At 37.7% G+C, this 71334-nt stretch overlaps 5 protein-coding genes, 1 long non-coding RNA gene and 1 other non-coding gene across 10 annotated transcripts; 5 read left to right on the top strand and 2 right to left on the bottom strand.

Annotated features, from left to right (window-relative positions):
* Positions 1 to 11913: 11913 nt before the first annotated feature.
* LOC111898960 (uncharacterized) lies at positions 11914 to 16591 on the top strand. The gene is made up of 6 exons (XM_023894841.3): positions 11914 to 12039; positions 12160 to 12269; positions 12524 to 13378; positions 13617 to 13817; positions 15953 to 16148; positions 16240 to 16591. Exons 1-6 carry the CDS (start codon positions 12036 to 12038, stop codon positions 16422 to 16424), a joined length of 1551 nt encoding a protein of 516 aa, XP_023750609.1. The 5' UTR covers positions 11914 to 12035; the 3' UTR covers positions 16425 to 16591.
* A 2040-nt stretch (positions 16592 to 18631) lies between these two features.
* Positions 18632 to 21166, bottom strand: LOC111898961 (BES1/BZR1 homolog protein 4). Its single transcript, XM_023894843.3, has 3 exons — positions 20620 to 21166; positions 19155 to 19801; positions 18632 to 18922 (listed from the first exon to the last, which is right to left on the bottom strand). Exons 1-3 carry the CDS (start codon positions 20830 to 20832, stop codon positions 18919 to 18921), a joined length of 864 nt encoding a protein of 287 aa, XP_023750611.1. The 5' UTR covers positions 20833 to 21166; the 3' UTR covers positions 18632 to 18918.
* A 12853-nt stretch (positions 21167 to 34019) lies between these two features.
* Positions 34020 to 34107, top strand: TRNAY-GUA (transfer RNA tyrosine (anticodon GUA)). Its single transcript is given in 2 exon segments — positions 34020 to 34056; positions 34072 to 34107. It is a non-coding gene; the product is annotated as a tRNA-Tyr (tRNA).
* Positions 34108 to 40678: 6571 nt separating this feature from the next.
* LOC111898962 (uncharacterized) lies at positions 40679 to 42885 on the bottom strand. Its single transcript, XM_023894844.3, has 3 exons — positions 41800 to 42885; positions 41542 to 41659; positions 40679 to 41074 (listed from the first exon to the last, which is right to left on the bottom strand). Exons 1-3 carry the CDS (start codon positions 42528 to 42530, stop codon positions 40856 to 40858), a joined length of 1068 nt encoding a protein of 355 aa, XP_023750612.1. The 5' UTR covers positions 42531 to 42885; the 3' UTR covers positions 40679 to 40855.
* An 8320-nt stretch (positions 42886 to 51205) lies between these two features.
* Positions 51206 to 53916, top strand: LOC128128455 (uncharacterized). The gene is made up of 4 exons (XR_008226390.1): positions 51206 to 51382; positions 51772 to 51840; positions 52463 to 52528; positions 53244 to 53916. It is a non-coding gene; the product is annotated as an uncharacterized LOC128128455 (long non-coding RNA).
* A 1110-nt stretch (positions 53917 to 55026) lies between these two features.
* On the top strand, positions 55027 to 58847 carry LOC111898963 (gamma-glutamyl hydrolase 2). Of its 4 annotated transcripts, none has more exons than XR_006186842.2 (10): positions 55027 to 55597; positions 55798 to 55884; positions 55995 to 56111; positions 56300 to 56388; positions 56502 to 56562; positions 56677 to 56766; positions 56855 to 56917; positions 58090 to 58305; positions 58383 to 58475; positions 58596 to 58618. XR_006186842.2 is itself a non-coding variant. In XM_023894846.3 (10 exons), exons 1-10 carry the CDS (start codon positions 55061 to 55063, stop codon positions 58645 to 58647), a joined length of 1278 nt encoding a protein of 425 aa, XP_023750614.1. In that variant the 5' UTR covers positions 55031 to 55060; the 3' UTR covers positions 58648 to 58847. The 4 variants fall into 4 exon arrangements, 2 of the variants coding, with proteins under 2 accessions (XP_023750614.1, XP_023750615.1); XM_023894846.3 differs by having other exon boundaries at positions 55031 to 55597; positions 58090 to 58178; positions 58596 to 58847; XM_023894847.3 differs by having other exon boundaries at positions 55032 to 55597; positions 55995 to 56084; positions 58090 to 58178; positions 58596 to 58760.
* Positions 58848 to 69414: 10567 nt separating this feature from the next.
* On the top strand, positions 69415 to 70560 carry LOC111898970 (putative germin-like protein 2-3). The gene is made up of 3 exons (XM_023894855.2): positions 69415 to 69437; positions 69529 to 69575; positions 70003 to 70560. Exons 1-3 carry the CDS (start codon positions 69415 to 69417, stop codon positions 70443 to 70445), a joined length of 513 nt encoding a protein of 170 aa, XP_023750623.1. The 3' UTR covers positions 70446 to 70560.
* The last annotated feature ends 774 nt before the right edge of the window (positions 70561 to 71334 follow it).

Below are 71334 nucleotides of genomic sequence, written 5' to 3'. Positions count from 1 at the left end.
ACGATTAATAGTTAAAATGACAAAGTTTAGGGGATGGGAATGGTAATAAGGTGGATGAGGCTATTATTCACGTAGGTAGCATCAGATTTATGGTTTAAACTCGTTCAATGTTCTGATAACCTTTATATAAAAAACTTCGTTTTCGGTAACATAAGATGTCTCATGACGAGATAATTCTAAATCCACTAGAAATTTTGATAAGGATAACATGGTTTGTTTGTTTTTTTCAATTAAAAGTCTATGTTTAAAATAAGGGTAAATGTCATATTAGCCCATCGAATTTATCGTGTTTGTTTAAAAAGGTCATCCAACTTTTTTTTTGTACATTAAGGGAATGAACTCTTGTTTAACCTGTTAAAAAAGTCACTTAACCCACTATAACAGGTTTTAATCTAGGAAAAGGGCAAGGGCTAGGGCTACGACTTGGGCTTATGTGGAAATTGCTGTTGAACATTGGCCGTCTTCTCGGTAACCCTAAACCCCAAAAACTAACACTTGACACCTCTATTCACCCACCAAATTGAATCGAGATCCATTACAATTAATGGAGGGAAAAACGAAGACAAGGAAAATGAATTCACCCTAGAAGAATATCAATTAAGTATGTATTACTGTACCAATGCTCCATGTGACATTGAAAATGGAGGATCAGCCAAGAGAGTTCTGATACCAAGACCACGTTCAAGATCGTGTTGTCAATCATCAAGGAAGGTTACAAATTGAGTCTAAGATGCCAAATAACAACCTTTGTCAACGTCCAAGCTCTTATCTCCAAATCCGAACCACGGAAAACTGATTTTAGGTTCTATAATTGATTCTTTTTTCTGGTAGTGTAATCGTTTCTTCAAGTATTTTGATTTGTGTTCACAGTTTCTGGTTTTGATTCTTAGTTATTCGATTCTACTGATTATCCGCTTCTTGTTTTTGCGCATTGGGGCTTTGAAATTGTTTTTGCAATCTATCTTCGTTCTTGATGTTAATTGTTGATTTTAATGATGATTGATGATCTGGTTCAGTTTAAAAAAAGGCTAAATAGAAATTCATCGTCTTCAGTAAAACCTAGATATATGGTTTTGGGTTTGTTCTTGCAGTGGAAGATGGATGTTGGCGATTGTTCTTGGCATCTTGAATGTGTTTTAAAAGTGAGCACTTTAGCGATTGGGATTTGTGTAACACCCAAAATAAGGAAGACCAAGAAAGGAAAGTAACCCTAAGTTTAAGGGCCGACTCGTCAAGTCCAAGGAGGAACCCGGCGAGTCCGAGCGGGATCCGAGTCGAGGAGTAAGTGACCGACTCGGCGAGTCGGCTAAGGGGACTCGGCGAGTCTGGTCTGAACAAGGAAAACCCTAATCCTGGGAGTTGTATCCTATATAAAGGGTGTTATGTCCCTTCCTCAGCCTCCATATCATCCTAGAGAGCCTGTAAACCCTAGATTTTGTGTGAGCTTCCATCATTTGAGAGAAATAGCTTTGGAGGAAGGAACCTTTGAAAGGAACTTGAAGATCAAGAGGGTTGCTTCAAAGGGGAGGTGTAGATCCGAGATCTACTTCAGTTTGTGTTCATCTTGGAGGTAATAAGCTGCTATCTTCCCTCCTTTGCATCTAGATCTATTTTTGTTATGAGATTTGGGGTTTTATGGTTGTTTGAGACCCAATTCGGGCTTGGGGCTAAGATATGTGGTTGCCACTTCAGATCTAGTGTTGGGATGGTCCAATATGTCATAAAGCATCAGATATTAAGTAGTTGGTGAAGCCCTTTTGTCCTAAAACCTAGCCCTAGTGTGTTTTGAGCCTAAATCTCTTTAGTTATACGTAAAGTTTGCAACTTTACGTGAGGATTGAGCTTTAGAAGTATGGATCTATGATTTGGAGCCCCTGCATGGCTCGAAAAGCCACTGAATGGATTCAGAACAGGAGCGACTCGGCGAGTCACGTGGGTGGACTCGGCGAGTTGGATGAAGTTGGGCAGGAACTCGACGAGTTGGAAGAACAACTCGGCGAGTCTGTTGAAGATTGCCTTGGACTCGGCGAGTCAAGTCGCGAAACCCCAAACCCTTCGAGTTGAGACTCGAATCAGTGAGTCAAGTGGAGACTCGGTGAATTGGACAGGTCAGGACTCGGAAATCGGTGGACTCGGCGAGTCATGGACTGACTCGGCGAGTCGAGTCGCGAATGGAAGGACTCTGAGCATATGAACTCGGCGAGTCAGAAGGCAGACTCGGCGAGTTGGGTTGACCTGGAAGGTTGACTTTGACCAGGACTTTGACTTTGACCAGAGTTGACTTAGTTGACATTCGGGGGACAGTTAGACTAAGTGTTGCTTTGATATTGGTAGCTCGGGGAGCTAGTAGAGTAGGAGTTCAGAGAGTTGTCGGGCAACAGCTAGAGGGGTTATCAGCAAGTTCAGCAAGTGCAGGTGAGTTTCCCTTTGTGTGAATGGGTCTAAGGCCACAATGCCGGCCTATGTAGTTATGAGTAGAAGACCCGAGGGTTAGCCCTAGGCACAGTATGCTAGAATGATATTCAGGAAGAGGTCCAATGATAGCGGGCGGGTGCCTAAGGAATGGTTTATATGATAGTTTATACTTGTTGTCTGTGTGATACCTGTATGTGCCTGGTAGGGAGGTGAGTGTGGGCGAGGTCCCGTATCTCACCAATAGCAGAGTGTGGATCGTGTTCCACATCTCATTAGCAGCAGATCAGGGGCGAGGCCCAAGTTAGGGAAAGAGTGAGTGTGGGCTGGGCCCGTATCTCACTATCAGTAGGAGCATGGACGGGGTTCCATGACTCATCAGTAGCAGGACAAGGGCGAGGCCCAGGATAGGCGAGGCCTTAGGACAGGATCCGTTAGTATATGTTTAGCTTATGTGATGTGATATGTTTATGTGATATTATATGTTAGCGGGCGAGGCCCAGTGACAGGCGATGCCTAAGTGGAACATATTTGTATCCGAGCGGGGCTTGAAGCCATGCGAGGCCTGGAGCGGCGGGGTCGTTGTAGCGGGCGAGGCCTAGAATAGCGGGTGTGGCCCAATATGTGCAGTATGTGGATGTGCATGGTATGTGGTAGGTTGGGGAACTCATTAAGCTTCGTGCTTACGGTTTTCAGTTTTGGTTTCAGGTACTTCCGATAGCGGAGGGAAGAGCTCGGGGTGATCGCATGGCACACACACCATAGATTAGACAGCCTGGGAATGTTTTACTCTGATAATGAACATATGTTTGGAAATTAATACTCTGATTATGTTTTGGATTGATGATTTTGCTTTAAGTAATGTTTTATTAAAAGAAATTTTTAGTCTTGAATTTTGGGTCGTTACAAGTTGGTATCAGAGCCTTGGTTTGAGGGATTTGGACGTGCTCTCGGGTGTGTCTGAACTCAAACTAAGGAATTGGTATGGAAGTTTTCAAAATGAAAAGACAGTTTTGTAAAAAGAGTTTGAGAAAGAAAACTGTTTTAGAAAAGCAAAAAGAACTCAGAAAGAAATTTTTTTTGAAAAGAGAAGAGGGGTGTGGTACATGCAATCAGTCAAGCTCAAGTAAGTACCCCAAAATACCCATACAAGTTTATGATTTGATTATTAGTTAGTAGAACAACATGCTAGATTAGGACTAAGGATCTAGGGAGGATGCCTTATGTGCTTGTTATATGTGTTTTTGAGCTGCATGATAATGCTGGTTAGACAGTAGTATGATAGCCTATTTAGGTTATGTCTGAGTTTATGAGCTTGTGTTGCATGCTTATACAGATTCTTGGTATGATATTATGATTGCTTGAGTATGTTATGGTTAGATTTTCCATTGTCTGAATGTTGCTTGCTTTGTGCATTGTGGGATTCCGAGTGATGGGAGTTAGCCATTAGGTGGATACATCACGTCACATGTGATCAGGGTTTAATAATCTCAGAGTGCTGGATTTGGGGCCCTATTGTGCAGCTCTTGTTTGAGTCCAACCGTTGTAGGAACGAGTCTTTTACTCGAAGGATTATCTGAGCCTCGTCATATGTGATGGTATCCGGGTAATGGCTAATTGGCATCACAAGGAGTCCTTCAGCAGCTGAGGACTGGTTTGGTGTGAGTCAGAGGTTTCCCTAGGGCAAGCCTAAGATGAGATAGTGCTGGGAGCAGTAGTAGTAGAAAAGGGACCTAGTGGAGTCGAAGCAATTCTTGAGGAAAGTACAGATAGATGTGGAAGGTAGTATGGGCATGTACTAGTGAAAGCAAAGGATCCGTACTCGATTCGGGAAAGGCCGAGACAAGATCGGGAACCTGGTAGTGTGTGTGTTTGGTCTCGCAACAGTGATAAGTATTTTGATAGTGGTTGTGGTATATTCCAGTATGGTGACGTTGCGAGAGAGGCCAATGGGCGGATCAGGCGCCGGAGAGGGATCGGGCTCGGGTTCAGGGGCCTAGCAGCTCAAGGAGCGAATGAGGGAGTTGATATCAGTGGAGGTTACACGCAGTATTCTAGATCATACTCTTGTCATCTTTGGCACGGTCAAGGAGGGTATACTGGAGATTTTGGATGAGAGGCTGGGAGCCTTCCGTACCGAGATGATGGCTTTGATGGGAGCGCATACCTTGACATTTCGAGAGTTCAGGGCTTGCGGGGCACCAGATTATCATGGGGCTAGGGACCCCATCGCTAGCAGCAGATGGTTGGCTGATGTTGCCAACGCATTCCACACGAGCCGGTGTCCTGAGGGGGACAAGGTCAGACTCTCTTCTTGTCTTCTGAAGGACAGATCGAGGGATTGGTGGGAGGAGATCGGTCATGCTTTGGGGGATGATGTCGCGTTGGACGTGATGACATGGAGCGATTTCTCGGCCAGGTTCAGGGTGGAGTTTTCGCCGGTTATTGAGGTGCAGCAGTTGGCACGAGAGTTTCAAGATTTGACGCAGACCACTGAGACTGTGGCGAAGATCACCGCTAAGTTCAGGGAGAGGGCTCTTCTTGTACCGCAGTATGTCACGGATGAGGAGATGAAGAAGGCTCGATACCATGAGATGTTGAGGGATGACATCATGCAGTTTGTGAGCAGGTCCAGTTGCAAAACGTTGGAGGATATGATCGTGCGAGCTAGAGAGAGAAAGAGAGAGAGAGATTGATTTGGAGCAGATCCGGAAGAGGAAGCAGGATGAGGTTCAGGAAGCCACGGGCTCGGGCAAAAGGCCCAAGGGATCGGAGTCGAGATCGAGGGATTATTAGGACCGCAGTCGGTGCGGGAAGTGTGGCAGGGCGCACGGGGGCGCGTGCAGGAGTGGTAGCGGTGGTGAGTCTGGCTGCTTCAAGTACGGTCGGACTGGTCATTTTAGCAGGGATTGTACTGTTACCACCACACAGGGATCAGACTTGATATGTTTTCACTGTAATCAGCGGGGCCACAAAATGCCCAGTGCCCCAGTTTGCTTCCGGCAGGACGGGTGATGGCACCTGCCCCTGCAACTTTGAGGATCACAGACGGCCGTCAGGGCCGTGCAGAGGCACCTGCGGTAGGAGGCAGGGCTTTTCAGATGACTACCTTGGAGACGCGGGCAACATCGGACGTTGCAGGTATGCGACTCCCGTTTTCAGTTCTTTTATTTGTGCATGATTATATTGTTATGGTTCTGCATCATTATCGGTATGGGTATTTTATTTTGTGTGGCTTGATTGTGATCGAGTTATATGCCATCTGCATACCTTGGATATTGAATGGTAGTTAAGGGATGTACCATATCGGAGAAGGTCGCTTAGGATGCAGTAATCGTAGCATGCCTGGGAGGGACTTGGTATGTCTCGCTAGTTCGGAACTGTATAGTTTTAGAAATGGAGTGGTTAGATCCCTAGCTATGGTAAGCTTGGGATTCCTCAGCAGATTGATTATGGAATGGTAGCAAGGATTGGGATTTCTTTTCGAGCATTGAGCAGCGAGGTGTAAGAAGGATCGAAGTGGGGGAGAATCCTCCGAGTGTACAAGGGTAAGAGCATGCAGATCCAGAATTAGTACGCGATCTCTGAGAAGGAAAAGAAGTAGTACATCGTTTGGTGGGTTGAGGAGTTCAAGGTTGGGAGTTTGGGAAGCTCCCCATCAGTTAGTGTGTGTAATGGTGATGGATAGTTCATGGTTGGGAATTCGGGTTGGAGGATCGCCTGTAGGACTCGAGTGAGTCGGAATGAAGATCTTGAGGACAGATAGCATAGGATGCTTTTGTGTTAGTAGACTGTGGCAGAGGCAGTATGTAGAGCATGGTAGAGCGGCGGAAGAGTTGTAGATTTCTCCAACAGCGGTCAGAGATGGAAGGTGTTGTAAGAATACGAGGCAGCCGTAGCATTCACTAGTAGTCAGATATGGAAGGTGTTGTACTACTACGGGGCAGCCGTAGCCTTCACTAGCAGTCAGAGATGGAAGGTGTTGTAAGACTATGGGGCAGCCGTAACATTCACTAACAGTCAGAGATGGAAGGTGATGTAAGACTGCGGGTAAGCCGTAGCATTCCATAGTAGCTTCGTTAGCGGAGTTGGGGCAAGGCCCTTATCTCCTAGTGATCAGATAGGGATCAGGAATGGGTAGTGGATGAGAATAGTAGGGAGTTTGCCTGTATAGCCCTAGAGAGGTGAGACCTTGGGAGAGGCCGCTCCAGGATGTAGTTGGGTGAGACCCGTGGGCAAGGCCCGTATGAGAGTAGCAGTATAGGTGAGACTTGAGAGCAGGGTTTCTCAGTAATATGGTTGGGTGAGACCCGTGGGCGAGGCCCATGCGAGAGTGGTTAGACAAATGAGACTAGAAGGATAGAGGCGGGTGAGACCCGTGGGCGAGGCCCGCGAGTTTTAGTAGCACAGGTGGGACCTGGTAGGGACCTTAGTGTCGAGGGGGGGATCAAGGATCCCAAGATTGTAGTGCCTAAATGACAGAATAGATTGAGCAGTTATAGGTAGTCGAAGTTTCTTCGGAAGTCGCTGGGAGCGACTAGGAGTTGTGTTGGGGCTAGCGACCGGTGGGAGCCGGTAATCCAGATATTGATAGATTGGTAGGGACCAGGGTGGTCTCGGTTCATCCGGAAGGCAGATAAGGAATAGCAGAAATTTCCAGCCAGTAGCAGTGCTGGTAAGCGGTCTATGGTGGAATTCAGTTAGTTGATCGTGGGGTGCTCGACACCCAATTATAGTAGAGATGAATGCCCAATGGATACTGACAATAATGACCCGTACTGGAGGTAGCAGGAGTAATGGATTTGGTGAAGGATAGGACCTTCATAGTGACAAAGGAAATAGATGGTTATGGAGCATCCCCTTGGGAAGGCAAGAAAACGCACAAGGAAAGAGGGGGTGAACCCCTATGGGCTCAGTTACAGTACTCGGAGAGTACCAGAAGGATTGTTGGTTGAGTAAGTTGTGTTCCCAGAATGTTCGGGGTCAGGGTTGACTCGAGATTATTTCCTGCAAGGATTAATGTTAGTCGGAATGACCAGGCGAAAGGCCAGCGAAGGTAGGCAGTTGGTGTTGGATTAATTAGTAGAGTATTGGAAGCAGATCGCAGACGGTTGGCCATAGCAAACTTCGAGGACGGAGTTTAGTGTAAGTGGGGGAGAGTTGTAACACCCAAAATCGGGAAGACCAAGAAAGGAAAAGAAACCCTAAGTTTAAGGGCCGACTCGTCGAGTCCAAGGAGGAACTCGGCGAGTCCGAGCGGGATCCGGGTCGAGGAGTAAGTGACCGACTCGGCGAGTCGGCTAAGGGGACTCGGCGAGTCTGGTCTGAACAAGGAAAACCCTAATCCCGAGAGTTATATCCTATATAAAGGGTGTTATGTCCCTTCCTCAGCCTCCATATCATCCTAGAGATCCTTTAAACCCTAGATTCCGTGTGAGCTTCCATCATTTGAGAGAAATAGCTTTGGAGGAAGGAACCTTTGAAAGGAACTTGAAGATCAAGAGGGTTGCTTTAAAGGAGAGGTGTAGATCCGAGATCTACTTCAGTTTGTGTTCATCTTGGAGGTAATAAGCTGCTATCTTCCCTCCTTTGCATCTAGATCTATTTTTGTTATGAGATTTGGGGTTTTATGGTTGTTTGAGATCCAATTCGGGCTTGGGGCTTAGATATGTGGTTGCCATTTCAGATCTAGTGTTGGGATGGTCCAATATGTCATAAAACATCAGATATTGAGTAGTTGGTGAAGCCCTTTTGTCCTAAAACCTAGCCCTAGTGTGTTTTGAGCCTAGATCTCTTTAGTTATACATAAAGTTTGCAACTTTACGTGAGGATTAAGCTTTGGAAGTGTGGATCTATGATTTGGAGCCCCTGCATGGCTCGAAAAGCCACTAAATGGATTCAGAACAGGAGCGATTCGGCGAGTCACGTGGGTGGACTCAGCGAGTTGGATGAAGTTGGGCAGGAACTCGACGAGTTGGAAGAACAACTCGGCGACTCTGTTGAAGATTGCCTTGGACTTGGCGAGTCAAGTCGCGAAACCCCAAACCCTTCAAGTTGAGACTCGAATCAGTGAGTCGAGTGGAGACTCGGTGAGTTGGATATGTCAGGACTCGGAAATTGGTGGACTCGGCGAGTCGAGTCGCGAATGGAAGGACTCTGAGCATATGAACTCGGCGAGTTAGAAGGCAGACTCGGCGAGTAGGGTTGACTTGGAAGGTTGACTTTGACCAGGACTTTGACTTTGACTAGAGTTGACTTAGTTGACTTTCGGGGGACAGTTAGATCAAGTGTTGCTTTGATATTGGTAGCTCGGGGAGCTAGTGGAGCAGGAGTTCAGAGAGTTGTCGGGCAACACCTAGAGGGGTTATCACCAAGTTCAGCAAGTGCAGGTGAGTTTCCCTTTGTGTGAACGGGTCTAAGGCCACAATGCCGACCCATGTAGTTATGAGTAGAAGACCCGGGGGTTAGCCCTAGGCACAGTATGCTAGAATGATATTCAGGACGAGGTCCAATGATAGCGGACGAGTGCCTAAGGAATGGTTTAGATGATTGTTTATATTTGTTGTCCGCATGATACTTGTATGTGCCTGGTAGGGAGGTGAGTGTGGGCGAGGTCCCGTATCTCACTAATAGCAGAGTGTGGATCGTGTTCCACATCTCATTAGCAGCAGATCAGGGGCGAGGCCCAAGTTAGGGAAAGAGTGAGTGTGGGCTAGGCCCGTATCTCACTATTAGTAGGAGCATGGACGGGGTTCCATGACTCATCAGTAGCAGGACAAGGGGGAGGCCCAGGATAGGCGTGGCCTTAGGACAGGATCTGTTAGTATATGTTTAGCTTATGTGATGTGATATGTTTATGTGCTATTATATGTTAGCGGGCGAGGTCCAGTGACAGGCGAGGCCTAAGTGAAACAGATTTGTATCCGAGCGGGGCTCGAAGCCAGGCGAGGCCTGGAGCGGCGGGGCCATTGTAGCGGGCGAGGCCCGAGGTAGGGGCGAGGCCTAGAATAGCGGGCGTGGCCCAGTATGTGCAGTATGTGGATGTGCATGGTATGTGGTAGGTTGGGGAACCCACTAAGTTTCGTGCTTACGGTTTTCAGTTTTGGTTTCAGGTACTTCCGATAGCGGAGGGAAGAGCTCGGGGTGATCGCATGACACACACCATAGATTAGACAGCCTGGGAATGTTTTACTCTGATAATGAACATATGTTTGGAAATTAATACTCTGATTATGTTTTGGATTGATGATTTTGCTTTAAGTAATGTTTTATTAAAAGAAATTTTTAGTCTTAAATTTTGGGTCGTTACAATTTGTGTCTTTGAACAATTACTGTTTATGGTCTTCATCAGTAAAGAATAGAATAGATGAAGTTGGAGACAATAACAAAACACAAATTTGGTTGACTTTCTTCTTTGCTAACTTCATACGTGGCTTTGTATTTATTGCCACATAAGCATTGTTAACGGATGGCTGCTTCAGATTTTCAATAATGGTTTAATTGACATCGTTTTTGTAAGTTTAATGACCTATTGTGCAAAAAAAATAACAATAGTGACCTTTTAAAACAAACGTGACAAGTTTGTTGGGTTAATATGATACCCTTAAAATAAAGGGATACCCATAAACCAACTAATTATTCTTCGATACTAAAAAATTACTTTATGTATGATCTTATATAAATTAACAAGTCGTGATTTCAATCATTTTATGCAATGCCGGTTCTGAGAATTTAAATGCCCTCGACGAGCCGGAAAAAAATACCATCAGACCTTAACGGGTAACGAATTAAATTACATAAACTATTTTTTTTTAAACGTGGCTCTATTATGTATTTCATATTTGGCTCTTTCTTTGGACTTATATCCTTCTTGTCACATTTTTATTGACATCTGAAGTTGTAACTCAAATACTAAATATTGTAATTTTTTTTGGAACCGGTGGAATTTATTAAAACCATGGCCTAAAGGAAAAAGACCGGGCACAAAAGAAAAAACAAAAACAAAACTTACAAAATGTCAAAAGGGGAACAAACCCAACAATTCCATCTACAATTTCCAAAATTACCTCTATATTTCAGCCAACTAAAAACCATAGAAATCACATTATCCGCCAACTTTGAAGAGTTCATTTGGATTTTGTTAAACCAAACATCGATCCTTGCTTTCCACATACACCATAGAAACTCATAGCAGATAGCAAGAAATAATACCGACAAGATGTTTTTCTTCTCAAAAAATATGTGTTTTATACATATTATGTAGCGCAAATATTTATGTAGATTGCAATGATTATAATAAAACTATGTATAAAATTATTTTGTTTTCTTATGTATATGGTATTTACTGTTACTTGTTAATGATTAAATGTTTTTCTTAGATAATATATGTAAACAAATAAAGACAACCATGGTGAATTGATCAACAATGATTGCTTCGTTAAAATCCTGCATCTTGGCTTTTTTTTTTCACATGTCGACATACACTTTAAGGATAGGACTATGCGGCATACTATATGCAGTCTATAATATTTGCTTATAGACAGGATTGTAATCAGGTATTTAGTTCAACAAAAATACCAATCAACTGTGATCAGCATTAACTAATAACTATAATATGATAAAGTGATTATGATAATCTATTCATTCATTCAAGTATAAAGACACAATATTCAAATTCAACATTCAATTTTTTATAACATAAATACATTCAATTTCTAATTTCATTCAATTTCTCATAATATAAATTAATCAATTTCTAAATTCTAAATTTTGGAACAAAAAAGCAAACTAGTTAGGGAACCCGTAGGAAGGGGGGACGAACCGCCGAATTTACATCTGAAATCGCCAACATGAACACTAACGAAATCTTTAATTTCGTATAGAAAGAAAACGAACCACTTCTCTTTTCGGAGCCCACGGAGCGGTATATGAAGAATGTTGAATGAAATTGAATGCTTACCTGATTAGTAATCGATTAACAAAGTCACATAGAGTAACTCTAATCTTCAATTGACCAGCTTTCAATGATCGGCGACAATCGACAGACGACAATGACAATCACTTCTTGCTTCGGCGTTGCGTTCTCGTTTCTCACGCATCTTCTCAACTCGTTGACTTGCCCTATCGTTCATTCATTTGGTGGGCCTGACCTGAATATAATTTTTTTAAAAAAAATGTCCCCTACAAAAATAGGCCTTGTGTGTATGCCCCTTTTGCCCATGCCTTCGAGGGGTATGTAATTATATTCTAATGAAAATTTGAGATTAGCCTCAATATGAGATCATTGCTTTTCTTTTAATAGACAATTTGAATGTAAGCACTTTATTTTATCGTAGTTTTAGTGAAAAAAAAATATAATTTTTATGAAACATTAATTTAGACAAAATAAAAATATAAAATAACTTTATTGAACAAAAATATAACATACTCATTTATTATTTAGCATTGTGAAATTATTCATTGAGTTTTTTTAGGAATCTCCATAAAATAAAAATCGAAATTCGAAATTCAAACTATTTTACGCATTTGACTATTTGAGTATTAATTTGCGTAAAATTCTTAAACATTCAACGATTGGGGGAAAATATGGATAAGTAGGTTCTCTATATATCATCATCATCTCCATGAGTGAGTATCACGCACAACAAAACCCTAATCATAATTCACCTTCTAAATCCTCTCAATTTTTGTTTGATCCAAGCTTTTCATATTTCGATCATCACAACTAATCAAACAATTCCGACGCAGATGGATTGATGGATGCCTCTCGCAAAACCTATCCGATGGAAGAACCTAATGTCGTTCAATACCCGATCATTCATCTCCATGATTACGAACCCAAATTCCTTACTCCCAAGGTAACCCTAACTCTCCTTACAATCCATCAATATTTTCTTTTCTCTCCTCTCGAATTATATTATTCTCTGTTAATTCTAGATGAAAAATACCAAGTTTAGTTTTTTCCAATTCAATTCATCGATATTGTTTCGTGAAAAGTTAGCTTTGATGTTTATGTGTTGGAATTTAAGTATTATAGTGTACGCTCAACTCTAACAAATGCAACCATTCAATTAAACAACACCGAGATTTATATTCGAATGTAAATGCTTAGGTTTCTGAAGATGTCAATGATCACAACGAAATCAACGATATAGTGGAAAATTCTGATCTTAGCGAAGAACAAAAATCTGTTCTTGAAGTGGAAAAAACAGATACTAATAAAGATCAGTTTTTCTATTACGACCCACCCTTAACCGAAGACACTGGAGTTTGGATTCCTGTTTCCATTCCACCAATGTCAGAATCACAACGAGAAGAATGGAATCGAGGTCTGGGAATCAATCCAAACCAATTCGACAACAACATGGAATGGGATGATTTTGTCAACGAAGACAAGGAATTAACACTATGGGATGTCGTTCTTGATATGTTACTTGCAGCTCAAGGCAAAGTGAGATCAATCACTTCAGGCGATACATACGCATATCAAATTTCATGGTTATCAGATCAACTTCTAGAACGTACATGGAAAGAAGTCTCAAACAATCTTACAGAAGTCAATGCTGATACAATTAAGGAGCTTCTAGAAGCCGAGCCACCAAAATGGCTAGCTGATAGCGCAGCTTCTTATTGTATGCTTTGTAACGTGAGATTCCACCCTATAATGTGTTCAAGGCATCATTGTAGATTCTGTGGGGGTGTGTTTTGTAACGAGTGTTCAAAAGGAAGGAGTTTATTGCCTGAAAAGTTTCGTAAAGGGGACCCACAAAGGGTTTGTGATGTGTGTTGTGTGAGGCTTCAGTGTGTGCAAGTGTACTTGATGGACCGAGTTAGCCGTGCAGTACAGGTGGCGACACGTGATTTGACGGATCTTAGTACTTTGAGATCTTGGCTTAATTTCCCCTGGGGGCAAAGTATGGAACAAGAGATTTATAAAGCTGCAAATACGATTCGAGGTTACTTTAAGGTAAAAAAGATATCTTCAATTACAAGGGCATTTCCATCTTTTCTACTAACCCAACCATACATTTTCTGGGTGAGACAAAAAAGCTGCAATTTTTTGTCCCATTAACATCAGTATCAGACTATCATTACTTTCGGTACTAATACAAGTACAACCTGTCATGTTATGTCATGTGTAACAAAACAAATGGGGCCCACATGGATTTTGAAGAATTTTGGTTGACATTTATGAATATTTATAGGTTGGAGCTTTGACACCTGAAAAATCAATACCGGATTCTATTTTAAAACAAGCGAAAGGGCTTGCGATTATTACGGTTGCAAAAGTTGGAATGATGGTGACTTACAATGTGGGTACGGGTTTAGTTATTGCCCGTAGAGAAGATGGATCGTGGTCTCCACCATCTGCTATTTCTTCATTTGGTATGGGTTGGGGAGCTCAGGTGAAATATATGCACTACCATTTCTCTCCATATAGTATTTATTATCTGCTTACTCTTGTCCCCTTTTTACTTTCAGCTTTATTGTTAGTATCTGCTTTTTGCTTTATTTCCCACCAACCATTTCAACTTCATTGCTAGTATCTGTTTTTTTTTTTTTTTTGCTTTATTTCTTTCCACTCGTTTCAGCTTTATTGTGGTATCTATGTTCTGCGTTTTGCTTTAATGCTAGTATTTGCTTTTTGCTTTATTTCCCTCCACCTAGTTTAAATTTATGTCCCTCCACCCTTTTCAACTTTATGCTTTATTTCTCTCCACTCGTTTCAACAGCTTTATTGCTAGTATCTGCCTTCTGCTTTAGTGCTAGTATTTACCTTTTTGCTTTATTTCCCTTGACGCATTTCAATTTTATTGCTAGTGTCTGTTTTCTACTTTTTTCCCTCCACCATTTCAACTTGATGTTTTATTTCCCTCCATCTATTTCAAATTTATTGCTAGTATCTACTTTTTGCTTTATTTCCCTCCACCTATTTCAAATTTATTGTTAGTATCTGCTTTATTCTTTATTTCCCTTCACCCGTTTCAATTTTTTTGCTAGTATCTGTTTTTCGTTTATTTTCCCTCCACCTATTTCAAATTTTTTGCTAGTATCTGCATTCTGCTATATTTCCCTCCATCAATTTCCATTTCAATATTTTTGCTAGTATCTACTTTCTGCTTTATTTCCCTCCACCTATTTCAAATTTATTGTTAGTATCTGCTTTATTCTTTATTTCCCTTCACCCGTTTCAATTTTTTTGCTAGTATCTGTTTTTCGTTTATTTTCCCTCCACCTATTTCAAATTTTTTGCTAGTATCTGCATTCTGCTATATTTCCCTCCATCAATTTCCATTTCAATATTTTTGCTAGTATCTACTTTCTGCTTTATTTCCCTCCACCTATTTCAAATTTATTGTTAGTATCTGCTTTATTCTTTATTTCCCTTCACCCGTTTCAATTTTTTTGCTAGTATCTGTTTTTCGTTTATTTTCCCTCCACCTATTTCAAATTTTTTGCTAGTATCTGCATTCTGCTATATTTCCCTCCATCAATTTCCATTTCAATATTTTTGCTAGTATCTACTTTCTGCTTTATTTCCCTCCACCTATTTCAAATTTATTGTTAGTATCTGCTTTATTCTTTATTTCCCTTCACCCGTTTCAATTTTTTTGCTAGTATCTGTTTTTCGTTTATTTTCCCTCCACCTATTTCAAATTTTTTGCTAGTATCTGCATTCTGCTATATTTCCCTCCATCAATTTCCATTTCAATATTTTTGCTAGTATCTACTTTCTGCTTTATTTCCCTCCACCTATTTCAAATTTATTGTTAGTATCTGCTTTATTCTTTATTTCCCTTCACCCGTTTCAATTTTTTTGCTAGTATCTGTTTTTCGTTTATTTTCCCTCCACCTATTTCAAATTTTTTGCTAGTATCTGCATTCTGCTATATTTCCCTCCATCAATTTCCATTTCAATATTTTTGCTAGTATCTACTTTCTGCTTTATTTCCCTCCACCTATTTCAAATTTATTGTTAGTATCTGCTTTATTCTTTATTTCCCTTCACCCGTTTCAATTTTTTTGCTAGTATCTGTTTTTCGTTTATTTTCCCTCCACCTATTTCAAATTTTTTGCTAGTATCTGCATTCTGCTATATTTCCCTCCATCAATTTCCATTTCAATATTTTTGCTAGTATCTACTTTCTGCTTTATTTCCCTCCACCTATTTCAAATTTATTGTTAGTATCTGCTTTATTCTTTATTTCCCTTCACCCGTTTCAATTTTTTTGCTAGTATCTGTTTTTCGTTTATTTTCCCTCCACCTATTTCAAATTTTTTGCTAGTATCTGCATTCTGCTATATTTCCCTCCATCAATTTCCATTTCAATATTTTTGCTAGTATCTACTTTCTGCTTTATTTCCCTCCACCTATTTCAAATTTATTGCTAGTATTTGCTTTCTGCTTTATTTCCCTCCACCTATTTCAGCTTTATTGCTAGTATCTGCTTTCTTCTTTACATAAAAAAAAAAAAAACTTTTGTATTAACTTCTTAGTTGATATTTTTTGACATGTTTTTGTGTGGTTTTATAAAAACAGGTTGGAGGGGAGTTTACTGATTTTATAATTGTGCTAAGGAATAGTGATGCGGTCAGGACATTTGGTGGAAACGCACATTTATCGGTTGGGGCAGGTGCAAGTGCAGCTGCTGGTGTTATTGGACGGGCAGCTGAAGCTGGTTTTCGGGCAGGTGATGGTGGATATGCTGCTTGTTATACTTACAGTTGTAGTAAAGGTAACACTTGAATTCATATTTAGATATTTTTTACATTAGTTTTAAAACAAAGCGTCTGTTTGATTTTTTTTTTTTTATTATATATTTTCAGGTGCTTTTGTTGGGTGTTCATTTGAAGGAAGCATGGTGACAACACGTGTGCAAGAAAATTGCAGATTTTATGGAAACCCATCAATAAAATCATCCGATATTCTTCTTGGGACATTACCTCGACCTCCTGCGGCTGCGATCCTCTACAATGCGCTCTCGGAGTTGTATATGAAAGTAAATAAATAATTTTTATTTCTTTAAAAAATTTGGCATTCTTTGTTTTGTTCTTGACAAAGTCTTGCTTGTATAGCGAAAGAACCATTTGGGGGTATTAGATTCATTTGGATTGTTTGTGAATGCGTTTAAAACCGATTGATTTGTTTGTTTATATGCAAAACTATTGATTTATAAGATGGTGATTGTGTTTAACTGTTTATTGTGTTGCCTTTTGTATAAGTTCCACTAAAAAGAGTAAATGAGAAGCAGTTTCAAAGAGTTAGATGTTACATTTTAAATTGGAAATAAGGGTTGTAGTGGTAGTAGTGGAAATATCTTTAAAAAAGGGACGACTTTCGTTGACCTAAATAATATATAGGGTCCAACCACAAATGACCAAATTATAGCAACTTTTATGTCTATAGCACTTTATGTTTTTCAAAAGTATAGTAATAGAAGGTGACCACTCAAATTTGTATATTAGTATAAATGATTCACTTGAATCAATTGACTTTTACAAGGAAAAATGTCGTTAAATAGTAATCAAGTTTGAGAATTGGTTTATATGAATACCTCAATTTTTTCTTTTCAAGGTTTAATTACTCAATTTTTTTTTGTTCGGTGTATCTAAAATAAGGTAATTTGTAATGTGCTGTGTATGAAACAAAATAAACAAGGGCTAATGTTAAAATGGGTAATGAAGTATTTGTTTTTATTACAAAACACCATTTATTTAAAAAGTGGTATCAAAAGGTAATCAACTTTGTGTTCACAAAGTACCATTATTTCGATGGTAGTTTGTAAACAAAAACAATTAGTTTGGCTAATAGTTTGTAAACAAAAACAATTAATTTGTTACCCATTTATGACTTTTAAAAAAAATAAAATAAAACAATGGTGTTTTACAAGGAAAAGAAATCGTTCGTTACTCATTTATAACATTAATAAAAACCAAGTTTTAAACTACCTTCCATTTCCTATTGAGGCTTTAGTGGAATTATTTACAAAAAAGGCGAGAGAATGATAAAAGGGAGGTCACTATTTTGTTTTAATTGCAAATTATAAGGATTTTAAAGCATCTCTAATGATAAATCTATGTGTCACATCATCATCAACCCATTAATATTGACTTGTTGTAAGCAAATAAGTTCTCAAATGGTTAACCTCTTTTATGACTTTTTTATTTAATTTAATTAATTTATCCACTTCTATATTAATGTTCCATAAAACCACCTCATTTAACTAATTGTCTTTTAAAACGTCAAATTTTAATATAAATTTTTTTAATAATTATTATTGCTAGCCGTTTAATATTTTAATAAATACTATCTTTTAACATAAATATTTAAATAATTGATTGCTTGGGACAGCATTTGTAAATCCATGAAGGAGGGTGAGTTGGTAATTAGACAGGAAATTGCATGCCAAACTTGCGGGGGCTTATGTTGTTGGTCAGTTTTTCTGGGGCAAGTTTATGAGATCTAAATAGGATCATCCATTGGATGTGGCGTCTAAACCTATTTCTTTCTGAATTAAGCTCTCATGTTTGGAGGAATGTTTTCCCTCATGTTAGTACCATTCTGGGCAACTCTCATTGGGTGGTAGGTGCTGGTAACATCAGCTTTAGCATGGCTAACTGGGGTGCTGGTGCTTTTTCTGTGCAGAATGTGGATCTTACATTGCTTTAATAAATACTAACACTAAATGAAGGAGAGAAAATGAAGAATTATTAAAAATAAAAAGGTTAAGTGACCATCCTATCAAACTATATTGACCACTCAATATATATATTGAGTGGTCAATAAAAATAAACCAAAAAAATATGATGTTCTCCAATGGTAATAAATTATCTTACAAATTATCCAAATAATAAAAAGCTCCCATTGGAGATGCTTAGTAAACTACTGATTAATTAGCTACTTAATTCAATAATATTTTCTGTCAGTTATTTTTTTGATTCGGCAAATACATGCCAAATTTGTAATCGATAAAGCAAACATACTTTTGTCGATTTTAATTTGTTTTATTTATTTTAATTTTTAACATATTTTTGTCGATTTTAATTTTAATTTGTTTTAATTGCATATTTTTGTCAAAATCCAAAACATGCAATTATGAAAAATCCATAGTGCTATGGTCCACCTACCTCTTTTCGTTTCTCTTTCTACTAAAGCCAACATACTTGTTACTTAGGATCCCTTACCACGAACCACTAGTAATCATTTATCACACCAACATAAAAAAAATCAATCTACAACTTCATTCATTGCAAAATAACACTAATTGAATACAATCAAATACACATCTTTCATTCATACATATAACATACCTTAATAAAAAAAAAAAAGGATAAACCATAACCACACCATGTGAATCCCTTTGAGAGCCTTTCACCGCCAGTGGAAAATTATACAGCATAACAGTATTTTTGGACATGTCAGGTTTTGAACCCTAGACTTTCACCTCAACCTCTGGGAGCTATAAACACACATTAATAGCAGCGATCTCTTCTCTAGGCCACATTTTATCTGCACGATAGTATTTTTAATTTTTAGGGTTACTTTTTATGATGAGGTAAGGAGATTATTTTCGTCTTTTGCACAGACGAGACATCATCACTAGTCACCATCCCATCTTGTTGCACCTTTTTGGTGGGACAATAATTGCAGCTTTTGTCCTATTGACATAAGTCTGCATTTCAGTCTATATTCTTAAGTTTATTCTGTCATGTCATGTAATGTCATGTTATGCATAACGAACCTGGTCTTTGAACCGCCAAGAGTAAGCTCGAGATCATCCTGCCCGCACACCTCATGAATCCTTTCTCCTTCCCACGGTTTCACCCTTCCGAATGCAAACTCCTCCGAAACGACTTCCGCCATTGGAATATCCGCATTATTATCAAACCCTAGAGGAATCGCAGGGGAACAAGTCCCACTCTGTCCGGGGGTCCACATCCGGGACCCACCATGACCCAAACCTGTTTCCTTAAACCCAAACGGGTTTGCAGCCACAAGGCTAAACGTAGGCGACGCGGGTCCACTCTGTGGGACCCGAACACCAGAGAACCAAGAAAGAGTCGGTGCACCCCAAGGTGAGCTGGTTTTGATCCGAGGTGGGGATTGAGCGGTTGGTGAGCTCACGGGTGGGGTAACCGGTGCGCTTATGGAGCCATTGTGGATGTAAGCATGGGGTAGCTTAGAGGACATGGATGATGACGACGATGATGATGAGAGATTTTTGAGCCATGGTATGAGAGAATCGGGGTGAGGGTTGGTTGTTGGGCTTGCGATGGATGATGAAGGTGGGCTAGGGTTACATGAGGCATAGGGGCTCTGTTGGTATGATGAGCCAGGGCTCGCAGATATTGAACCACCAATGTGGGTCCAATCCGCAGGCTTGCATCCCTAAATAGCACAAAACACTTGATTATGAGATACTAAGTATAACACATGTATTTAGAGAAATGGTCAAAGGTTTGAGTCTTAACGTGAAATCTTTATTTTCAATTTTAAGGATTTGACTTTATGTCAGCCACCAAGTGGGCCATATAGACATTTCACATAATGTTTACGATGTCAAACTAGGTTTTATGGAAGGATAACTTCTCTTTTTCTTCCAAAAATAATCATAATATAAACACATGATGGAAGTTGCTAGAATGGAAAAATGAAATACAATAATGAATACATGGTTCATGGTTGGTTTGTTTTGGTATGTAATATTTAGTTATTTACCCTCGAGGAAGAAATTATGGGATATTTGAAGGGTGATACTGTCTTTTCGGGTCTAATTGGGGGAATCTTTTTGATATGTGTGTCCAACAAAAGAAAACAATGAATACGTATAAAAGTTGTTCAAAGTACTGGCCAGATCTAATGTACGCCGGAGTAGAACTAGACATAAAGCAATCAACGTATGAACTGAACTAACTCAAACCCTAACAACATAATGCTAACATGCGCCATGGCACAGGAGATGTTACACTCTAATTTCATAACAGATGGAAGAAATGAGGCATCTTTTCACCTGAAGAAGACAATGACTAGCTAAAATGCGCCAAACTAAACCACCGGCAATTTGGGCCAATACTACTACAGCTACGCTTATGTTCGTAATTTTGGAAAGAAATTCATCAGTAAGAACAGAAAGACATTCAAAATCGAATGAATTCGGCAACATTTTAGTGAACTTATTGAATCAGATTTGATTACAGAAAGTGTACCTTACGATATGTGGTGCCGTCGGACTCGACGGTCCAGCCAGCCTCGTCGGCGAGGGCTTTGAGGACCTCGTTGTTATCACAGTGCTTAGGCAGCTTGTAGTTGCCGTACATTCTCAGGCCGGCGAATATCTTCGCCGAGATCGCCCTCCTCCTCCGCTCCCTCCGCTTGTTGTTCTCCCTCTCCTTCCACGTCGGCATCCGAGTTCCCGACATCTCTCCCCCTCTAAACACACAAAACACCGGCGATGAGGTCTGTGCAAAATACACATAAATATGCAGGAAACACTTTCTCGATCGGAACAATTTGTGTAGGTAGCAGCGATTAGAGCGACATGTGTACTAACAAATTTATATCGTGTATGCTCAAATTTGCAGAAAAAAAAAAGCAACAATTGAATGAACTGGAGTTGTAATTAAGTAGCCGGATGAAAGGTAGACAAAGTTTGAGCAGCGAGTACAGGTAACTGCATTTATGAACAATTTCGCCGGAGAACCGGCTGATCTGCGGCGAAGCGAAGAGCGGATTGGTGAGAATTGAGAGGGAAAGGCCAGGGGCTATTAAATGTATGTGAACGGAAGTGTGTGTGGGCCCGTCATGTAGTGTGGGCCATTAGAACACTGACGATTTGTTATTGTCAAACGGTTCTGTTTATTTACGGAATTTGCCACTGGCTTCTTGTAAATGGAATGACATTGTTACCCTTATGGTAAGTTTTTTATAAAAGGAGGTGATAATTTCATTCTTTGTTTTTTTGTTTGTTCATTTCCAAATAGTAAATTCTAGAAAAGCATGACATATTTAAAGAAAATATTAAAAAAATATTATATTACTTTTTAGTATGTTTAAACTCCTATATTTTCTGAAATTGTCTAATTTAAGTTTTAAATACTAGGTAACTAGCTTCTAAATGTCGGTTGGATACAATTTTTAGATTATAAAATTTCAAAAAAGAGTATAAATTTTTAAAGCATTAAAATTAAACAATATAGTAGTTTTTTTAATGATCGGATGAAATACGTTAGATTTTTATGAGAAATAAAAAGCTAAAAATTAGACTTTTTAAAAATATAAAAGTTTTAATACATTAAAAAATAATATAGTAATTTTACCTTTTCGAAGTTTTTTATTGTTAATTGAAAAGAAAAAAATTATAATGAAAAACATAAAACTCAAAAAAACATAATGTTTAAATAGATGAAAAAACTTTAAAAAAATCTTTATATTTTATTTCATAATTGGTTTAGTCCTTATATGTTTTTTATTAAATTAAATCCCAAAAATCTATATTTGTATTCATTTTTGACCATTTACCCAGCTAACATATTATCTTACTTTCAAAATTTATATTTTTAGCCAAAATTTTAAATTTTATTACAAATTTTATAAAAAAATTTACACTTTTAACCTAGGTTTCAAATTTTTGTTATGAATTTATGATAAATTTAGTTTCTTTACATCCTTTTATTTTTCAAAAATATTTTTTGAATATGTTTTGTTTGCAGTATAAAATCACATTTATACAAAAATCATATTTTCACATAAAAACATTTTTTTTCTATATAAAAACATTTTTTATAAAATACTTTTGTATGAAAAATATCTATATAAAAACTTTTTTTTTTAAATGTATGCAAAATAACTATTTTAAAATTTATTTTTATTTTAATTATCTATTTATAAAACTATAGTTATGTAAAAATACGATACACTTATGTAAAATAAGTTATTATACACATATATACCTTAAAAAAACTTTTACAAAATAGGTATTTGGTAAGTGCATAAAAAACATTTATGTGCATATATATATATATATATATATATATATATATATATATATATATATATATATATATATATATATATATATATATATATATATGAATTCGTTTTTATAAAAAAAAAATCTATACAAATATTTATTTTATAAAAAAACATATGCAAACACCTATTTTATAATAAATACATTTGTATACAAACACGTCATGTATATATTTATGTATAAAAAGGTGTTTGTATATAGAAATATATCCAAATATGTTTACTATGAAATATGTGGTTGTGTGTGTGTGTGTGTATATATATATATATATATATATGTATATATATATATATATATATATATATATATATATATATATATATATATATATATATATATATATATGTTGGAATAGTGTCTAAGGGTGCAACTATATTAGGCAAGTATTTGACCCGATTGTGCATGGTCTTTTTGGGTTGCCTTCACCATAGCAACTTGATAGGATGATTTATTATGAGAGAATAAATATTATTAATATATTATGAGAATAATATAAGGAATAATAATATTGTTATTTGATTAATATAAGTCATAGATTAATTAGTATTAATTTGGTGACTTAAAGAGATTAATTAAATAAGAGGGTATAAACTGTCAATTGTTTGAAAGTTACACTTTGGGCTGTAAATCCTTCTTGGATAGAGGATGGACGAATTCTAGGGCTTGGGATAGCCTCAAATTCGTCCAAGGCTTATCATGGAAAGGATTTGGATTGCTTTAAGGAAAGATTATCCAACTAGGGTTTAAGGGTGAAACCCTAAGAGCCTTACAAGTATAAATAGACCCCTAGGGCAAGGGAAATCGGCACCTCTGCTAAAGCAAAGAAACCCTGGCCGATTTCTAGCCCCTCTCCTCTCTCTCAAATCATCCTCCTTGCTAGTTGGTGTTTGTAAGCCATTAGAGGAGTGACAATTGTGACTCTAGAGCTCCAAGACAACAAGATCAAAACAAGAGATTCAAAGGTAAACTTCTAGATCTAATTTTGTATTGTTCTTATACCTAATTAGTCATTAGAAGTCTTGGATTCAAAGCATGTTTAATTATAGAAACCTAGATCCAAGCATTAGGGTTTGCATGTGCACATAGGAATGTTCATATGACCAAAACCCATCAATGGTCTCAGAGCCTAGATTGGTTTCTGTTAAATTGTTGCTTGTTTGTTTGAATCTTGCTTGAAAAATTCGATTTTTATGTTTCTGAGTCATGGACTCGGCGAGTCCCATGGTGCACTCAGCGAGTCTAAGCGTCAGGAAGGGCCAAATTCGGGATTTTTTGATATTTATCTTATGGAAACTTGCCTTTATCATATTAGATCAACCCTAATCCGATTTTTTGATATATATATGACTATAATCTTGATCTAATTAAATAGATTTATCAATTAATAAAATATTTAATTTCCTTATGTGATAATTAGTTAATTATTTTGATTAAATTGGTAAATTATTATGCAAGAAATTTTAAATAAATCAAATATAGATAATTATGGAATTAATTGTTAATTAAGATTATTTGTTATTTGATCCTCCATGTTTTAAATGTTTAAAACTTGTCCTCAAGTTGTGAAATTTATGTTTTGTGGTTAAAAGGTTTAATTTAGACAATTTAAATTTCAAACCCTAGAATTTTACAAGTTTAAAATACAACCCTACACTAATATAATATTACAAGATTAATATATATATATATATATATATATATATATATATATATATATATATATATGTACAACTAAAATGCTCGTTTTACCGTTAGTAGGCCTCATTCACGAAGCCAATCTATAAGGTGGGTATAAGGTTGCGGCCTATAAAATGGCGCTTAATGGGTGTACACTCACACCCACCGCTTGCTTGATCGGTGGAGGGTCGTTAGCCGAACGGGTAGGATAGGGCAACCTCATCCTCTCATTAAAAGTATAATATGAAATACAAAGTAACTACATGTTTTTAAAATTTCCCAATCTTAGTTACTTTAGGAAAAGTGAATTGATGCAATCCCATGAAATTACACTTTGCACCCTTGCTAAGAAGTTAGTGGAGCGTGTGTGGTATACCGGCACACTAATTGGTTCTAAGCAAAAGTGGCAAAGGGTGATTCATTATTTATCATAGTTCGATGGAGCGTGTGTGGTTTACCGGCACATCGAATAGGTGATCGTTACAATGAAGGCACCATGTGAATTTGCATGGTAATTCACACCTGCTTTGTGATCCTCGGTATCCCAGTCACAAACAAGAGGGGCATATCGAGATTTAAACATGCCATTGAAAAGTTTCAATGAATCTCATCTAAACCTAGGAATTCTCAAATTCATTTAGAACTTATAGTTAGGTTTTCATGGTGGAGAATTAGTGAATCGTCATTCACTTACCTTCAAATTGTTTGCATGTTAGATTACGGCATCCCTTTTCTAATATGTAAATATTGTTGTTGGATCCTAGCCCTAGTTTTTCTTATTGGGTGATAATTAGGGATTCATATTCTAATCTATCTTTGTCCTTTCTATTTGTAGATGTCGAACGCGAACAACGTTGCTGCTAGTTCTTTCACATTGATGAGCCTTTGTCAAAAGGTCACTTTCGATGGGACGAACTTTAGCGAATGGATAAGATACATTCGCACTATTTCTCGCTATGAGGATAAGGAGTATGTCCTCGATGAGAAGCTCGAGAAGATCAACCCTGAAATCGCTACTCCAGCTGAAATGACCGCTTTTGAAACTCACGAGCGAGATGCAACGAAGGTACATTGCATCATGATAGCCACTATGAACTCCGAATTCCAAAAGTCCTATGAGGACATGTACCCGTACGAGATGCATCAAGACTTATTGGAGAGATACCACCAAAACGCGAGACAAGAGCGTTATGAGATTTTCACTAACATGATTTCCGCTAAAATGGGTCATGGAGAGTATCTTACTGTGCACCTGCAAAAGATGCAAAGGTATGTCGACCGTCTTCGCAAGTTGAATGTTGACTTTGGGGAAGACTTGGCGATCGACATGGTGCTTCACTCTTTGCCTCCTAGCTACAATCAATTTAGGATGACCTACCACATGAATAAAGAGGAGGTCACCCTAAGCAAACTCCAAGGTCTCTTGAGGGTCGCTAAGAGCAACTTCAAGGACAAGTTTGTTGCACCAACTCCCAATCCACCCACTGCTCCTGTCTTGGCTTTTAGAAAAGGAAAGGGAAAGAAGAGGAAGGCTTCGTCTAAGAACTATCGCAAGGTTAAAGCCCGAGATGGTGCCTCTTCTAGTGGGACCAAAGTTGATCCTGCTAAACCCTGCCCTAACCCAAAGGAGGCAGAGTGTCACCACTGTCACAAGATAGGACATTGGAAGAGAAGCTGCCCAGAGTACCTGCAAGCCATCAAGGAAGGAAAGATCAAGCCGTCTTTCGCAGGTATATACACAATCAAATCTAACGATTCATCTCATGCTATTTATTGGGTTCTTGATACCGGTTGTGGTTACCACATTTGTTCTAATGTGCAGGGACTAAGAAGAAATAGGGATGTGGAGGCTGGAAGAATAAATCTAATCATGGGGAACAGAAGATCGTCGCCTGTGACCAAGATTGGAGTATATTCTTTAGTGCTTAGGAATGGTTTAAGTTTAGATTTTAACAATTGTTGCTATTCGCCAGAAATTGCTAGAAACATCATTTCATTTCATGGTTTGTTTAGACAAGGTTTTAGATTTTCTTTTAATAATGAGAATGGTTCTATTTTGGCTTATCTAAATGGTGTCTTTTATTTTGAAGCTATACCATGTAATGGAATTTATGAAACTGTTATAATTGTTGATAACTTAGGAAATGATGTTTTGAACATAGATTCTTCCAATAGTATGGATAGAGCATCCTTGTGGCATTGTCGTCTTGGACATGTCAACAAGAAACGCATAGCCCAACTCCAAAAGGATGGAGTGTTGGAGTCATTCTACCTTAGGGGAGATGACACATACGAGTCTTGTTTACTTGGAAAGATGACCAAGTCACCCTTCACAAGTACGTGTTAAAGGGGCGAGGGTCTATTGTACCTAATACATACCGACGTATGTGGACCATTTAGATCAACCACGAAGGATGGGAACCGCTTCTACGTGACTTTTACCGATGACTATAGTAGATATGGGTATATCTATTTAATCAAGCAAAAGTCAGAAACTTTTGAAAAGTTCAAAGAGTTCAAGAATGAAGTGGAGAATCAATTGGGCAGGAAAATCAAGATGCTTCGATCCGATCGAGGAGGAGAGTACCTAAGTCTTGAATTCCACGATTATCTCAAGGAGTGTGGAATAGTTTCACAATTGATGCCTCCTAGGTCACCGCAGTTGAATGGTGTGGCAGAAAGGCGTAATCGAACCTTATTGGATATGGTTTGCTCTATGATGAGTCGTGCTTCACTACCAATCTCTTTTTGGGGGTATGCCTTAGAGACTGCCACCCATATCCTTAACTGAGTCCCTACTAAAAAGGTTGCCAAAACACCTCACGAGATGTGGACAGGGAAAGCTCCCTCGTTAGCACATATCAAGGTTTGGGGTTGCGAGGCTTTCGTAAGACGAGATACTCACGACAAGCTCGAACCTCGTAGTGAGCGATGTATTTTCATTGGCTACCCGTAGAAATCCTTTGGATATCTCTTCTATAGACCGAAGGACAATGTTATCTTTGTTGCGAAGAGAGGAGTTTTCCGAGAGCGAGAACTCATAGACCAAGGAGACAGTGGGAGGCAAATCGAGCTTGAAGAGATTCAAGAGTCGATAGATGAAGGAACCTCTACCGCTGGCACTCAACCCGAGGAGGAAACTCCGGTTGAACCAATTGACGAGTCCTTACCTATTAGACGTTCCGAAAGAGTTAGAGTTCAACCCCAGTTTTATGGTTTTCATATTACTACCGAAGGGGACACGTATATTAGTGATGGTACACTAATAAACCTTGATGAACCTAATAACTATAAGGAAGCCATGACAGGCCCGGAGTCTGCGAAATGGAAAGAGGCAATGGATAGCGAGATCCAATCCATGTATGACAACCAAGTTTGGAATTTGGTTGATAATGTGCCTGGACGTAAGACCGTTGGGTGCAAATGGATCTTCAAGAAGAAGACCGACGTGGATGGAAACGTACACACATATAAAGCACGATTGGTCGCGAAGGGCTTTACTCAAACTCCCGGAGTTGACTATGACGAGACCTTCTCACCAGTTGCGAAGATTAAATCTATTAGAGTGATGCTAGCTATTGCCGCATTTCATGATTATGAGATTTGGCAAATGGATGTCAAGACCGCTTTCCTTAACGGAAAGTTAGTTGAGGATGTTTACATGGCTCAGTCAGAGGGGTTTGTGGATTCGAAGCATCCGAATAGAGTGTGTAAGCTTGAGAAGTCCATTTATGGACTTAAGCAAGCATCTCGTAGATGGAATCTTTGCTTCGATGAGAAAGTCAAGGAGTTTGGATTTGTACGAAGCGAAGATGAATCGTGTGTATATGTCAAAGCCAGTGGGAGTATAGTAAGCTTCCTCATTTTATATGTCGATGACATATTGCTCATAGGAAACGACATCCCGACTCTGCAGGAGGTTAAGTCCTGGCTCGGGAAGTGCTTCGCTATGAAGGACCTCGGAGAGGCTTCTTATATTTTGGGAATAAGGATAGTAAGAGAGAGAAGTAAGAGACTAATAGGACTTAGTCAGAACACTTACTTAGAGAAGGTACTAAAACATTTTAGTATGGAAAACTCGAAGAAGGGAGAATTACCGATACAAAGTAATGCCAAGTTGAGTAAGACTCAAAGTCCGAGTACCGAAGCAGAAATAGCAGAAATGAGTCGAGTACCATACGCTTCCGCAATTGGCTCAATCATGTACGCTATGACTTGTACTCGCCCTGATGTAGCCTTTGCTTTGAGCATGGTTAGCAGATATCAAGGGAACCCTGGCAAAGCTCATTAGGTTGCGGTTAAAAATATCCTTAAGTACCTTCGGAGGACGAAGGAATGGTTCTTAGTCCTCGGAAGGAGTGATGACTTGAAAGTGCGAGGGTATAGTGACGCCAACTTTTAGACCGACAGGGACAACTATCGTTCGCAGTTGGGCTGGGTCTTTACCATCGATGGAGGAGCAGTGACATGGAAAAGTTCCAAGCAGGAAACCGTAGCTGATTCAACGTGCGAATCAGAGTACATTGCAGCGAGCGAAGCGTCGAAGGAGGCAATATGGTTGAAGAACTTCATCGATGATCTTGGAGTTGTACCCGCCATAAAGGAGCCCACGAAGATTTTCTGTGATAATGAATGAGCGGTTGCCTTGACCAAGGAACCGAGAGATCATGGTAGATCAAGACACATCGACAGAAAATACCACTTTATCATCGTGTAGAGGAAGGACAACTCGTAGTGAAGAGGATATCATCAGAAGATAACCCAGCAGAACCGCTTACGAATGGACTGAGTAGGGTTAAGCACTTACGGCATGCTAGGAGTATTGGGCTGAAGGATGATATTAGCATAGATTAAATAGTATTAGAAACGTGTAATAGATAAATGTAATTAACATTTGATGATTAAATAAAGGAGTTTTATTTATGAGTAATGTTACTGTCTTATGTTAATTGTTTATCTATTGTTTCATTTTGCATGTTTTGACTTCCAGAATAATTGAATTTATTGAGAATAATCGAATTATTCAAATTGTCCACAATCGTTCATATGTTGGAAGTAGATATGAATGAAGATTGTCATGAATTTGTGCGTAGATTGTCTAAATGGTATTAGACATGGAAAAAGATTGTTGCGACGTTCATGAGTGCTTATGAACTGGTTTTGAGCATTGGAACAAACCCGTGCTTGCTGGAATCACCTTATGGAATACGACAAAAAGGGGTGATTGCAAGACGATAATATCATATAGTCTTAAAACCTAGATATATGGTTTGTTATTTGTTAATTGGTTGTACATTGATAATGCGAAAACGCATCAGTAACTCGATGTTATAAAATGCATTGTTGTGTATAGTTGATTAATGAATAAAGTAAATGCATATAAGTCGAAGTTTATCTGTAACTTTTATCCTAAGAAGGTAAAAGTGATATCTCGGCCGCTCAATGATTTGATTTGACTTATGTGTCGGGCCCGGTCAGAACTGAATTGATGTGTTCGATTAAGTTCTATGTCGAATAAATCAGAGATCGAGAAACCTAAATGCTTGACTAATCATTCCATAGAACTGTCAGCATGATATCTAACAGAGGACTGTACGATCCCTTATCTAAAGGACAAGATTGATTAGATCAGAATTTGACAGCGTCTTTGAGAGCTACGATTGCAAATCGAATTGTACTTGTGCATATAGTTACTAGACTTATCCAAGTGGGAGACTGTTGGAATAGTGTCTAAGGCTGCAACTATATTAGGCAAGTATTTGACCCGATTGTGCATGGTCCTTTTGGGTTGCCTTCACCATAGCAACTTGATAGGATGATTTATTATGAGAGAATAAATATTATTAATATATTATGAGAATAATATAAGGAATAATAATATTGTTATTTGATTAATATAAGTCATAGATTAATTAATATTAATTTGGTTACTTAAAGAGATTAATTAAATAAGAGGGTATAAACTGTCAATTGTTTGAAAGTTACACTTTGGGCTGTAAATCCTTCTTGGTTAGAGGATGGACGAATTCTAGGGCTTGGGATAACCTCAAATTCGTCCAAGGCTTATCATGGAAAGGATTTGGATTGCTTTAAGGAAAGGTTATCCAACTAGGGTTTAAGGGTGAAACCCTAGGAGCCTTACAAGTATAAATAGACCCCTAGGGTAAGGGAAATCGGCACCTCTGCTAAAGCAAAGAAACCCTGGCCGATTTCTAGCCCCTCTCCTCTCTCTCAAATCATCCTCCTTGCTAGTTGGTGTTTGTAAGCCATTAGAGGAGTGACAATTGTGACTCTAGAGCTCTAAGACAACAAGATCAAAACAAGAGATTCAAAGGTAAACTTCTATATCTGATTTTGTATTGTTCTTATACCTAATTAGTCATTAGAAGTCTTGGATTCAAAGCATGTTTAATTAGAGAAACCTAGATCCAAGCATTAGGGTTTGCATGTGCACATAGGAATGTTCATATGGCCAAAACCCATCAATATATATATATATATATATATATATATATATATGTATATATATAATAAAAACATGTTTGTATATATTTTTATAAAATTTTTGATTGTATACATTTTTTTTATAAAAATGTGTTATTATAATGTAACATCCCAAAAATACTAAGTAAATTTTTTTTAAGTCAACCAAACAACTATTCATTCATTCCAAAAACCCAATCAATGTATAAAAATGTATCAAATAGTTACCAGGGTATAAAATGGGTCATAAAATATGGAACACTGGTACGTGCGATACAATTACATCGAATTATTCACTATTAACTTGTTCAACTCTCGGTAATCAATGCACATCATGTGTGAACCGTCTTTTTTCTTCACAAACATGACCGGTGCTCCCCAAGGCAAACTACTTGGTCTGATGAACCCATTGTCTAGTAGTTCATACAGTTGTACAGACAACTCCTGCATTTTCGGTGGTGCTAAATGATAAAGTACCTTGGCTATCGGATCTGCACCCGAAGCCAAATCAATCTGAAACTCAACCTATCTCTCGAGAGGCACTCCCAACAAATCCTCGTGAAACACATCAGGGTTATCCGAAACAACTAGCGTATTAGCAATGGTCGTCTTCCTCTCAAACCGAGTATCCAACACATAAGACAAAAATCCATAACATCCCCGTTGAAGATACCTCCTAGTCCTTGCACCTGAACAGAGAGTTGGCCAACATTATGCATCCTCGCCGTGAATAACCAACTTCTCCCCCACTTGGGGTTCGAACTATCACTAATTGGTGTTCACAATCAATCTTATCCATATTAGGTCTCAACTAGTCTATACCCACAATCACCTTAGTCTCGCGTAACAGAATGGGAACCAAATCAATCGAACATCTCTCACTGAAAACCTCCAAGATACAATCCCGATGAACCCTCGAAACTCTCACTGGATGATCATCAACAATATCAACCTCCAAAGGGAAATCTAGCTCACCGGGAGTGTCGTCAAACCTCTCGTTGAGCGCAAGAGACATAAAAGATCAGGGTAGCACCCGAATCAAAAAGAACTAGAGCAGGTAATCTGTTCACTAAGAACATCCCTAAACATCATAACATGAAATATAAGCATAAACAATAATGAAAGCGAATAATAAATAGAAAACATACCTATGACCACATCAGGAGTCGTACGAGTCTGCACGACTGTTAGTTGGAAAGCCATGCTCTTCACCACAGGGGTCGTTGCCTTGCCCTTATGGCCATCTGTGATCCTTAATGTAGCTGGAACGGGTACCGCCACCGCTCCTCTCGTCAACTTCAGGCAATTGACCTTCTTATGTCCCATCTAATTGCAATGAAAGCAAATTATACCACCTGATCCCTGAGTACAACTCCTGATAAAATGTACAGTCTTTCTTCACTTGAAGCAACTATCACCCTTCTCTCGACAAGTCCCCTCATACACTCTCCTACATCTACCACATCGGCCCCCGACCCAAATGACCTCCAAATCGAGGATCATAAGTTTTGGGTCTCTTCGCGGAACCCCCACGTGTCTGCACAAGCCCTGCCTTCCTTTTCTCGAGGTGCTCCAAATCAAACTCTCGCTTCTGGGCTCTAGTTATCATATCCTCTAAAGTCCGACAAGCTTGCTAACAAACTCCCGGATATTCGCCATCAACATGTCATGATACCGAGTCTTTTTCATCTCCTCGTCTGCGACGTATTGTGGAACAAATAAAGCTCTCTACCTAAATTTGGCGGTGATCTCAGCCATGTTCTCAGTCATCTGACGCAGATCTTAGAACTCTCTCACCAACTGTTGCACCTCAACAGCTGGTGCAAACTCTACTCAAAATCAATCTATATATGATTTTATTCACGAAAAAAAAATCATATTTGAAACAAAATTTGAAAAAAAAAGATGTAAAAAAAAAATAAGTTTAGGATCAATTCGTAATAAAAATTTTGAAATTTAGGCCCAAGGTGTAAATTATGGAGTAAATTTATAAAAATTGTCCAAGATATGGAAGTCGACTTCGACATGACTGTCAGACAGAAAGCAGTCTTTGAGTGTCTGCGGGCGCCTCATGCTCATGATTTTCTGCTAACTATCCCTATTGATGGTTTTGGCCAACACATGTCTCATGTGGAGTACTGAACTATCCTTCGTTACGTCTCATGATTCCCATATTCCCACTTGACGAGATATGCCTAGTTTGTCGCAAAGCATGTTTGGATATCTTTGGGGAACACGCGGTTCATTGTAGAGAGCTCCCTGGTTTCAAGTATAGACATGATGTGGTTCGGGATGTTCTCTTTGATGCTTGTCCGCGTGCTGGTATTTCTGTGAAGAAAGAAGCGCCAGTAAACTTTTTGACGGACCCGCATGATGGCAGGTCCACACTTAGACCGGCTGACATTTTGGTCTTTGGATGGATATGAGGGAAGCATGCGTGCGTGGATCTTACTGGGGTCTCTCCTCTCGGTGGTTTGGGGAGCGGGGGTTTCACAGATGGGCATGCTGCTGCGTGCAAAGTGGTAAAGCACGAGAATAAATGTAGAGGAAATCAACATTTGGTTTTCTCATACTAGAGGCGGTGGAGCTCCTTAATAGAGTCCAACGGGTCATACATTCTAATGTCATATCTCTTAGATCCACAAATGTTGTTTTCAAAAGAATTGGTTTTGCCATCCAGAAAGGGCTAGTGGTGCAACTTGTTGTCCGTTGCCTTCAATCGATATGTATTGAACTATAATATTTTTAGAATATCAAAAGGAGTAAATTTGTAATACAATTTAAAATCTTGGCCAAAAGAATAAATTTTGAACGTGGGATGACTTGTCGAGCAGATAAAAAAGTTAAAATGAATAAAATTATCGATTTTTGAAACTTAATGGAATAAAAAAATTTGTAAAAACTAAATAGATAGACCTAAATATAAATAGATAGAAAATGAAAATAACATATCCTTTTTTTATTAAAGGGTAGTTTTGGAAAATAAAAATTGAGCAATGGCTTAGGAAAAAGGGCATTTTGGGAAGACAAAGTGAGATGAGAACCAAACAACTGTAACCGGTGCAAGTAGTATTTGTGATGCGCGTGACTTACTGATAAAGTCTGACGCGTGATTTACACGTGCCGATAGGAGTATTACACAGGTGTTTGCACGAGTCAAAAGTTCGGTGCACGTGTAAAAATCTTTCAGAATTACTATTATACTCAAAATAACGCGAGTGAGATATGGGAAGTGGTGTTTGAGACTTTGGCGTGGGATGTGGACCCACAGTGATGACGTGGACTCCAATACCTATCACCCCTTCACGTGACTGAAGTCCCGAACCATCAGTCTATTTCACACAGGGGAAGTCCAGCTGGCAAGTTCTAATTGGCGAAATAATGTTAAGTATTAATGTTAATATATTTTAAAACAAACCGACCTTAGCTCAGTTGGTAGAGCGGAGGACTGTAGTAGTTACTTATAGCAATCCTTAGGTCGCTGGTTCGAATCCGGCAGGTCGGACTTTTTATGTTTTTTTTTTTGGTTATTTATACTGGCTTTACATTTTTCATATGTTAAATATATGAATTCAGTTTTTTAGTTATAATTAAAAACTAAGATTCAGTAAAGTTTTCTCTGTCTTTTTTTCGTATCTTGAAAAATAACTATAAAGACCTAAAGGCTTTGTATATAATGCACAGATCAATTTCAAAGTCATGATACATTTAGAGGACAACTACTATTATTTATTTATTTATTTATTATTTTTTTTCCAAACAGTTCCATACATATAATAGCATATATCATAGCTATATGAATAGTTATATGGGAATTATGAAGGATTGCTAATAGATATAGAAAGGCATCAATATAGCATTAACATGGAAGAACAATCGAGATACCTAATTCCTTTTAAGGCTTTGTATATGATTCATCTATGATAAATCTATAGTATGTTTTTATATTACAAAAGTCAAGATTCAATAACAACATCAAACTCTAAGAATCTCATTAAAGTATGATATGTGGAAGGTAGATGTCGACACTCATATCTTTATCGATGTTAGAACGACTACTTCACATAAAAAACCTTGGGCGTGTACAAGTCGTGAACTTGTAAACAAGGCAAACAAGAAAAACAAGAAAAACAAGAAGAAAGTAATACAATGTAAGCAACACATGCATTACTAAAAGAAAATAAACTCGAGGATACGCAAATGAGGCAAACAGAGGGATAATTTGTCAATATAAACGGTAAAACGTAAGGAATAAATCATATTATACACATATGAGGATAAAAAAAACATACAAAAGGGAAGCATGTAACAAAAGGTCTGTGCAAACGACATAAGCAAATAAGTCATGAATATGGACCTAGGTTATTGAACAACCCAAATATTGAGCTTCTACATCCTCCAATTTAAGGTTATATATTTGAAAAGAGCTAATTTATCAATATCTAGGCTTAAACTATCCTCTTACTTCATATCAGGATGTCTTATTCCTCTCTTGCGATATACTATCATTAACTCAATCTCTGTAGTTGAGGACAATCTCCTTTAGACATGTCCATACCACATCAATCATTTTTTTTCAAATTCTAATTGATCCACATCCCTCTCAACAAATTGTTGATAGCCGCCTTCAATATACAATCCAACAAAATTCTACCACAAGTCCATATAAGCACCCTTATATATGCTACTTTCATTTTACTCTTGTACTCCTTTTTGCCTAATTAATATTCGGATCTATATATAATGCAAACTGAATACCTACTTTACAAAATAGAACCTTCCGGTTATATACAACACTTGAGAAGGCACTACATTACGAAAGACAAGATAAAATTCTTTGTTTTGAATTTTCTTTTATTTCAAATATAGTATTAAAATGGTGATAGATTTGTTAACATAGTGTTAGGATGTCAAACCCAACAAATAAAAGAGGTACAATATACTCAAATTACAATGTTTACAATGCATTATAGAGTAATACAAGGAAACATGATCGATCCTCAGAGACACGTGATAATTACTTATGTTTTTTTTTGCACAATGTATAAATTAGTCACAAAACAAGGGGTTTGTTTGCAAGATTTTAAAGAAATAACACCTTGTAAGAGAATTTAGAATTGTAACGGTTCCAATCTTATGTTTGACTATCTTGGTAATGTGATTTAGATATGATATGACATTTACTCAATTCCATCTAAGTTGTTACTTGAAAGTATTAATAAGCTCTAACATTTTCCATCCACCAAATTATTATATTCAAAACAAGCTCTTTTAAAACTAACCTAATCTTTGAATTCAAATCTAAACAACCTCTTAGAAATAAATCAAAAGATTGTATTATGTTTGTTGTGAATGTTCCCTACGATATCCAATAATCCTCACAAACTCGGGAGCGTAAAAATGTGTAGATACTATTTACATTAAAATCATTTATTGGAAATCAATTTAATACTTGTTACTAGTTCTAAAATCATTCACTGGAAATCAATTTAATACTTATGGCGTAAACATTTGATCTCTGAACTTATTTTTTTGGCTTTATAGGGGCACAATGTGATTTTTTTTGGTCTAAATAGTCATTGTCTCATGGTGAACCGGCTATGCAATTACAAGTTGAAAATGACTAAAAGAGCAGGTAGTATCCTAGTTTATACTCATAAAGTCTGACAAAAACTTTAGAGACTGAATCGATCAACCCTAGAAACTTCGTAAGACATTTGTGTCATTTCCCCCATAAAATTAAAACAAAGATGTAAAAAGTTTATAAAAAATTAATTATATAAAAACAATTTATAAAAATAAATTCGTAAAAAAACATAAAAGTTTAAAAAAGTTAAGTTAAAAAAAAAAACTATAGAGCAAATTCATAATTTTTTTTAACACTAAGCTAAAATTTTAAGAGAAGTAAACCAAGTTCTGAAAAAGGAAAAATGACTTAATTAAATAATATATTTTTTATTTTTTACACACGTAGTCATTCACTCTTTTATATACATTCGACTATTTAACTTGGTTTTTAGTACGCATTCAGTACTTATAAACGACTACTCCAAGTTGAGTTAGACAAATAACTTAATAAGGTAATATAAGATCTAATTTTTATACATTTCATCTTTAATGTTTGCACACATTTAGTCCTTATGATAGCTTTATTCAGGTTTTGCTTACAACATTATACGTTGAATAATCACTAATGATGTGTTCTTATACATGACTCTTCCCTCACTTATATTAGTAACATAATTCATGAATTAGTCAAATAATATTGGTGCCCTAGCTTTCTCCAAACAGAAGATGTCTTCGGCTTCGGTTTCATTTATCTTTATAGCAGACAGCGAGATTCTTTGTGATTGCTTCCTCCAAACTCAAATTTGCACTTCCAAGACAACTATCCAAAAAAGTTTTGAGTCTTCCTTAATTTATATGTGGTTCACGTATGAATTAGGGAAGAATCTAAACTTTTTGCTAGAGTATTCTTTTGGCTTGGAAGTGTAAATTTGAGTTTGGAGGAAGCAATCACAAAGAATCTCGTTGTTTGCTATGGAGATATATAAATTAAAGTTGAAGACATCTCCTGCTTGGAGAAAACTAGGACACCAACATTATTTGATCGATTCATGAATTACGTTACTGATATAAGTGAGGGACGAATCGTGTTTGAGAACACCTCATTAGTGATTGTCTCACGTATGATGTTGTAAGCAAAACCTGAAGAAATCGGTCATAAGAACTAAATGTGTACAAAAACATAATAATTAAATGTATACAAATATATTAATGATTAAATGTGTACAAAGTGAAAATTGTATTACTCCAAAGTCATTTTATTGGTTGAACTTGAAGTAGCTGATTATAAAATTAAATGTATAAAAAAAAGTTAAATGGATAAATATAAAAAAAGAAACTCGATATACAAAATAAAAAATAAATTACCTTATATCAATTTCATATCTTATCAAATACCTTATCAAACTCGGTATACACTTGTGAATGTGAATGTGAAGGCAAAGTCCTTACCGGTGGGCTTACACTTCTTTATTATGAAAGGCCGATTACAACAATTATAAAGATTGTATGCACTGATTACTATAATAATAAAATTATACGATAATTACGGATCTAGCCAAATTAAAAAAGTGATCAATAATTTTTAGCAAAAAATTAGTAAATGTCCAAATATAGCTCACAAAACCGTAGGTTTGTATATTCGTCCACTGTTTCGTCAATTCGTCTACTGTTTCGTGTTTTGTATAATTTTTTTTTCATTTGTAAACTAGAAAACCGTAGGTTTTTTAAAACCTACGGTTTCTTCTCGGTTTAGCTACGGTTTCCCAAACTGTAGCCTACGGTTTTGGGGAAAAAATACGTTTTTTTTTTTTTTTTTTTTTTTTAAATCTACTGTTTTGGGAAAAAACATACGGTTTTAATTTTTTTTTTATAAGATGTTTTTTTTCTAACAAAAAATTATAAGATCCATACAAAGGGATACAAATGTTTATTAGTTATAAATTTTTTTTATTAAAAAAACCCGTATATTTTGGGAAACCTACGGTGTACAAGTGTTTACTGCACAAACTGTGCAGTAAATGCTTGTACACCGTAGGTTTCCAAAAAACCTAAAGCTTCCCTTTTATTTTTTGTTTTATAAAAAAATAATTATACGACTACAAAATACATACAATTCCGATCCTATTGATACAAATTTAAAAAAAAAAAACGAAAAAAAAATAAATTTTCGTATGATTCATACGAAACCTATGGTGTACAAGTTGACACTACACAATACTATTGATACAAATATAAAACCTACGGTTTTATATATATATATATATATATATATATATATATATATATATATATATATATATATATATATATTTTCAATTTAATTCAAAAAAAAATTAACCTCATATACAAAACCTACTCCTAATCACAAACATGGTAAAATTTTGATGAAAAGTAGACAAACCTGGTTGTTCTTCGGGTGTTCCATTGAGAGAAAAAAGTAGTCAAACCAAAGAAAACAATAGAAAAAATGACGTAATTTGAAAAAAAATTCATTATATACTTTGGGCTAATGGACCACGAAAAAGTAAACGGGCCGGTGAAACAGTAGTCCATTAGCACGAAAGAGTACTTTTCGGCCTAAAACAGTAGTCAACGGCGTTGACCGTAGTCAACCATAAGTTGACTACTCTTTTGGAGTTATTTTTGGGTAAGTTGTATTTTTTTGTCTGTCTTTTGATAAGTAATTAACAAAAATGGCTAGATTTGTATTTTTCCTTAAAATTATTATTCACCATGCTACAAATTATACAGACTTTATAATGTATATAAAATTTCTAAAACCAAAAGTTATGATTATTTTTCTTAATATTTCTATGTAATGCAATTTAGTGGATTATCTTTGCATGATATATTCAAACGATAAACAAAATAGTTTTCTTTGGTCAACTGTTTTGAGATATGTTTAGGTGTATTTGTGTATATAAGCTATAGTTTATTTCTTAAGTCTCATATAACTAGTCCATGTTTTTTTTGGTTTGTTCCAAAATAATAGTCTACTTCTAAAAATAAATGTATTTTTACCAAAATACCGATCATTATCAGTTAAATTATCATGAAATTAAATACAACTATTATGAAATTAAATGAAACAAAATGATAAATCTGTAATTTTATTTAATAAAGTTAATGGTAATTAATGTTTTCTTAATCTGTATATTTTTTTGTCCGTAGACAATTATTTGGGACGGTGGAAATACAATATAATGTTTATCAAAACTACTAACATAGCCTATGAACCAACATTTTGAAAATTGACATAACTTATTGATAAACTCATGAGTTTTTTCCATTAAGGGGATGTTTGATTTCAACTTACCGTATCCAATAAGAGCTTACTTGGTTAGCAGTCAGACTGTTTAGTAAATCCAAAATTTTACTGACTCGGTCGGCATGACTAACGCAAAGAGCTTACTCGGTTCGTTCCAAATATGTAGCTTACTGAAAAAAAAAAGCTCGCGCTCTCTTCTTCCCTTATCTGCCCTTGTGACCTAAAAGAAAAATACGCAGCAACAAAACACGATTCTTTCACTTCAGATTCCCTTTTCAGATAGAGAACAAAACAAATATTGACGTTTCAGTTTGACCTCCTTCTCCAACCAGAGCTGCATCAACATGTATGTTTCGTCTTTTTTTTTTTCAACTTGATTGATTGGTTGTTCTTCTCTATATGAAATATGTTACTTGTAACTGATTTTGGTTCCTAGATATGCAAAATCTATGAAAAAAAACCATGGTTCATTTTTCTGATTTTGATTCTCTATCTGAAATTGTGTTTGTATCAGATTTTGTTGTTCTTCCTTTTTTTTAGTGTAATTTTATGCTTTCAATTCAAGCTTGTTAGTTTCTGTTTGCTGTTCTTTTTTTTTTTTTCTACATTGATTATTAGGGAGCCATGAAACTAAAGCTATCAACAAAAAATGTCCTTCTATGTGTTCTAGACAACAGGAATGATGCAGAGCAATTTGAGGCGTTAGTTGGTTGTGATTGGTTTAAGGAGGAAGTAGAATTATACATGTATGTTGATACTTCATAGAAGAAGGAGGAAGTAGAATTATACATGTATGTTGATACTTCATAGAAGAGATCATCATCCTCTTGGAATCTTGAAGAGCACCATATATAATGTTGTCAATTGGGTTACTCATAATTTTGGAACAAAAAAAAAAACACTTGATTAGTTTATGCATATGTAGAAATTCAATCAGTTTGTAAATCAATAAATTTATGATAATGATTTTATGTGAATATTTGTAATTGTGAGAATTGCTTTGAGAAAACTTTACTTAAGTGTAATTGTGAGAATTGCTTTTGTAGTAAATGTCATTACTATAATTAAATAGATTCATGTTGTGTTGTAAACATAAGGGTAAAATAGTTATTTTGATCATTCAACACAATCAACCAGTCAAATACATAATCAAACAACATGGTTTTAGTCAGATGTAGATTTAGTCGGAATTTATAACCCACTCAGCTTCTAACTGAGTTGGCTCTAACACAGTTGACAATTATCAAACGACCCCTAAATTTTCCAAATATATATTTATATGGTTATTTCTTACTAAGAGTCATTTTTAACCTACATTCCCTAAAACAAAAATTTCCCGTTGAAATTAATTTCACTATCAAAGAAACACACAAATTATTTGATGCTCTTATAAATCAATACCTATTACAAAATAAATTCAAGATTCAATTTCACTTAAACGAACGACTTCTTTCAGCAACCGATTAACTGTATTCTTTATATCATCAGGCACTTTTAATTCATTAGGTACGGCTTCAAGAGCATACAAAATTATAACCCTCATCACCACAGTCAAGTCAACATTTTTCGCCCCCTTTTTCCATACGCTTTGGTTAACAAATTTGCACGAATCTTTTAACGCGCATTTGCTACATACCTAAAAGGCAAATAGAATTAAACTAGGAAAAATCTTTTTTTCTCTTTGGTGTTCTTATTATTTTAAGGGCTAAATGCAAGAAATAGTTTGTATTACACCATTCTACTTTCATTTATTTCTATTACAACATTGTATTTTCAATTTTTTTACTAACGCGACTTAACGGTCCAAATTATATCATGTGAGATGTAAATCAGGTACACAGGCCAATCCACATTGGAATTAGTACTTATGTACTCTCTACTTTGAAAAATCTACCCAATTATAAAAGTCGAACTTTTTCACTTGCTTTGTATTTGGACAACATTGCTATAACTATTAGGTTGATTTTTAAAAAGTAAATGTTGTAATATGAAGAAATGAAGTAGGTTGTTAAAATAAACAAATCCACAGATGTACGTTGCTATTTCTTGCATTTACCCCTTATTGTAATTTATAAGAAAACCTAATGAAAGCAAATCACTAACGGGTTCTTCTTGAATCCCAAAAGAATGGCGCATGGCTTTGGAGGAAAAAACATTCTTTCTACCAAGGGAAGGGCATCCGAATTGAGCAACCTTTTTCAAATCACCATTTGACAACCACCTAAATCATCAAAATTTAGAAAAAAAGTATTAACTTTTCAATCCTAATGTTACTTAATTAAGCTTTTCCGATTGCTAAAGCTTCAAAGAAATTGCTTCATTAACTACTAAAGGAAGAAAAAGGGAAGAACTTGTACTTACCTGTAGATGTCTCGATGATCTTTGGCAAACTTTTCAGCTGCAAACTTCAAGAAATCTCGGCCATAGTTGTTCTCGAAACAAGAAACATCGAATTTATTGTTTAGGAGAAAGTTTGCATTCGATAAGTACCCTTTTGAATGCAAAAAATTAGCGAACATAGCCATATCTGGTGATAGCTTCTTAAATTCCATTGATTTCTCTACTTTCTTCGACTCTGTTTTTGATTTCCCTCTTTGATCAGTACTCATAAACAAACTCGATAATATCTGCACACCCTTTTTTGATTCTTGATCATCAATGTGGTCTTGTTCACCCGTTTTTGATAATCCGACTGCTTCTGTGAAAAGGGTGTCCAGTGGCTTCGAAAATATACTTGATAAACACTTTGTTTCTTTCGTTGAATCTTTTTTATATCTTCCCAATTCCACCTCCAATTTTCTCAAACTTTTCTTGAGTTTTCCCTTTTCATCTTCACTGTTTTTAGTGTCTGCTTTAGATAACCCAACTTCTTCTGCGAAAAGGATTTCCAACGGTTTCTTTGACTTCCCATTTGCTTCTTGCGTAGCGAATTTGTGTTGGAATTGAGAAGAAAGCGATACGCTCCGGCTAAAAATAGAACTGGGTGACGATGATTTGGTATTGATGAAAGGAATCAAGTGGGTTTCAGTGTGTAAATTAGGGTTTAAGAGTGTGCGAATTTGATGCAAACGGAAAGTTTTGGGGCAGATCATTTGTGGGTTTTTGTTGTGGTGAAGTGAAGTATTAATTTGATTGCTAGGGTTTAAGGGAAGAGAAGATTTTGGGAGGCGAGTTCCGTCCACGTCATTTCAAACTAATATGAATTGTTCTTAAACTCTAATTACGATTTAGTATTACCCGTAACTCGTTAGTGTATTTTTCATATGATTTATTGTTAAAATTTGTTTACATAATTTACCATTAAGTTATATATAGGCAATCTTCTCCGACCAAACACCATCTACTTTAGCCACCACCGTCAACCTTCCACTGCAATCATCCACCTCCAGCAACAAACACTATATTTCATTATCAGAAAAGGAACAATTAAGGGGGTGTTTGCCTTGGCTTTTCAAAGCCAAAAGTACTTTTTGAAAAAGAAAAAAAAACAAAAGATGTTTGGCAAAATGACTTCTTTCGATGTTTTTACATAATCAAAAAGAACTTTTTGGAAAAGTCAGGAAATCTTGACTTTTTGTAACTTTTCCAAAAAGAACTTTTGGAGTTTAAAAAGCTAAGCCAAACACCCTCTAAGTACCAATACACAACGAAAGTCGAAGTAGAGTGATGAAATTTCAGTCAAATTATCTTGTGGATCTCAATGAAGTTAGTGAATGATTCAAAGGGGATTTTCTTTAGTGGTATCAAAGTTGACGAATAAAAAAAAACTTATCAATTAAATATTGAGGGTTCAAGTCCGTCTGGTGGAACCAAAATTAGTGATATGTTCATGTGGATGTAACGGTTGGCCTTGACTCTCCCAGTAATTTGAGTTATAATATATACTTGTTACATATGGTATATACCATAAAAAAACTTGAAATTGAAAACTACTTTGCCGATTAAACATTTAATGTTGCCTAGGGGTGAGTAAACCCAAACCAAAAAACCAAGGAACCGACTAAAACCGATGAAACCGAAACCGAAAAAACTGAAACCGAAGCAAAACCGACGGTTTGGGTTTGAATTTTTTAAAAACCGAAACATCGGGTTCGGTTTCGGTTCTTACCCGAAAACGACTCATCCAACCCGAGAAACCGACCCATACTTAAAACCGACAAACCGCCCCTATAAACCGACCCATCCAACCAAAGAAATCGGCCCATACTTGGTTGTGTTTTGGTTGTAATAGACTGGTTCAGACTTTGGTTGTAACTTGTAATAGTATTGTAAAACTCATGTTTTTTGAAGTATTTAACTTACATTTGGTGTTTTTGAAGTATTTAACTTGTAGGTTAATTTATGGAAAATGGGTTAAAACCCAAAACCCATGGGTTTAAAGCCAGAACCTGTGAGTATATGGGTTAAACCCAAAAAACCGGAAAACCGCCCAAACCGACCTCAAAACCCAAGCCGATCCTATTGGGTTCTGAAAACCAGAAACCGGTCATTTATGGGTTGGGTTGCGTTTTGGTCCAAAACCGACCCATGCACAACCCTAATGTTGCCACTTTTTGAATAGTTCCCCACGTTTCTTATTTCATATCAATTTCATTGTGAATTTATTATTCAAGGTTAGTATAATATTTTTTTTCTATTATCTTAATTACTTAACTATTTGTTTTTATTTTCATCATACACAATTTTAAGTCTGACTTATTTCTTACTAATTTAGATTAAAAAATCTCTAATAAATTAGATTATTATTTGTTGCAATGAATTAATTAGTTGTATCATTGTATTATATGTATTATTATTATATGTAATTTTCCTTTTGTATAAGAATTTAATAGTATGTTTGTAATTGAAAATATTTGTGATTAGTGAATTTTGTTGAGCAATGAGAACAAAGAAAACATGATTAGATTCGTTTTTATGCATAATGATTTACCAAGAGGTGAGAAGAAAACCACAACATAAATGTATAATCAAGTATCTTCAAAGGATGAGAGAGCGCGTTGTATGCAACTAAAATGAAGATTTTACTTTAGAATGCATACATTGTTACATTTTGTTATCATTTCAACTATTCTGCTACTCGTTCATGATTTGTAAAATTATTTGGTCTATCTTAAAACAAAATCCTGGCTACGCCACTAAACGAAATATGTATATTTAGGAGTATAGTAGTGGGTGCATGTGCAATCCGCTCAAAAAAATGAAGGGTTATCCCACGTCTTGCTTTACGCGATTGCTTGCTATTCGGTATCGAGACATTGCATGTGTGATGTCTAGCAAAAGCATAAAAGACAGTGAACGAGAAAACAATACCGTCTTCAGTAGTTTTGACCCAACATATAAGTAAGTCTGTAAGTGTGAGTGTGAAGTAGAGATAAACAATAGCGATCTTAGACTGGTCTCAAGTCGGTCTCGAAACGGTGTTGTTTGGAACCGGTCTCAAAATGGTTCGATCTTTTTTAGATAGTCCCAGACGGTCTTATAACATCCCAAAAATCATAGTAAAAATTTTCATTTTCAAAACCATTTAATAATTCATAAATCATACAAAACATTGTTTACAAAAGCCATAATCATTAATCAGAGTATCCCAAAATCATCTATCAATAAAATATCGAAGGATGTGCACAATCACGCCTTTGCCTTGCCCCGATCATCCGATGTACCTGAAACCATGAAATCAAATTGTAAGCCAAAGTTTAGTGAGTTCCCCCAAAATACCAGCACACAATACTAACAAGAACAATACATGCAATATGGTTTGTTGGCCTCCCACCTCAACCCAACCACCAATATGTCGACATATGCAGCAGATATACCATAATCAACAAATACAAGTAATCATACAAATCTGTTAATCTAACAAGTTACTATATCATTAGCACATCCTATATACCAGGATACATAGCATGTGACAACCTGAAAATTTTTAGCTTTGAAATCTCAGTCAGTCAACTCAACTAAGTGTCAGACTCATTAGTAATGAGTTCTAGCCTTGTTAAAGGTCATTCTAAGGAGTTTTAGCCTAGTATACTTAAGGAATAAGTGTTGGGAAGTACCTGCTAAAGTTATTGAGCAACATCAAAGCCTAAGCACCACCAAAAAGGAGTTCACGGCCAAGGCACAAGAGTTTACGGCCGTAAACTCAAGGCTGGTCGTAAACTCCTCCATAAAGACTCATATCCTTTACCTTTCTTTCATTATTTCACTTCCACCTCAAGAACTTCCATTTCTCTCTCAAGTATCATCAAGCTTTCTCACTTAGATCTTCATAAATGTAAGTGTTCTTTCCTTGATTTGTTGTTACACTTCATCTCCTAGTTACACTCTTTGATTTCCTCCATGGAAATCAACTTTTCTTAGATCTTCAAGAAACACCAAGAGCACACACTAGTGTTCTTCGACCTTAATCACCATTTCAAGCCTCTATATCGTAAGTACTCTCTCCTTAGCTTGTTATCTAGTTGAAACACCTGATTAGAGCCTTGAAACCATCAAGAATGCAAGAACAAAAGGAGTTTATGGCCAAGCAATCTCCTTTGACCGTCAACCCCTATAAGTGTGCCATTTTGGCCGCAAACCCTTCTAAAGTCCAAGCCTTTGACCTTGAACCCTTAATGGATGTTGTAGGACCTTAAACCACACACTTTAGCATGTTTGACCATGAGTTTACGGCCGTAAACTCCCTTAGCCGTAAACACATGGCCGTAAACTCCATAGGTGGCCGTAAACTCTCCTTTGATCAATCACATGTGATTCCAACACTTGGTCAAAGTGTTTCCTAGTCCCGTGAGGTGTTTCCTTGCATTTGGTTGCTTCTAAACTCGTTAAGTCTCGGGACTTCATTCGTGGAACTTCTCATCCTTACCCACATATTCGTTTGAATCACCCACATCAGGTGAGTTCATACCCCGTAATGAATCTTTTAACTGTTTTAAATGCTTTTAGGGGGGGGGGATACAAGTTGAACACAATGATAATTGTGTAAATGTTTGTTATAAACATCTTTCCAAAGATTGCTTATGTCTTTTATAAGTGATCGAAACATTTCAAAAACTCCTTTAAAGTTATGTTACTTTATAGTTTAACAAAACTCTATTTTTAAAGTACAAGCATAAGTTAGTAGTAAAATGAGACTTTTCAATATCAGTTCAAGTAAAACACTAGTAAACTATAAGGGGTATAGTTTAGAGGTTCAGTTCATACTAGATATTAGAGCACACTATAAAGAGAAACAGGGAGGTAGATACAATACATCAAAAAGACATACTATGTAACAGCCCAGATTCGCATGTATTATTCATTTTGTTATTTTTGGTAAATTGTGAGGAGACTCGGCTAGTTAGAGCCTAGACTCGCCGAGTAGGATCGCGGATTTGGACGCGGGTTCGCGTCCGGACTCGGCGAGTCCACGCTGTTTAATGAAACCCTAATTTCCCGGCCCTGAGCCCTATTTAAAGGGCCTTATAACCCATCATTGCGGCTACCTTCGACCTTGAGAGCACCAGAGCACCTGTGAGTCCTTGTGAGTGAGAAAAAAGGCCATTATTCTGTTGGGTTTTGAGCATTCTAACACTCCTATGGTGTACATGCAACCCTATAAACCTTGGATCTATGTTTTCTCTATTATACATGCAAATAAGAACTTTCCAAGGCTTTAATCCTAACTAGCATATTATGATGTTCTTAATCTACAAAGTACTAGTTAGAAGACATACCTTTTGATGTAGCTTGATGTCTTCAAGCTTTAAGAGCTTAGCCCCAATAGTGTGGAAGCCTCAAGTGGAATCACAAATCACCAAGATACCTTGGAAGACCTTAGAGAATATGAATACTTGGTTCTCTCTTAGTGAAATCGGCTAGCCCTCTTAGTGTATCACACTAGTGCCAATTTCACCAACCAAAGACATCTTTATATAGTATGGAGGATTAGGGTTAAACCCTAATACCCATGACCTTTCATTTCCTAGGATCCATGGGTTAAACACCCCATGGACTATCCATGAAAGCTTAGCCCAACCTAAATGAACTTGGCCCATTCCATATATATAAGAGTCCATATTTAATTAGTTCCTTTTGATCACTTAATTAATTATAAATTAATTCTTGATCAATACTAATTAAATAATATGATTCCATATTAATATATTAGAACTTATAATATATTAATATTAATCATAAACATACTATTCTCAAAAGATTATCCATATAAATTGTGTCGGTGAAGTGCAACCCAAATGGACCATGCCGGGTCGGGTCAAGTACATACCAAATATAGTTATGGACTTAGACATTAATCCAACATATTCATCATCTTTGTGTGTGTTAGCAAGAAGGGAAGAGGAAGGCCAAACTAGGAGGGTTGGGGAGCTTGGATCTACTTCCATTTTGGCAGAGGAAGCTATTTGAGGTATTATTCAGAGCTTATTCTCGTGTTTTTATGTATATGGTCAAATCTAGGGTTTCTTCATGCCTTGTATGCCTTGTAATTTGAGTATGAGAGGTCCCTTTGGGAATTGGTACCTAGATCTGGATCTTAGTAGGTCCAGAGAGTCCCAAATGCCTTGCTTTATGCCTATCCTTTTGAGTTGGGGACTTAGGTTACCATTTTAGATGTCATTTCACCAAAAAAAGCCTCGTAAGCGTTGCATGGTAGCCAAGATTGTAACTTTACATGATAAATGTGCTTGGAAGGACTGGATCTATGAGTTACTGGAACGGATCTGACCTCAGTAGTGAGTTTGAGTTCATGCATGGCTTAGACTCGCCGAGTCCAAAGAACAGACTCGGCGAGTAGCATGAAGATTGCCTTTAACCACTCAGCGAGTGGTCTTACCAAGTTATGGGTTGACCCAGTGAGTCAGGGAGAGTCAGAGAGGGTTGATAGGTGGACTGAGTCAAGCTGGAACTCACCGAGTTGTTCTTGAGACTCGACGAGTTGAGTCGTGGTGGCCCCGCGATTCATGCCAGGTGGAACTCGTTAGTCAGGGAAGTACTCGACGTGTCAAAAGAGGATCCTAGGGAGTCAGTGAACACGTATAGACTCGCCGAGTTGCTCTAGTGCACTCGCCGAGTCCGATCAAAGTTGACCGTTGACCAGAGTTGACCAGTGTTGACTTGATAGGGGTAGTCAACTTTAGTTGTGAAAGTGTTAATTAGAGGTATATGATGTTATAAGAGGATTATAGCTCGGAGGATCGAGCGCGAGTGATTTCCAGGATTCGCGAGTTATCGAGATACACGAGGTGAGTCTTCTCACTATACTTTACCTTGAGTAGGTAAGCAGAGTTATGTGACAGAGTATTTGTATGCTATATGTATGTTTTGTGTTGTACTGCATTATTTCTATGTGATTTATGCTGTGCATATTTATAGAGTTGGAACCGGAAGGTTTCCAGAGTTAGAACCAGAGGATTCACAGAGTAGGGTCTACGGACCCACAGAGTTATAGCCTCGAGTGGCTAATATGTGTTATGTGTGGTATTTTGGGGAACTCACTAAGCTTTGTGCTTACAATGTTGGTGTTTATTGTTTCAGGTACTAGTGATGACCGTGGGAAGGCGCCGGCTTGATCAGTACACACACATGGGATTTTTATGATATGTGATCTTGGGATTCGTTGTATGACATTGATTGGAGTTTCAAACACTGATGTTTATGAAAATTAAATGAATATGTTTTAAATTATGCGAAAAAAATTGTTTTGAAATTCACGGTGTTACATAGTATACACTATACATGATAACAAAAGGAACATACTAAGATACTATAACAGAACGAAAATACTAAGTTGCTATAGCATGAGAACAACTACATGATCTAATTATACCAATGAATCACTAACTCATTGTTCTAAACAAAAGGTGATAGTTAAATTGGGTATACATGATCACATAACTTTAAATGTGGATTACACGACCTAGTAACTGGTTTGCGGAAGTCGCATTTGGTTCCCAGAATCTCTTGACAGGGAGAGCGTATAGTATGGGTACTAGCCTTCACATTATGACCTTTATAAAACATACATGTTTTAAGGTAATCAGTATGTCAGGATGTCAATTTAAAAGACAACTGCGCACTTACATTTTCCCATTACTTTCATATTGTGACAGTTCCACTTGAAAGTTAATGCAAACTATTTTCAAGTCAAGATAGTTATAAACTAGGGAAAACTTACATTTTACAAAACAACAATCAGAACAATCGAGTCTAGTACATTCAGTAGAAAGGGATCATAATGCTAACCTTATGATTCCTTAATGTATACATCAAGGGATATATATTAATAGGATCCGATAGGTAACAGGATGTGTGCTTTCCGCTTCATTTCCTGTTCCTTGTTTGGTTGTGGGCTTAGAGCGGATTCACCCAGCCTATTATCCATTCGATCTTAGTATTATATATGTTACATATACATTAAGTCATCATAAGGGGTACCAGGTATGGGTCAGGTCATAGGACACTAATTAAATGCACAATTTTCTAGTACAAAACATACTTTTCAAATAGAACTTTTGATATACAAAACTAGAAACTTACCAGTAAAGGGTTTAATCCATTTTAGTAAACCAAGTATAAACTTAAAGGACCTTAGGTGATTAACTCTATAATACCTTAGTATATACATCAGGGTTATATATATAATTTAATACCCGATAGGTTGTTGGATGTGTGCTTTCCGCCTTACTTCCCGTTCCTTGTTTGGTTGTGGGCTTAGGGCAGATTCACACAATTAACTATTTAATCGATATTAGATTATATATAGCTAGTATAAACTAAGTGATTATAGAAGTAACTGTAACGCCCGCAGATCCGGGCTAGTCAATTTAGAGGCAATAGGGGTCGAAAACGACTTTTTGACAAAAAGATTATTTAGAATAAATAATCTTAACCAATTTGTAGAATATGTCACAAGGTTTCCGTACATATAAAGAACGCTGAAATCCGAGTTATAACGAAGAAGTTATGACCCGTCGAAGTTTCGCGTCGGAACCGGCACGGCGCCGGGAAGCGTAAATAGTAAATTTATGATATATAGAGATTTAGCCTTAGCGCTCTAAACAAAAGTCGTAGAATATGTTAAACTAAGAACATCGATAAAAAGAACGCCCAAATCTGACTTCGTATGAAGAAGTTATGATTTTTCGAAGTTTCGGATTAGCGGTGTACAGCCCGAAATTCGAATTTTAGATCGATTGATTTTTAGCCGACACAACCTAAACAAGAATCGAAGATCTCGTTATTAGTAGCGTAACGATAAAAATACAGACGAAAATGGACATCGAATAAAGAAATTATGAGATTTTAACGGACCAATCCTGTCCTGGCCTGTTAAAAATATAACTTTAAAAATAAAGTCAAAATTAACCAACGGAGTCTAAACGAAAGTTGTAGAGTATGTCTCCACCTACGCGTGGATATAAATAACGTCAAAAACGGAGTTCGTATGAGCGAGTTACAAATTATAGTAGTATATTTACGTATTAAAATAAAGTATAAATCATGTATACGTACACATATATATACATATGTATATATCATTAGAAAGGTATCGACGATGCGGTCATTATAAGACTAATGTTGAGTTCTTTCGACATTAGTTTAGTGCAAATATCATTAAATCTATTTAAAATAGTATTATAAAGGGGTGTTTAGTTGTTTATATAACTATAAGGTCATTAAGTAATTATGGAGGGTAGTTTTTGTAAATTCAATTACTATAAATAAGAGGCTTGGGCTCTCATATTTCTTGCACCATTCTCTTGATTCAAGAGTCTTTCTCTCCTTATCCCCCGAGCATTTCGGTCCCTCGTGATTCGACTTCTCTTTCTGTAGTTTTAGTATAGTAAGGTGAGCGCTGAAGCGCTGCACGAATCTTTCTTAGAAAGATTCAGCGACGAAGTTCTACCCCTGCAGAGCCCGACTCCTAGCTAAAATCCCCTTGAAAGTAAGTTATGTTTACCCTATTTTAAATATAGTTTATATTTAAAATTAGTATTGTTATTATAAATTTATAATAAATATTTGGGCTATTATTATGACTTATATAAGTGTCGTTATAATATCTTTTAACTACTCGCGGTACGGGGAATCTGGTTTAAAGGACCGCATAGGGTTGTTGGATTTCAGAAGTGCTATACGCCAAAATGGTCCTGCCCTCCGGTGTTTTATGTCTGGCCCCTGTCTGTACATAGTAGTTGGAAAGTATTGTTTAAACGCTTATATAATAATAATAATAATAATAATAATAATAATAATAATAATAATAATAATAATAATAAGACTAATAATTAGTCACGGTAATATTAGACTAAAATCTAGTGGTGATAATACTAGGTTTCGTCAAAGGAAATTATTTTAAAGTAAACGAAGCGCTGTCCGAGTACCGAGTCACCACCTTCTCAGGTGAGTGCATAGTTACTTTCAGCTTACACATAGATATGAAGTATTTTATATAAATTACGTGCTGTGTGTGTATATTATCTGTATACTTACTATCTATGCTGGATGAACGTTTTATACATGTTTTCAATGATTTAAACTGTATATGTATTTTATATCTACAAAATGTGTTGGGTAAAACATGGGTAGATGTATTAGTTGCTGTGTGATAAAATGAAATAATGAGATGCCTCGTTATAGATGTTCTTGATGATCTAGTCATCTAGCGGAGTATAGATGACGACCACAGACTATTCTAGACAGTCCAGTGGAACACTAACAGGCTCGCAACCTGTAGGTGTTTATTCGAACTTTGTGTTTAACCGAACTGTGTGTTTATTCGAACTGTGTGTTTATTCGAACTGTGTGAACTGTGTGCTCACCAGATATACTCCATCCCAATGATAGTCCTTTGACTAGGTCCCTCGTGTTAGATGTTTTAGGGACGTAATGTGAGGATAACGGGAATGGGTAATTGGGTTGATTGTTTGATGTTTAAAAATAATAATTATATTATTGTGGGTTGAAAACCCTATGTGCTCACCAGGTTTCCCAACCTGACCCACTCAGTTTATTTTTATCACAGGTGTTGATATGAAGTCACAATACACTGAGAGATTTAAAGAGATGTAGATCACTAGTGTAAATAATTGTAAGTTCTGTTTATGCTTATGTTTCTGTATTAACGATGACATCCCAAACGTTTTAAAATGAAATAAATACGTTTCATCGAAAATGTTTTAATAACGTATTTACCATGTTTTTCTGGGAACAAATTCCGCAACATTTTTATAAAATGAAGTACTCTGATTTTTATAAAGCATAAACAAAATCGGTCTTTTCTGGCCGTGAAAATTGGGGATGTCACAGTAACCACTATGGTTACCATTTTTATTATAAGAAATAAGGGTTTTCTTAAAGAATCTTTTCATCAAATATAAAGGAACTATTACAATTAACTCTGTGAGTACCAAGTGAATACGACTGGGTTATATACAACGACGATCTAACAAACAATGGGATGTGTGCCTTCCGCCTCATTTTCTGTTCCTTGTTTGGTTGTGGGCTTAGGGCAGATACACACAATTGATTGTTTGTTTACTCGGAGTTCTATATAACCTGTATCCATTTAGTACTCATAGAAAGGATGGTAGAGTCATTTTTACTTATCTTTCATAAAAGTAGGAAATATAGGATTTTTTAGAGGAACAGGCGAACTGTTCTAAACAAAACCTACAATTTGCTACAACTTACTAAGCTTTCTACAACTTACTACAACTTTCTACAACTTACTTACATCACTAAAATCTTATGAACTCACCAGCTTAATTGCTTATCAACTCTTTCAAAATAACTTGTATTCTCAGGGAACTAGTAGACAAGTACTCGCACCGGGAATTCAGAAGATGGAGCAGTATAACTTCAAGTCTTATTTTGTTATTTGCTTATGTATTCTATGTTTTGTGAACACACACTTCGTAAACACTTTCTTTCTAATGAAATGGTTGTTCATTACTTTGATTACTATGATGCATGTCTTGCAATACTAAACATGACGTCCTCCACCCTCGAACGTTTCCGCCGTTCCGGTTTTGGGGTGTGACATAACATAATCTAGTGGGCCGACTTTGGTGCCTTCGATCCACGCGTACAGTACGGAAGACTCACCTCAAAGTCTAAAAGGTAGACGAACTGATCACTGCTCTAAATGCCGACTCTACATATCACATATACGACAAACATGGACTAAGCCTCAATCTATTAATAAAAAATACCCCAAATGACCTAAGGTCAAACTTTCTCAGAGTCAACGGTTAACGGTAAGAAGTTAAAGGTCAACCTTTAGTTGGTCGCCACGTTGTGGCCATCCTTGGCCACGTCGTGGCAGAAAAACTTAAAGTGTAAAAATATGGTAATGTAATCGGTGAGAGGCCACATCGATGGATGTAATGGGTTTTATTTGGCAAAAATAGTAAATAAATTGAGTTTGTATAACTTAAAGTGTAATATGGCCAATTTAGAATTGTGTAATTCCGTTTATGATTGGGATATGATTTTGTTTTTGTATATTTTGACCCCATGTGATGGTATGCGATTTCCGTCTTTTATATTATATTAATTGAAAATCCAAAGTTATTTAATTTCTAACTATGTTTTAGGACATATACCAAAAATGATTTGGATTGTTTTGTAGGCATCCAAATATGAATATGTGTTAAGGATTTAATAAATCAAGTCCGTGCTTTTCATTCCTTGACATGAATGCATTATTAGTTCATTCTTTATTTGTTGATTTGTCTCATTTCAAAATTGATAATGTATATTTTAAATCAATTATTATTTTATATAATTTTAAATTGCCTATCAACATTAGTCGACGAATCCTTTATCTTTCTATTTTTCTCATGCAACCACCGCCCCTCACTCCATCGACCTTCTCGAAAGCACATAAGTGCCCTTCTACCCTTTTACACTTCACCCCTCCTCTCCTCTGATCTCCTTTCCTTTGCCACCACTTGCAAAAGCTACTCCGCCAAAACTAGCTCCTCACCTCACCCGCCAGAAATGGCCTCCTCACTACCACTCACATCCCACGCTTTTTATGTAAAGTATCAAAAAATTGATAAAATAAGAGCTTACTCTTTCTCTCCTATCTTCTCTCTAGTACCTCGCAAATTAGCCACCATGACCCTTGATCATCATCCTCAAACTTATATTGCCTATGAAAGTGTAACCATATGTGGGTTGAACGTTTCTAAACAAATATGGATTTGGTATGGTGAAACCATAAGCATAAGCAAATTATGATTAAGTTCATAAGACTGAAACATATTTGTTATTTTATATACATCTTACAGTAATGATTACAATTTTTCAGTGAAAACAACCAACCATAGACTAAGCAAATCATGGCTAAGATCATTAAGTCATGAACATATTTGTTATTTTATATACATTTTGTGGTATGGTTACTATTGTTTCAAGCCATTCAAATTCAAATTGACTCATTTTTCAGTTCTGTTTTATCGTTTTAATTTTTAGCATTATTGCATTTTCGAGTTAAAGTATTGGATAAGGATGCCAAGTATAACACGTGTCCAGTTACTATAGGCTTAATTTATTTTTATACATGTTCTTTTACAAAAAAAAAAAAAAACAGTATAGTATTTAGTATATAGTCACGATGATCACGTTACTACCGGCAATCGTACACTCTCACTTCTCCCATGTCAAAACTCAAAACACCACAAACCACCGCCTCCGTACACCTCCTTCTCCGATGACACCGTCACATCAACCACCACCACCGCCACCGCCTCCCTCCTCACCTGTGTCCACCGCTAGCAAACACATTACCACCTCGAATTCTGCCTCCACATCCTCTCCCACCCCATCGGATGTGTGGAACTACGTCTGGATTCCTTTTCTGATTTCTCTCTGTAAAGAAGTTAGTTCTGCTAAACCTTCTTCCGAGTCAACTAACGTCTTGACTTCTGACTCCGTTTCCAGACTGTCGTCTACGTGTCCTACGACGGATTCCAAGCTGAATTTCCGTCCGATCATCGGAATTCTAAGCCATCCAGGCGATGGTGCCTCCGGTCGACTTAATAATGCCGCCAATGCTTCGTATATTGCTGCCTCTTATGTAAAGTTCGTTGAATCAGCTGGTGCTAGGGTTATTCCACTCATCTATAACGAAGCTCCTGAGATTTTACAAAGCGTAATTTCTTACTCCTTTCTGTAAATGAACCTTCGTTTTTCGAAATCAATAACAAGGACAGTGAAATTTGGGAGTTTATCAAACAATCAATTATATACGTAGTCTGCTTGAACAGATAATTAAATCACTACAATCTTCTTTGTTTCAAGCATTTGAAAATTGGAAATTTAGGTTAAGCTAACTCTGCAATTGGATTACAGAAACTAAATCTCGTCAATGGAGTGCTTTTCACTGGTGGATGGGCTAAGAGTGGCCTCTACGCTGAAGTTGTTGAGGGAATTTTTAAGGTAATTGCAGCTTTGAAAACTAGAAAATCTAGAGGAACAATTGGAGTGAAACACATACAGTTCATAACTTTTTTGATTGATATTCATGTCTTCTGTTACTTAATTTGCAGCAAGTCCTGAAGAAGAATGATGAAGGAGACCATTTTCCATTACTTGCAATTTGCTTAGGTTTTGAACTCTTAACTATGATTGTTAGCAAAGTAAGCCATGTTCAGATATATATATGTGTGCGTTCTTTTCACTGTAACCTATCTTTTGGTGATATTTCCATACACCTTTTTTCCTTCCTTCCTTTCTTAATTTCATTTAATCTTTAGCAATAAAGTTAATCAAATTATCTATTTCCTCTCTTCAATCTTGTTTTTCTTTTCTGGGGTGTAAATGTAATTATTTCTTTCTACTTCCTTGTTACCAGAATAATAAAATCCTTGAACAATTTAGTGCATCAGATCAAGCATCCACGCTTCAATTCATGACAAACATAGAAGGAACAGTGTTTCAAAGGTATTACATACTTTTTGTTCTTAACAAGAAAGCTTTATTACTTACAGTAATAAAGCACATGACTTTTTGCTAATAAATACATTCAAAGTTACTGTTTTTTTTTTTCCTTACAGATTTCCTGCTGATTTGCTTGCAAAGTTGAGTACAGATTGCCTTGTGATGCAAAACCATAAAGTGAGTTCAAATCTTGAATATGCTTATAATTTTTATTAAGTAACAATATTTTAACAAGTATATTAAAATATAATATATTCCATCTTAATCATAGTTCTTTTCTTAATGTAACAGTATGGTATTTCTCCAGAAACATTTCAAGAAAACACAAAATTGTGTAATTTCTTTAAGATCTTGACAACCAGCATTGACCAAGATAACAAGGTGCTTAAAATCCTTTATCGAACTATTTTGCATACTTTTATCTTTGATAAAGATCAAGATTTATAATGTTGAAAATTATTTTGAATAGGTTTATGTATCAACAGTTCAATCACAAAGATATCCAATTACAGCTGTCCAGTGGCACCCAGAGGTATTTACCGATTTACCACAAAACTAGACAAACTTTGTAGGGCTATTTTGATGATGAGGATGAGGACATTTATGTCTTTTGCACAAACAAGAGATGACAGCGAATATCTGTCCCACCTTTTTTGGATGGGACAAAAATTGCAGCTTTTTGTCTTTTTGATATGGGTAAATAGTACAAAACACGTTAAGTTTACACAAAAATTCTAATTTTAGACACTTTTTTTTTGTCTCAAATTTGACACGGTGTTTTTCAGTTTTTTATAATTCTGACCGTTTGATCGGTCAACTAGGTTACCCACAGATGTGGCATGATGATGTGTCACTTTTGATGACGTGGCATGTTGATATGACATGTTGACGTGACAAAATTGAATTTTTTTCCACAAAAAACACTAAGATTTCACTTTTTTCGATTTTGACATTAAGTTTAATTTTTCTTTTTCAATTTTGAAACTATTTTTTTTGTTCGAAATCGAACATCATTTTTTATAATTTTTTTTACTGCCGACCATTTTCCATTTGAAACCGTATAAATATATTTTTTATTACATTTTAAACCATATAAATACATTTTTTTCGTTTAAAAACCACATTTTTAAAGTTGCGTATTTAATATAAAAATGGTTTTTATATAACTAATATATATTTATACATAAAATTATGGTTTGAATGTAAATAAAACCTTGTATTTATACAAAAATATGGTTTTTAAATGAAAAAAGTATTTATACGGTTTAAAATGTATTAAAAAAATATTTATACGGTTTCAAATGAAAAATGGTCAACATTGAACAAGATTGGAAAAAATGATGTTCGATTTGGAACAAAAAAATAGTGTCCAAATTGGAAAAAGTAAAAACTCAGTGTCTTTTGTGGGAAAAAAAATACAATTTTGACATGTCAACATGTCATGTTAGTATGCCACGTCATCAATACTAACACGTCATCATGTTACGTCAGCAGGTCAACCTGACCGGTCAAGTGGTTAGAATTGTAAAATTTGGAAAACACAGTGTCAAATTATAATTTTGGTATAAACTTAATGTTTTTTGTGCTATTTACCCTTTTTGACATTAGTCACAGGCCCAAGTCAAGTAGTTGCCAAACACAGTACAACTTGATCTGTTTTGTCTTGTTTTCAAATACGTCTTATTTTGACATGATATGATGTAGAAAAATGCTTTTGAGTGGGGCTTATCGAAGATTCCACATTCGGATGATGCTGTTCAAGTGACTCAACATGTTGCCAACTTCTTTGTGAGGTTCGATCTACTGTGTTTGACATGCATTGGACTGACGCATGGTCTGAAATCAATAAGACAAAATAAATGCAATTTGTTTATTCACCCAAGAACGTGGGTGCAGAGAAAGACTTTCTCTGGATCTCTGGTTTGTGCAAAAGACATAAATGCCCTCATCAACCTTAGAATGTTTCATATATGTATTTTTTGATTTTGTATTTGCAGTGAAGCTAGAAAATCGTTAAACAGACCGCCTGTAAGAAAAGTGCTGGATAATCTTATTTACAATTACAGTCCCACTTATTGTGGGAAGGCCGGGTAATTTTACATTTTATGGGTTCCTATTTATGTGAAAAAAAGGGAATTAAAAATTAAACAAACGAACATTTACAATTACATCGCTAACTTTTTTTTAATTGGTTTTTTGGGGTTTTGCAGGAAAGGATATGATGAGGTTTACATCTTCACGGAAAACCTTGCACGAATTTAGTTTGTAAATGTTGTATGGTGCAAAGATGGAAACCATTTGTAAATTTCTCAACTTTGTGATTATATTATCTGGTGAAATTTAATGTTTACAAATAGGACATATTTGAATGAACACGAACGGAGGCTTGTTCATGTTCGTTTGGACCTCACAATGGAGAGGGTTTGGAGTGAATCGACATTGATCTTAATCTTTTTAACAAATTTCAAACTCTGATCAAAACTTGCTCTTGGTTTTGAATAATCAAACTCATACCTTCATCCACCGAATCGACATATATATTGTCTGTACCCGTGTATCTGTAATATGTAGGATTTTTGAATAATCAGACATATTTTACTTAATTTTTAACATAACATTTCTTAACTAGAAAAAATGCATCCAAGCTGGTTCTAAAATATTGTTCCAATCGAAATATCTGAAAATGACAGTAAAATATAAGCAGTAGAGAAATTTTGGTGAAAAACACGAGTTGATCATTATTTACATTAAAGTAGATATAAAAACATAAATTATGGTACAAAAATGCTAATAAAAATTAATATAAAAGATACATAAAATGACATTTAACAAATCTTTCAAGCTTAAACTTTATTTGTGAAAAAAATATTAAATAATATAATCAAAATGAAAAGATGTAGACAACCTAAAACTGAACTAAGGAAACTAAATTTTTTGAACTTGAAATAAAAATATAAAAATGGGATGCAAAAATTTAAAAAAATATTTTTTTTTCACATAACTAGACTTTACATTGAGAAAGCTCCAATGAAATCACAAACTTAAACAACAGTCTTAATACCTCTAATATAATCCTAGAACCCGAGGTCAGAAAATGTTCAATAGTGCAGACTAAAAAACCAACTATAAAATTAAATAAACTTTGTATCGTAATTGACATTTTTCAAAAAAAAAAAACATATTTTAGAATTTTATTTCCTTTTATCTTCACCATAAGTCCATAATTACCCAACCCCACCCATTCTTAGAGACCCCGACAAGACAAATCAACTTTCACCAAAACAATTAGCCTACTTGAAGGGCCTGACACCTATGTCTTTAATACTTTGAAAGTATCATATATAACATCATACAAATTCTTCTCATGCTGACTTTTGGTGGAGCTTTGCTTGATTGAAACTTCACTTGGACTTTTGCATTCGACTTTAATTTCTTCAATCATATTATATTGAGTATTTCTTGAGATTTTTCAGATTAAGTGCTTGAAATTTGATTTGGATACTAGATTTGATACTTGGTACTAGTATGAGCTCGGATGTGACAATATTGCTCACTTCATTTTTTTGAATGATTACGCTATAAGACACGCGATTTAGAGTGCCAATAATGGGCCAAGTTCTATGAAGTCAAGACTTATTGAGTGGGGTATATACTTAGAAGTTTCGAGAAATTAGTTCCAAAAATAGTTTTTTTTTCTTACACAGTGTTTCTGTAACTACCCGATTCTCAGGTATCGATTTAAATGAAAATTTATTTGGTTTTAATACCTACTCGACGAGTAGCAGCGGAATGGATCGCGTATTCAGTGGCCTACTCACCGAGTCCATGAAGAACTCGACGAGTAGGAGCTGGCAGATGAAACCCTAAAATCTTGGGGTTCTACACCCTATTTAAAGAAGCATAAGCCTCCTTTGGCCTCTTTGCAGTCCTTTGAGAGCTCAGAAAACCCTAATTCGTGTGGTGCTTCGTTCTTGTGTGTCTTAATCTTAGAAAGGAGGTTTTTGGAAAGGAAGAACTTGGAGGGGAAGAGAATAGGAGCAAGGAAGGCGTGGGAATCATAATCTACCTCAGTTAGCATCATTTGGAGGTATCAAGTCGTCACCTTTATTTCGTTTTCCTTCTAGACCTCTTTTGGTTGAGATTTAGGGTTTTTATGGCTTGGTTGAGATGATAATGTGGGATATGAGCTAGATCTGAAGTTGTAACTTCAGATCTGGACCCTTCTTGGGTTATAGAGTCATAAAGCTCCGAGTTTGGTCATGTATGAAGCCTCTTTGAGTATGAAACCCCATTATGAGCTTGGATTTGACATTAAGAGCCTTTCTAGCTATGCATGCACGTAAAGTTTGCAACTTTACGAGAAAAGCAGGCCTTAGAAGCTTGGATCTATAATTTGGAGCAACTGCATAGCTTAAAAAAGTCTGTATGGGTTAAGGACTGAAGGAACTCGACGATTCGCAAGGTTGACTCGACGAGTCACATGAAGATGAGCCTGGACCCAACGAGTTGGATGAACAACTCGGTGAATCCAATGAAGATTTCCGTAGACCCGACGAGTTGTATGAACAACTCGGTGAGTCGGTTGAGGTTTCCCCAATTTATGTATGCGTGTGTAACCGTCGAGTTGCAAGAAGGAAACTCGACGAGTGGCCTTAGGGCTTCGATTGTAAACCGAAGGAACGGAGTGACTCAGCAAGTAGACAAGTACTTCAAGGAACTCGGCGAGTAGCCGAGGGTACTCGACGAGTTAGGGTCAACATGGACTGTTGACCTTGACTGATGACTTTGACTTTGACCAGGGTTTGATTAGTTGGCTTATGGGGTACCTTGAAAGGTTGGGAACTTATGAGTATGATTATATTATGGTAATAGGTGGTGGAGTTTTTGGCAGTGATCCGAGAGTTGGAGTTCATCCACTGAGTCGACATCTGCAAGGTGAGTTATCCTCACTATATCAATAGGGTCTAAGGCACCAAGGCCGGCCCTTTAGTGGTTATTGTTATGGTATGCTACATGTGGTTATGACCTGTTAGATCGGAATCAGGATATACAATATGTTATGCTCTTATGATCCTTAGGGATTGGTATGTTAGTGACTTGCTAGGTCGGTGCTCTAGTTATGAGAGATTGCTATGATTGATGATCACTGAGATAGATATGTTGATGTTTGCATATGCCAGTATATGTTAGTTATGTGTACATGGTTATTTGCTTGTTGCTTGGGTTGAGGCGGTCCTGCTTTGTGCTGAAGGTCAACACACCCTATGAGTGGTCCGGGGTGACTGTAGGCCCACGTGGCAGTCCAGTTATGCTGAAGGCTCGGGACAGATTCAGATAGACTGTAGACCCTGCAGGGCCGTCCAGTCAGGCCGATGGCCAAGTAAGCATGTTGTTGATTGTCTGTTACTGATATGGTATTATCAGTGTGGTATAGGTATTTTGGGGGTAGCTCACTAAGCCCTCGGGCTTACAGTTTTCAGTTTATTGTTTCAGGTACTTCAGGAGATCATGGCAAGGCGAAGGCGTGACCGTACCGCTCCTCATCCTTATGATCTGGTTATTGGGACACTCTGATGAATAATGATTTGAAAACATTTTGTAAACAAATATTATCTGGTTTTATTTATGATTGGAAAAGTTTAAATTTGGCGTAAAATTTTTGGACGTTACAAGTTGGTATCAGAGCCTTGGTTTGAGTGAACTGGAGGAACACTCGTGTGAACCCAGTCTCAAATCAAGGGAATTTTCGGAACAAAATCTAAAATGGTTTTCAAAATAAAGGATGGAGGATGCAGAGGCTACGATCAGCCGGAGCCTGTAAGTAAACCCCAAAATACCATACAGTTATTTGATATTATGATATGATAGAACAACATGCTAGTGCTTGTAACACCCCGAATTCAGAGGTGCAAGTTCGGGGGTTCCTAGTGTAAATAAGGAAGGTCGACTCGGTGAGTCGATGGATAGACTCGGCGAGTCCGGGGGTTGTGCCCTATATAAAGAACATAACATCCTTTCTTCAACCTCCTTACCACCCTTGAGAGCCTACAAACCCTAGAAATCGAGTGGAACTCCATTGATAGTGAAATTGGAGCTTTGGGAAAGGAAATCTTGAAAAGGGAACTTGAAGACTAAGGGACTACAACAAGGGAGTGGTATAGATCTGAGGTCTACTTCAGTAGGGGCTTTCATTTGAGGTAATAATCTATTGCTTAAGCTCCTTTGAGTCTAGATCCTTTGTTGCTTGAGTTTTGGGGGCATTTCTAGAGTTATTTCGGGTTTGGAGGTTGGATCTGAGGTTGCTACCTCAGATCTGGACTTGAGATGGTCCAGAAGATCATAAAGTTCCTATCTAGGAGCCATTGGTGAAGCCCTTTGTCTTGAACCCTAGCCCTAGAAGTGTTTTGGGCTTATATCTCCTTGCTCTCACGTAAAGTTTGCAACTTTATGTGAGGGTTAGGCTGTAGAGGAATGTATCTATGGATTGGAGTCCCTGCATGGCTTGAAAAGCCTCTGTTTGGAATGAGAACTGAAGAGACTCGGCGAGTCGCATGGGTGCACTCGACGAGTTGTATGAATATGTGCATGGACTCGGCGAGTTGGAAGAACAACTCGACGAGTCTGTTGAAGATCGCCTGGGACTCGGCGAGTCTGGTCGTGGAACACTAACCTTTTCTGGTTAAGTCGTGAATCGGTGAGTCGAGGGACGACTCGGTGAGTTGAGCAGGATGGGACTCGACGATCGTTGGACTCGACGAGTCTTGGGGTGACTCGGCGAGTTGAGTCATGTTTTAAGAGTTTTCAGAGCATAGGGACTCGACGAGTCAGCAGATTGACTTGGCGAGTAGAGTCAGTCAGGAAGTTTGACTTTGACTTTGACTTTGACACGGAGTTGACCAGTTGACTTCTAGGGGTATTTTGGTAATTATTGGTATTTATTGAGTTCAGTTATTTGGTTTTGGCTAGTGGTGGAGATCGTGTCGGTGGTCGGAGCCGCTTGGTCTTATCTTATCAGTCGGCAGTTGCAGGTGAGTTATCCTCACTATATCGATAGGGTCTTAGGCAACAAGGCCGACCCTTTATCGGATGGAAATCCGGGTAGTTGTTATGTTATTGCTTTGCTATATGTTTGCATCCTGGTAGTTAGGATGGTATATGTTAGAGACCTGGTTAAGGTCGGTATCCTGGAATATAGGATGATGCTATGTTAGTGACCGGTTAGGTCGGTATCTTGGTTGGAGTATGCTATGTATATGATCTGCTAGATCGGTTGATTGGTGATTAATTGTTATATGATTATATGTTTATGTGCACATGGTTGGTTGACTAGGGTTAGGTTGAGGCGGGTCCTGCTTTGTGCTGTAGGCCAACATACCCAGGGCGGACCGGATATTCCGAAGGCCCAGCGAGCGGTCCGGATAGGCTGTAGGCCCCACGAGGGCGGACCAGACGTGCCGAGGCTCGGAGAGTGGACCAGGCTGACTGAAGGCCCGGTGCGGGCGGACCAGTCATACTGTAGACTCAGAGAGTGGACCAGGTGGGTTGAAGGCCCGATGCGGGCGGACCAACCACACTGCAGACTCGATGTATATGGCTAGACTCGGAGGGTGGACTAGGTGGACTGAAGGCCCGGTGCGGCGGACCAGTCACACAGTAGACCCGAAGTGCATGGCTGTTCTGTTATGTTATGATATGTTATGTGTATGGTATATGTGGTTGGTATTTTGGGGGTATCTCACTAAGCTTTCGGGCTTACAGTTGTGGTTTAATGTTTCAGGTACTTCAGGAGACCGTGGCAAGGCAAAGGCGTGATCGTACCGCTCCTCATGTTTTATGTGTTTATGATGTGGTTCTGGGAAATACTCTGATAATAAATGAACTGAAAACCTTTTGTAGTGAATTATTGAATATGGGTTGTTTTTGAAAAGTTTAAATTGGTTGAAAATTTTGGATGTTACAGTGCTAGGCTAGGAATCTTCAGGAATCGCATGACAGACTTGCCTGCTTATATGATACTACTAGCCTAGGGTTTCTTGTATATGGAATTGACATCATAACTATAGGTGTTTAGTGTATACATCACGACTGTGTATAATCAAGATCTTATAGTCTGAGAATGTCTGATTTGACCTTAGTGTAGGATTGCATATTCGAAAGTCTATCGGGTCCAGCGTTATGTGTGGCTAGCATACACTAGTGCTGCAGGGTTGGTGAAAGTTTCATGGATATGTGAGTTGTGGGAAGCTGTGAGACCAGTTGCGAGATAGTCGATATTCCCCTAGGAGTGAGGGTTGAGCGCACATATTATGTTGTATTAGGGCGTTGTGGTGATACTTGAGACAAATATGGGTAGGTGTGGGAGGTCGTATGGGCCCGTACTACTGAAAGCACATAACCCATACGCGTAGCAAGGAAGTCACAATCCCTAGGGTTGTGGGAATTGGTCTCCCGATATATGTTGTTTATCTGACGTCTTGGTTATATTTTCAGTATGGTGGTGAAGAGACGTTTTACTACTGGATCCGGATCAGGATTAAGATCAGGATTGGGAGACGGAAGGTCGGAGGTGCCGGTAGCACCTGAGCCTGTGGTATAGATAGGGATAGAGGAGTTGGATGCCAGGATCCGGGAGATTCTACATGACGAGGTTGCTGCAGTGTTCCGAGCACAACTGCCACAGATGTTTGGGTCGATTAAGACCACGATGGTTGAGTACTTTGATGAGCGATATGCAGCTCTAGCAGAGACAGCTACCGCTGCAGCCACATCGGCTGTAACCGAGGCAGGGGTTGGAGGAGGAGCTGGCAGGGTTTCCAGTATCGGGACTTCGATAAAACGAAGCCCTCGACGTTTGATGGTACACAAGATGCGATCAGGGCTATGAGGTGGTTATTTGACGTGGAGGGCTGTTTCTTCACGTGTTCATGTCCTGCTGACTAGAAGGTCAGGTGTGCCCTGAACCTGCTGAGGCTTGGGGCAAAGGAATAGTGGAGATTGACGACAGGGTCGTACACTGATGATCGGCGAGCTGCTGTTATTTAGGAGCAGTTCCAGGATATGTTCCACACCCGCTACGTTCCACGCGTTGAGCGGGAGCGGCTTGCTCAGGAGTTTTTGACATTGGGTCAGGATGGGGAGTCAGTGATGGAGATCACTCGTATGTTCACGGAGAGGGCTATGTTTTGACCGGAGTTTGCTTCAGAGCAGCTCAGATGATTCGTTATCTGAGTATGCTCAAGACTGATATTCGACAGTTTGTTGCTACGCAACGTTGTGAGACTCTCTTGGATATTCAGGAAGCCACGAGGTGGCGTGAGTTGGAGATAGAGCTGTAGTTGAAGGAGCAACGTCAGGTTTCGGAACAGTCTCAGACGACACCTAAGCGGTCCAAGACCGCTGATACTCGGACCGGGGGTCAGCAGAGCCGCACTTGTGGAAAGTGTGGCAGGGGTCATTCTGGGGTTTGTCGAGCAGGAGGTGGTTGCCACAAATGTGGAAAGGAGGGGAACTATGCCAGGGACTGTCGCCAGTCCGCCTCTCCAACAGATATGAGGATTTGTTACCATTGTCATCAGGTTGGTCACTAAAGACCAACTGCCCGCAGCTCGCCGTCAAGCCGACGCAGGGATCCGCACCGACTACTTTGAGGATTAGGGATGGGAGGCCAGTCAAGGTGGAGCCTCTGAAGGATCAGGGGCGCGCCTTCCAGCTCACGGTCGAGGAGGCCAAGGCAACACCGGATGTGGTTGCTGGTATGTTTCTATTTTCTGTTTCATTTATTATATCTGTGTTATGCTTATCGGTGGTACCTATGTTTAGGTACGTTTTTAGTAAACTCTTTTCCTGCTTTGGTTTTATTCGACTCGGAGGCGAGTCGGTCGTTTGTATCTTAGAATTTCAGTAGAGAGTTCAGTGTGTCGGTAGATGAGCTTGAGTGTCCGTTGCGAGTTTTGATCGCCAACGAGCACGGGGTTTCTGCTTCTTCGGTCTACCGAAGATGTGAGCTGGAGATTTTCGGGGTATCCTTCTCGATAGATTTGATTCCTATTCCGATGGGGGAAGTATGTGTGATCGTAGGGATGGATTGGTTCAGCCGGTTTGGCGCCATGATCGACTGTGAGGGACAACGAGTAGTAGATCGAACCCAAAGTGGGGGAGAACTGGTAATGTATGGTGAGGGCACCGGAGTAGGAGCAAGGTTTTGTTCAGCCGCCAGGACTCGGCAGTTCATTCAACACGGGTGTGTTGGTTACCTAGCGTATGTGATAGATACGCGGATTGAGGATCATACTTCCGTTTAAGAGATTCCAGTGGTTAGGGAGTTTGCTGATGTGTTTCCAGAGGAGTTACCTGGAGTGCCTCCGGAGAGGCAGGTAGAGTTCAGGATTGATCTAGTGCCGGGTGCGGCCCCTATCACTAAGGCGCCGTACCGTATGGAACCGCCAGAGATGCAGGAGTTGGCATCTCAGTTACAGGAGCTATTGGGTAAGCAGTTTATTCGCCCGAGTAGTTCACCCTCGGGAGCACCGATCCTCTTCGACAGGAAGAAGGACGGTTCGCACATGATGTGCATTGACTATAGGGAGTTGAACAAGTTAACGGTGAAGAACCGTTATCCACTCCCAAGGATAGATGATCTTTTCGATCAGCTACAAGGTGCATCTTGGTTTTTCAAGATCGATTTGAGATCCGGGTATCACCAGGTCAGGGTGAGGGAGGAAGAGGTGGAGAAGACCGCGTTTCAGACTCGTTTTGGTCATTACGAGTTCGTGGTGATGCCGTTTGGGGTCACCAATGTGCTAATAGTGTTTATGGATCTGATGAATCGGGTCTGCAGACCGATGCTTGATTGGTTAGTCATTGTGTTCATAGATGATATCTTGGTGTATTCCAAGACACGAGAGCAGCACAAGTAGCACCTTAGGGAGCTGCTAGAGGTTCTGCGACGAGAACGACTGTATGCCAAGTTCTCAAAGTGTGAGATTTGGTTACGAGAGGTCCAGTTCCTCAGACATCTCGTTAACCAGGAGGGGATTTTGGTCGACCCGGCCAAAGTCAAGGCGGTTATGCAGTGGGAGATTCCGAAATCTCCCTCAGACATCAGGAGTTTCTTGGGATTAGCAGAGTACTACCGAAGATTCATTCAAGATTTCTCTAAGATTGCAGTACCCCTCACTCGTCTAACGAGGAAAAAGGTGGATTTCCGGTGGGGCCCTGAGTAGCAGAGGGCGTTTGAGACCCTCCGGCGGTGTTTTTATGAGGCGCTAGTGTTGACGCTCCCCGAGGGAGTTGAGGATTTTGTAGTATTTTGTGATGCATCCATCACAGGCTTGGGGGCCATCCTCATGCAGAGGGGACGATTGATAGCCCCTATGCATCGCGGCAGCTGAAGCCGCATGATACGAGATACCCTACGCACGATCTTGAGTTGGGAGAGGTGGTATTCACTCTCAAGATTTGGAGGCATTATCTGTACGGGGTCCGTTGCACTATATACACGGATCACAGGAGTTTGAGACACATCATGGATCAGCCGAACATGAACATGAGGCAGCGCAGGTGGCTGGATGTAGTCAAGGACTATGATTGTGAGATCCTTTACCATCCTGGTAAATCGAATGTGGTTGCAGACGCTTTGAGCCGAAAGTCAGTTGGGTCTTCTACCCCAAAAAGGTGTATGAGGATAGCGGTGGATTCCCCGATTGTGAGCTTGATTAGGGATGCTCAGGTTGAGGGCATGAGACCAGGGAACTGGAAGTTGGAGCGGAATAAGGGCGAGAACGCCCGATTTGTTCAGGATAGTCGCAGATTATTGACCCGACACGGTCGGGTTTGGGTTTCGATGTCCGGAGGGGTCCGGTAGACAGTGATGGAGGAGGTTCATAATTCTCACTTTACCAAGATGTACCACGATCTGAGTTTGCAAAAAGGTCCACTGCCTTTAGTCGAATAACTAGTTAGATAGTTGGTAAAACTAGTAGGTGTAGTATTTCGACACATCAGTAGCATCAAGATAATTAGGGTTGGAAGTGTTATGTTTTGTCTATTATTCAATGAGGAATTGGCATGGTAATGATTCAACATGGGCGGTATGTCGGGGAGTCAGAACAATGTAGATTACAGGTTTCAGAAACGTAGAAGTGGTTTTCTGTAGGGGCTAAGGTTTGTTCTTCTTTGGGTTGAAGGTTTCTGTTTGGGTACGGTTGTCTTGGGAAGCTCATTTTATGCTAAAAAAATTTCGGTTGCATTCCTCGGGTTGTTTAATATGATCCGAGTGTTAGTAAGGAGCGATTTCGAGCACGAAATCTAATTTAAGTGGGGGAGAGTTGTAACACTTAGTTTTGGAATTGCTTCATTATTAGGGGTGCGACCCAATCATCAGTTTTCATGAGGTTTATGGCCTTGGGGAAGAAAGAATTTAGCCCTTTTTGGATGTGGATGTTATGGTTTAAGTGATCCACGTGTTTGATGGTGTTTTTGGAGCCCAAGGGTATAAGCATAATTTGTTAACTCGGTCTTTTATGAATTTTTGGGTTTTGTTCGGGAAGTTTTCAGGCTATGGTGAGTTGTTAGAAGCGTAGGGTGCTTGGTGCATTTTGGTGTGCTTTTTCTCAAGGCTCAAGGCTCTTTCATTTATCAGCCTCCATTGGCTTCTAGCCTCATTTCAGAAACCCTAACCTCTCATTGAGTGTTTGAGAGATCTAAATGTGTATTTTAGTGTGCTTTTGCTCATTTTCAAGGAAAGGGTGCTTGGTGCTATCTTGTGGTTCAAAGGAAGACTTATAGATCCAGACTTTTGGCTTCATTTCTAGCTCATTTAAGGTATCAAGTTCATACCTTGGCTTCTTGTTATGTTTTATGGGTTTAGGGTTAGAATTGTGTTTATTTTTGGGTTTTGAATCCTCCTTGTAAGTTTGAGCCACTCCAGGAGCTAAGATTGCTAGATCTTGCCCTTTTTGAGTTTATAAGTTCGTAAAAATGGTATCTTGATCCTTGCTTTTGGTCCATGCATGTTCTAGTTGGATTAGAATGGGTCTTAATGGATTAAGAAGGTATTTAGGTCCCATTAAGTCATGCAAATGCATAAAGGTTCCGACTTTATACACCAAGAGCTTTATTTTAATGCTTTTTTTTGAAGTTTAGGTGCAAAGTGCTTAAGTGGTTAAGCCATAAAGTCGGTTTTGGAGCAAGTTAGTTTACGCCCCGCATAATTGAAGGTACGCCCAACGTACATGGTTGTGGTCGCGATTTGGATTCATCGAGTATGCCCAACGTAGCTGAGTGTACGCCCCACATACAACGCTCAGCTGGGCTTTGGACTTATCGTGTTTTGGTTGCGCATCTTTGGGCCACTTTGTTGCTTTGGGCCTTTTGGGCCAACTGAGATCAACTGTTGGACTAAGGGAATTATTGGGCTTAGGATAAGGCCCATATAGGGGTTGGGCCCAATTTGGAGAATTCGGCCATTATTGGTCCTTTGTGGATCTATTAGTTTTGGACCTTTTTGTTTTATGGATTTGGGCCTCAGTTTTGGTTCAAGTTGGGCTAGGGGTAAAATGGTCATTTTGTCCCAAGTATGGATTATGGGCCATAAATTGGAACCAATTTACTAATTAGTTCAAGTTGGGTCTGCTGTGACTCCGGTGACTGTAGCAGAGTTGCCGGGACTTAACACTCTTGGTATCTCAATGGCACGTATTGACATCGCCCCACAGGGTATTAACCCCCCACATACACACCCTCGGGCCACTGAAATTTTGACTGTTATGGAAGGCCGTATTCTAGTCGGGTTTGTCACATCCAACCCTGAAAACCGACTCATCACAAAACTACTTCAGAAAGGCGATGTTTTCGTGTTCCCAGAAGGTCTAATTCACTTCCAGAAAAACGTGGGAAATGGCTATGCTGTTGCTATTGCTGCTTTGAGTAGTCAAAATCCAGGTGTTATTACCATTGCAAATGCTGTGTTTGGATCAAATCCCGATATCGTAGCAGATATTCTTGCAAAGGCTTTTCAAGTTGACGTCAACGTCGTCTATCAAATTCAATCTAAATTCTAACTTTTATGTGATTGAAAAATGTTGTTTTCAATGATTTATACTCTTCAATCTTGTGATATTTTTTATTTTTATGTTGCTATATTTAAAATTGAATAAAAAATATATATTTTATTGTTTCCGTGATTTAGATGTAAATCTTATTTGGTATTAACAACTTCAAAACTATGATCTAATGTTAACTCCTTGCATTGTGCTAGCAATTGAGTTCCAAATTACGAGACAAAATAAGATTAAATGGTCCCACGTGCTTTAAGAAAGTGAGAAGTTTGGTACTTATTTTTTTTCTTGATGAGTATGGTCCTTATGGTTTCAATAACTTGCCTATCGGTCCATAATCCGTAACCTATGCAAATTGACTTTTGTCTCATTTTAAATAATGTTTTGCTTATTATAATTAAAAAATATAATAACTAAACCCTAACCCCATACCTACTCCCATCCACCTTTCCTTACGCCACCACACCCACCCCACCCATTAGATTCCACTCCATTCTTCTAATCGCAAATGTTACGTGATGAGCAATATAATCATAACTGGTATAATTATAGTGGTTGCTCATATCACATAACTACGATGAAGGAACATCTTAAGGATTATCAGAAACTTGAGTGGATAGGAGTCATAAAGTTTGGAAATAATAAAAAGCATTGATCAAAGGTTACATAACCATTACGAATGGTCAATTCACAATAAACCGTTTGCATGTGTGGACGGGTTAAAACACAATCTCATCATTGTTTCTCAACATGTTTTTGGAATTGGAAATAAAATCACTCTCGATGAGGAAGGAAGTATGGTCAAGAATAAAATGACAAATGAGGTTTTGTTAAAGTCCAAACAAAAACTGATATATATCCTTTGGATATCACTCCGATCAAAGGTGCTACT

This window comes from Lactuca sativa, chromosome 9 (assembly GCF_002870075.4).
Source record: "Lactuca sativa cultivar Salinas chromosome 9, Lsat_Salinas_v11, whole genome shotgun sequence".
In the NCBI taxonomy this organism is placed as follows: domain Eukaryota; kingdom Viridiplantae; phylum Streptophyta; class Magnoliopsida; order Asterales; family Asteraceae; genus Lactuca; species Lactuca sativa.
Note: the sequence above shows the minus strand (reverse complement) of the source record. Positions and strands in the feature narration are given on the sequence as shown.

Excerpts from the sequence above, each read along its gene's own strand:
- LOC111898960 (XM_023894841.3), top strand. Across the intron at positions 12,270-12,523 it reads CCAAATTCCTTACTCCCAAG|GTTTCTGAAGATGTCAATGA; the intron begins GTAACCCTAACT and ends GTAAATGCTTAG. Across the intron at positions 13,818-15,952 it reads GTATGGGTTGGGGAGCTCAG|GTTGGAGGGGAGTTTACTGA; the intron begins GTGAAATATATG and ends TTATAAAAACAG.
- LOC111898961 (XM_023894843.3), bottom strand. The coding sequence starts at position 20,832 with ATGTCGGGAACTCGGATGCCGACGTGGAAGGAGAGGGAGAACAACAAG. Across the intron at positions 19,802-20,619 it reads ACGGCACCACATATCGTAAG|GGATGCAAGCCTGCGGATTG; the intron begins GTACACTTTCTG and ends TGTGCTATTTAG.
- LOC111898962 (XM_023894844.3), bottom strand. The coding sequence starts at position 42,530 with ATGATCTGCCCCAAAACTTTCCGTTTGCATCAAATTCGCACACTCTTA. Across the intron at positions 41,660-41,799 it reads GATCATCGAGACATCTACAG|GTGGTTGTCAAATGGTGATT; the intron begins GTAAGTACAAGT and ends TTGATGATTTAG. Across the intron at positions 41,075-41,541 it reads TTGGGATTCAAGAAGAACCC|GTATGTAGCAAATGCGCGTT; the intron begins GTTAGTGATTTG and ends TTTGCCTTTTAG.
- LOC111898963 (XM_023894846.3), top strand. The coding sequence starts at position 55,061 with ATGATCACGTTACTACCGGCAATCGTACACTCTCACTTCTCCCATGTC. Across the intron at positions 56,389-56,501 it reads GAAGGAACAGTGTTTCAAAG|ATTTCCTGCTGATTTGCTTG; the intron begins GTATTACATACT and ends TTTTCCTTACAG. Across the intron at positions 56,918-58,089 it reads CTGTCCAGTGGCACCCAGAG|AAAAATGCTTTTGAGTGGGG; the intron begins GTATTTACCGAT and ends GATATGATGTAG.
- LOC111898970 (XM_023894855.2), top strand. The coding sequence starts at position 69,415 with ATGGGTCTTAATGGATTAAGAAG. Across the intron at positions 69,438-69,528 it reads GGTCTTAATGGATTAAGAAG|GTGCAAAGTGCTTAAGTGGT; the intron begins GTATTTAGGTCC and ends TTTGAAGTTTAG. Across the intron at positions 69,576-70,002 it reads TAAAGTCGGTTTTGGAGCAA|TTCAAGTTGGGTCTGCTGTG; the intron begins GTTAGTTTACGC and ends TTTACTAATTAG.